Source organism: Epinephelus lanceolatus, chromosome 14 (genome assembly GCF_041903045.1).
Source record: "Epinephelus lanceolatus isolate andai-2023 chromosome 14, ASM4190304v1, whole genome shotgun sequence".
Classification (NCBI taxonomy): domain Eukaryota; kingdom Metazoa; phylum Chordata; class Actinopteri; order Perciformes; family Serranidae; genus Epinephelus; species Epinephelus lanceolatus.
In genome coordinates, this window is record NC_135747.1 from 37,373,816 (window position 1) to 37,445,265 (window position 71,450).

Sequence of the window (71,450 nt, forward strand, 5' to 3'; positions counted from 1 at the left end):
GGAACACTTCTGCGTCTAACAGGAAGTCAGTTAAACGTCAGGGATATCAATGTGTCCATTTAGGAAGCACAAGTGATTGTGAATCAGTTTCACTTTGGTGCAAATCAAAGTGACAACAGGTGCAATGGAGAGGCAAAAGCAAGACAACACCCAAAAAGGGAATGGTTTTACATGTGGTGTCCACAGACAGCTGCTCTCTCCTTATCCTTCCTGACTGATTCTTCTCTAGTTTGGTCTTCTGCTAGTGTCCTTGTCACTGCTGGTAGCATGAGGCGGTACCTGCAGCCCAGTCAGGTTGCACAGGTAGTCCAGCTATCTGAACCTAGAACTGTTCACTGTTCACTTTATATACTGATGATTGCAGCAGATTTCATTCCAACAATCACATCATTGAATTCTCAAACAACACTGCAGTATTAGCTCTATTGAAAAAGAACAGTGAGCTGCCTGACTACTTTTTGGAGATTCAAAGGTTTGTGAATTGTGGCCTCATGTGTCCAGAGTGTGTAGGCAGTTCCTGGATGATGAAGGCATTGATGCCACTGACTGGCCCTCTCGTTCCCCTGACCTAAATCCAATTGAGCACCTATGGGATGTTATGTATCGGTGCATCTGATGCTGCCAAGTACCACCACAGACTGTCCAGGAGCTCACTGATGCCCTGATCCAGGTCTGGGAGGAGATCCCCCAGGACACCATCGGCCGACTCATCAGGAACATGCCCTACGTTGTCGGGAGGTCATACAGGCACATGGGGGTCATACACAATACTGAGTCACATCTTGAGTTGGATCAGCTGTGATTTTAATTTTCTACTTTGATTTTCGGTGTGATTTGAATCAAGCCATCAGTGGGTTGATGATTTTGGTTTCCACTGACCGTTGTTACGTCATTTTAAATGACATAAACAAAATATTACTCAAGGCTCCATACGTTACTTGAACTATATGCATTATTTAGTTTTTTGAGATATGATCATTTTTATCAGCAGAGTAAAAAGGTGTTTCTTATTCCTCTGGCGCCACTTTGTGTGTGGTGCAAATACCTGCGAAAACGCGTAGTTTGAATAAAGACTTTTTAACTTACTAGGTAAGAAATGAATCGTGTGTGAAAAGCTATGAAAGGACACACTGACTTTTGGTTTTTTTTGGTTTACAGAATCACAAACCTCCAGAGTGCAGCGAAGCAGCCGCCGTTAGTCCCACCACGCAGCACAGTGTCACAGGGAGCCGTGCAGATGCGCATTAAAACCACCCAGAGCTCAGGAGAGCGCCTCAGTCAATCCAAGTCCATGGTGCTGCAGGAGTCCGACCTTCCTCAGAAGCCTGTAAGTAGGCCCCAAGGAACCTCCATCTACTGTGGCTGCAGTCCAGTGTTTAACTTGTGTTTTTCTGTTGTAGATCTCTCGGCATCGAAGGAATCAGTCTCAGCATAATGTTTTAAGCGCAGCAGGAGGATCTGCTGAACAGCTGGTGAGTCCACAAAAGCTTTTGATTCCAAAACCAGCTCAGAGGCATTTTCTCCACCTGTTTCCAATAGAAAATAAAACATAAAGAAAATGAAAAGTGATATAGGTACATTTGGAGGCAGGTTGTATGATTATGTTCACAGCAGTGAACACAGTTCATGTTCCTGTCTTACAGCAGCTGCACAGTAAACTTTCTCTTCCATGAACAAACTGTCTTCTACCTCACCCACACTTCATTCTGTATTTATATTACATACAGAAATATACATTAAATGGATGAGTTAGAGTGCAGATGAGTGAAAACAGTTTTCATCAAAAGTCAAGGAAATGGAACATTTTTCTGTTTCAATATATGAAATGAACATTTGAATAATTAATCATCTGATTTCATGATTTCTTTGCATTTATGTTCTAATGTGTGTGTGTGTGTGTGTGTGTGTGTGTGTGTGTGTGTGTGTGTGTGTGTCCAGGTGGAGCTGAAAGGAGAACATCTGAATGTGGCTAAAATCTCAGATAGCGGTAAGAAGCAAAGGAAGAACTGGAATTTGATGTGGAGTGTCCTGACCTCAGACCAGCTGCTGTTGTATAAAGAGAGACAGCAAGAAACTGCTGTGGTATGAAGAGACCTTCTATCTCTAATTAATCTACTTCATCTTGTCTTTATGTGCCCTTTATTCATATCTGTTTTTTGAGGCCTCTCTGGTATAAAATGGAGCAAAGCACTCGTTGAGCTGTTTGGTGTCACTGCTTATACAAACTGAGAATGGTGAAAAGAGAGCAAGGCAGAGAGGAGCCAGATCGGAGCCAAACATTGACAATCTCCAGAGACCTTGATGTCCATCATGTGCAACGTTATTAGGAAGTTAAAGGTCCTTGGAAGCGTAGCCAACCTTCCTAGAAGATGACGTAAGAAAAAAGTTAGCCAAAAGTTGCAGTGAAGGATTGTTCAAGTGATGGAGAAAGGAGCAACTGCAAAACAGAGTCACACTGACCTTCAGAAACAAGGTTAGCTAACCCTAACCTGCCGCCAACTAAATGACTGGAGGCTGAGTGGTAGGAGACCCAGGAGGAGAACGCAAAAACACACCTCAACAAGCACAAATCCGTCAGTGAAAGTGTCTTGTGGACAGATGAGACCAAATTGGAGCTCTTCGGTAAATCACATAAACTCTATATTAACAGAATAAAAACAAACCTGTCACAGTGGGCACTTCAGACCTGCCATACATGCATCTCTCCTAGTTAACCCAGTAAATGTCCATTCACCCTGCCTCTCCACCACACCTACCTGCCAGCCTATCACCTGTGCATCATTACCTCCTGTCAGTATAATGACTCCTGCTTTACAGACTCCTTGCCAGATTGTTCTTTGTCATTCCAATGCAAGACTTTCCAGCATGTGTTCCCGGACTGCTTTCTCGTCAACGGCCTTGTCTGCCTCTGACGCTCCCGTTTCGCCTGCTCCCCGGTAAACCACTCAGTCTTCTGTACCCGACCAAGAACTCTGCTTCAACGTTCCTGGTTTCTGTTCACCTGTTTCCCATAGCTGATTTACGGGACTGCCAGTCAGCTCTACATTGTGCGTTTACCTGTTGTACTGCCTGTGAACACCTGCACTGTAGATTATCTTGTCCCGTGGCTGCCCATTCTACCTTTCTGTGTGCGCCACAGCATCCGCTCATCATCACTGCTGGTTTCTCAACTCCTCACCGGTTCCGACTCACCTACAGTCGGCTCCTCCCAGGTGTGTTGGTTTTCCTCGTGTACACCTGGTATTGGATCCTCTCTCGCACTGTTTGCTGTTTGTGTGCGTCCAGCGGACACCAGAGACACTCCTGCTTTCTGTTTCGGCATGGCTCGTCAAAGTCTTTGGACTAAACCTGTGCCCTGGAAGGCCTCATGCCTAGGAGCTAATCTTACTCGTTTCTTCACTTGCCTGTTTGTTCTGTGTGTTGCAAGTGGTGTCATTACAGACTATTACAAACAGTTCTTCTGTTTGTGGTGCTGCTATTGGGTTCAGATTACACCCTTGACAAATCCCTTCAAAGGAAATAACAGAGTATCAAACATCAAACATGGAAGAGGCTCACCGATGTTTGGAGGTTGCTTGCTGCCTCTTGAATCTTTGCCTAGAATCATGAAATCAGGAGATTACCATGGTACTTTGGAGCGCAGTGTTCCACCCAGTGTCATACAGCTGTGTGTCAGTCGAAGTTCGTGGATCCTTCTGCAGGACAGAGGCATAAAACAAACATCAAATGCACCCAGGAATGATTTAAAACACCAAACTCTTCTAAATTGTCCAGCAGTGAATCCAGATAAATCCCACTGAACACCTGTGGAGAGATGGGTGGGCTAAACCAATTCTATAGGATGCACTTGACAGCAGTTATTATGTATTTGACCTTTGACCCCATGTCCATCCTCTCTGTGTTCAGAAACAAGGAAGTAAGACAGATGTGGTTCCGCTGGGTGGAGCTGTTATCGAGTGGACGACAGAGAAGTCAAGCAAGAAAAACGTCTTCCAGGTAATAAATACAAACCTGTCACATGATCACAGGATGAGTAGAAAATCCAATTCTGAGAAGTAAGTGACCAGAAAATAGTCAGTCAAGGAAACATTGGGAGGAATCAAATGATGGTGAAGATGAACATTAAAGACTTCAACACTAAATGCTACAATGCTACAAACACCTTTTTGCCCTTGAGGAAAAAAATGGTACCTGACTGAACTCATTGTTTTTATCTGTTCCAGATTACAACAAACACAGGAAGTGAGTACCTCCTTCAGGTTGACACTTACTCCACTGCCAGTAAATGGTACGATGCCATCAGAAAGAACATCAACTCTTCTGTAAGAACTCACTCCCTCTTAAACTGGCTATAACTTTAAATATCATCCAGTGTCTTGATCGTTTTTTGGATTAATCCTTTACAAACTTACAAACTTAAAATGTCTTGTTACATCTGACCAACACTCCAAAGATATTAATTTCACTTAAAGCAACCCTTTCCCTATCGTCCTCAGATAATTAGCAAAATAAAGGCCTTCCTGTTACTAGTTGTCACACTTTTTCTTTTCAGACTAAAGCAGATGGAGGTTTTCCTCTGCGGAGATCAAACAGCACAGAGTACCTGCCCAGACACAGCTCCCTACCTGGATATGGCTCCGCCTCCCCCAATACCAAGCAACGCAACCCAGTCCACAGACGCTCCATCAGTGAGTAACTGACCCAGAACCTTTATTACTATATACTGTATATATCTGTGGGGACAGCTGTACTCTGCCTGCTCAGGCACACTGCCCTCTACCTGCTCAGGTATGCTGTACTCTACCTGCTGTGGTACGCTGTCCTCTACCTGCTCAGGTACCCTTTACAATACCTGCTCAGGTACGCTGTACTCTACCTGCTCAGGTACCCTTTACAATACCTGCTCAGGTACGCTGTACTCTACCTGCTTAAGCAGCCCATACTCTACCTGCTCAGGTAAAATGTAGTCTACCTGCTCAGGTACACTGTGCTCTACCTGTTGAGATACACTTACCTCAACCTGCTCAGGTACGCTCTATTCTACCTGCTCAGGTAAGCTGTCCTTTACCTGCTCTCAGGTACACTGTACTCTACCTGCTCAGGTACACTGTCCTTTATCTGCTCAGGTACACTGTACTCTACATGCTCAGGTATGCTGTACTCTACCTGCTGTGGTAAAATGTAGTCTACCTGCTCAGGTACACTGTGCTCTACCTGTTGAGGTACACTTACCTCGACCTGCTCAGGTACACTCTATTCTATCTGCTCAGGTAAGCTGTCCTTTACCTGCTCTCAGGTACACTGTATTCTACCTGCTTAGGCAGACCGTACTCTACCTGCTCAGGTAAAATGTAGTCTACCTGCTCAGGTACGCTTTACAATACCTGCTCAGATACGCTGTACTCTACCTGTTCAGGTAAAATGTACTCTACCTGCTCAGGTACGCTGTGCTCTACCTGTTGAGGTACACTTAACTCGACCTGCTCGGGTACACTGTACTCCACCTGCTTAGGTAAGCTGTCCTTTACCTGCCCAGGTACACTGTACTCCATGTTTTTTGTTTTTCTGCAGATATGTTCGGCAGCTCCAAGCTGAAACACAGCACCTCTGACAGCGCTGATAAGAACGGGGTGAAGAACAGACTGAAGAAGTTCATCATCAGACGTCCGTCCATGAAGACTCTGCAGGAGAAAGGCCTCATTAAAGGTTTCAGATTTTTATTCACATATTAAAGCCCTGGCATACATTTTTGTTGCAATCCTGGAAACATGAGTCAATTAATGACAATGTCCGTCTCAGATCGAGTCTTTGGCTGCCATCTGTTGACTCTCTGCCAGCGTGAAGGAACCACGGTGCCGAAGTTCGTTCAGACCTGTTTGGATGCCGTTGACAAGCGAGGTAGGATCACATACAGCCGCTGATGCACGGTTAAACCTTTCTTACGGACAAAACAGAACAAAGTAGTTAATAGGTGTGGTTTGTTTCTGTCACCCTTTATGATTTTTAATCCTCAGTCCCTTCCCACGTTGTCATTCTTTACTGTCTGACCAGCGTTGACCATTCATTTTACTTTTCACTGCATGAAGACAAAGTATGACAAAATGACAAAAATAAAAAATGTTGACCCCAGCTATCTAGTGGAAGAAGTTATCCACATACTAGTCTCTATATACAGACTCTACATTCAGTTAATGTAGAGTCTGTAGGCAAACCCCGGCCGTCTGCTGTCAGATGCCGAATACAGCTGATGGGTTCCAAGAATATCCACATACTGTATGTGTACAATCAGTTCAGAGCACATACCTGCACACATCATCTCAAAGATGTAGATCAGGTTTATTAAGTTGGGTTGTATGAGATCTCAGTGTTTAGATGCGGGTCGGCAGGACTCTGATTCGGAGAAGCAGAATGAGGCCCAAGACAGACGCTTGGCAAAGTACTGATTTCATAAAGTTTTTCATCAACTGTGTGTTCGTGGTTTCAGGTCTGGATGTTGACGGGATCTACAGAGTCAGTGGAAATCTGGCCACAATCCAGAAACTTCGCTTCATCGTTGATCAGGGTCAGTTCAACAGAAACCTTTCTTTACTCCGTTTGACTGTATCTGTCTCTTCCAGACACTTTTTAAAGTTCTACTAACTCACAACAGAAACACGATGGCACATGGATTATTTTTTATCAACTTAATGATGAATGCTGATCATCCAACAAGCTGTAAAAGGTTCTTTATACGCATATTTCATGAGCATTGCTGGAGCCTGAGATCTAAGATCTTCACTCTCAGTGACGTCTTTCCTGTAACTGTTGTGCTCATCATAACAAAACAACTGGAGCTTGAACTGTCTGATCCCGTCTGTCCCCCCCAGAGGAGGACCTGGACCTGGACCACAGTCAGTGGGAGGACATCCACGTCGTCACTGGAGCTCTTAAGATGTTTTTCCGCGAGCTGCCTGAGCCACTGTTCCCCTTCAAGTCCTTCCAGCCATTTGTGGAGGCCATCAGTGAGTCAAACTTTACAAAAATTTCCAGAAACTTTATGTTAGAAATCCAAACCTCTTAGAAATTATTTTTAGCTCTATCGGTCTGTTACAGATCTTTCGGAAATCCAAGACAAAATACAGAAGTTACATTTTATTAATTGTAGTAATACTTAATTTTATTGCATTTGTCAAAACAAGAGTTGAAGAATGTGTCACAAATATCAAAAACTTCACAAAGACGAGAAGATAGTTTAAATGTCTGCACTGCATCAGTCCCCTGAGCAAAAGGGAACTCAGAATCATTGAGTGCAGACAGGTTATGGGCCTATGTTTTAATATTAGTAGTCCAGTCACCCAGACACATAACTCTAGTGTGGTCGTGGAGGGGGTAAAGAAAACGGCTCGTTCTATGTTGCTGTGTATCACCACCCCAGCCTCTAGCCTTTAACTTGCTGACTAAAACAAAGCATTTGATGACAAAAATACTCACTCCTCATCGGCCCTGCTGGTCTCGGTTGTCTCTCCGGTTTATCTTCAGGGTCCAAACCTCTGGCAAAGTGAGGTGCAAAACCTTCATACATAGTAAAGCACATAAGGGGTCTCTAAGGATTGTCGTCAGCAAAATCTGTCCACGCTGAAACTCAGTGCAAAAGAATAACTCAGTTTCTTAAAAAGCGTTCTTACTTATAAATACTGAAGAAATGTGTCATCTTAAACTTTTTTGCCTTTAGATCAGTTCATCTTCTCGTTAACTACTCACAGTAAACGAAATTTGACCGGGTTGCCCAAACTTTTGCATGCCACTGTATGCATGTTAAATGACAATACTATACCCGCATTACACTACAATACACACATGAAATTGCAATACTAAATGCACATTAAACTAAAATACCTTATGAGTTAAACTACAACACTATATACATATGAAACATGTTAGCTTGATCAGCTGCACATATTAAACGACTGCTGCTGTTTTTTTTCTCTGAACAGAGATTAAAGAATCCAAACACAAAGTTCAGGCTGTGAAGAAACTGATCCAGGAGCTGCCAAAACCCAACCACGACACCATGAAACTGCTCTTCAGCCACCTGCACAAGTATGCTCGCACACACCTGAAGATTCAGTCAGAAGAAATATAAAGTCATCCAGCTGAGAATGAATTAAAGCTTATAGACCTGTGGGAGTTTGGAAGATCATGTGTCACAACTACAGTCAGTAATCGAAGTTAAAAGAACGTATAGTGGTTACTGGGAAAACTTTTTAAAGTAAATCTTAATATGAGTTGTCAGCTGTTAACGGGAGGGTTGCTGGTTTGATTCCCTGCATTTCCTGAGTTTTAAGGTTAATGTTCGCATGTTTCCCTTTAGTTTTGGTTCCCTCTGTTGTTTTCCAGAGTTCTGGCTTTTTCCAGGAAGAACCTGATGTCCACTCAGGGCATCGGCATCGTGTTCGGCCCAACGCTGATGTGGCCCGAGCTGGACTCAGGAAACATGGCGGTCAACATGGTGTATCAGAACCAGATTGTGGAGTTCATCCTCATTGAGAGCCAAGAAATCTTTAACCTGGACAGGAAGTGAAGTGTCCTGAGGCGGACACGATCATCAGACGGACTCACATTTATACATCAAACCTACAAATGACTAAATTCCTTTAGAGATGTTATTGTTTTATGAAAAAAACAGAAGTTTTGACTGAGCTGTAAAACTTAAACACAGTTTCTGATCTGCACGAGGCTGGAAGAACATATTTTTTTAATTAATACAAACTAATAATAAATTATTAAGTTTGAATTTCAGTGACTGTTTTACTTCTCCGAGAGTGGAGTGGAGTCATGCCTGCTGTGTTTGGTGTAAAGGTTGATGAAAGTCTTTCTTCTTTTTGTTTGAGAGATTTAAAAATATACAGTGACGCAAAGAAAAATGTACAGCTGTATATTTACAACCTCCTGTCTGGATGCTGTATAAAACTTAAATAAAAGCAATGTAATGATTTGTAAATCCTTCTTGACCTATAATTAATTAAATACAGTACAAAGACAAGATAATGTTCAAACTGATAAACTTTGTTCCATCCATCCATTTTAATCTGCTTATCCGGGGCCGGGTCACAGGGCCAGCAGGCTGAGCAAAGAACCCCAGACCCCAAGGTGTTCCCAGGCCAGATGAGATATGTAATCCCTCCAGTGTGTTCTGGGTCTGCCCTGGGGCCTCCTACCAGTGGCACATGCCTAGAACACCTCTAACAGGAGGCGCCCAGGAGGATCCTGATCAGATGTTGAACCACCTCAACTGACCACTTTTAAAGCGAAGGAGCAGCAGCTCTACTCCGAGCTCCCTCTGGATGTCCGAGCTCCTCACACTATCTCTAAGGCTGAGCCCAGACACTCCACAGAGGAAACAAATTTCAGCCCCTTGTATCCACGAATTCATTCATTCGGTCACTACCCAGAGCTCATGACCATAGGTGAGGGTTGGGACGTAGATGGACTAGTAAATCGAAAGCTTTGCCTTCAGGCTCAGCTCCCTCTTCACCATGACGGTCCAGCACAGGGCCCCCATCACTGCACAAGCTACACGAGTTTTGGTAAATATACAGTCATTCTGCAACAGGTTATAATAAAGTTGGGACAGGAGCTTGTTTACCACGGTGTGACATCACCTTTTCTTTTAACAGCACTCAGTATGTGTTTGAGAACTGAGGACTCAAACTGTTGAAGTACTGAAAGTCAAATTCTTTCCTGTTCTTGCTTGATATCCGACTACAGTGACTCAACAGTCCGGGGTCTGTGTTGTCTTATTTTGAGCTTCATAATGTTGCACAAATGTTCAGTGGGGGGTCAGTCTAGTACCTGCACTCTTTTTCTACGAAGCCACGCTGTTGGAACACGTGCAGAATGTGTCTCATTGCCTCGCTGGAAAAAGCAGGTACGTCCCTGAAAAGGACATCATCTGGATGGCAGCGCATGGTGCTCCAAAACCTGTATGTGCCTTTCAGCATTCATGGTGCCTTCACAGATGTGAAGTTACCCATGATACCATGGGCACTAACACACCTCCATACCATCACAGATGCTGGTTTTGAACTTTGAGACAGTTAGACTCAATAGGCTATGTTACGTTTATCATAAGGTTCAAATGTGTTTTATGGCTCCACACAGATTTTTGTTTCATAATTTTTGGTCAAAAATGGCTCTTTTGATAATAAAGGTTGCTGGCCCCTGTCCTAACAGCAACCAAGTGTCTTTCTGTCCAAACTAAATTCATTAAATATGCACTTTTGTGGCGTCTTAAAGGACAACTTCGGTATTTTTCAACCTGGGCCCTATTTCCCCATGTGTATGTGTGCGTATGATTCATGGGTACAACTCGTTCTAAAATTGGTTCAGTATTGAGGGAGGTGGATGCAACCGGAGCCACGAAACGAGCTAAAACGGTAACGGGGGCAAATACGTCCCGTATAAGTTTGCGCATTAAAAGGTTTTTTTTTTCGCCACTGACCAGTTCAGATCGTCAGTGCTATCTCTGCAAATAACATACTAACTTAGCCTTTCCCTTACCTCTGGGCTGTGTGATGTCACGAGCTTTGCTCCACTGTGTCTGTAGCTCTCTCTACTCGCGGGCAGCTGTTTTCTTGAGGAAGAGGTGTTTCGGGATTGGATGTCTTCTCTTCTTCGGCTGGCAGTAGTCATCTTGGGAGAAGTGAGCACTGCAGACCCGATGGTCTGCAAGGCGCGGTGTCTGGACAGGAGTGTTAGCATCCATTTGTAGCACAACTAGCCACAACTTCAGCATCTCGCCGTCCGACAAAGGCAGCCTATGAAAGCTGTACGGGGTGTTGCGCGACATCGTGTTCTTGCGTTCGGGAAAAAGGCCTGTTTATTTGAGCACTCCAAAAACTCCAGTAACACTCCAGGGGGTAGCACGTAAAAGACTCCGTCCTCTGACTCTGACTCTTCTAGCGTAACACACACACTTCATACACACATACTCACTTACAGTACCAAGCGGGGCAGCCCTCCCCCTCTCTGCTCCAACACTGACTGACAGCTGACTCCACTCATAGCACTGGCGATCTGAACCGGTCAGTGGCGAAAAAAAGCACTTTTAATGCGCAAACTTATATGGGACGTATTTGCCCCCATTACTGTTTTAGCTCGTTTCGTGGCTCCGGTTGCATCCGCCTCCCTCAATACTGAACCAATTTTAGAACAAGTTGTACCCATGAATCATACGCACACATACACATGGGGAAATAGGGCCCAGGTTGAAAAATACCGAAGTTGTCCTTTAACAAACAACGTACTGCAATAAAACAGTTCTTATATTTTACAAATTAGTGCCCCATGAAAGATCTCTTTAACATACAGTTACACAGCTATCAGATGATGTTGCAGCTTTAAAATGTGTAATAATAATAATAATAATAATAATAACAGTATATTTGTGGTGGTTGGGTCAGAATAAAACTCCAACAAACATTATGTCAATGTTTTTAGTTCTCTTCAGTTTCTTTACACAGACTGGTGAAGTGAGCAGGTTCATGTCATCTCACGACTGTTCACAACCATCATGTCAGAATTCTGCATGAAACACAACAACGTCACCACAGTTCAATATTACACAAAGTCCACAGGCAGACAAACACTGTGGTTCAACAAAGACCTGATCGTAAAGACTCTGTGCTTCTCAGAAATGCTTTCAGATGAATCCAGTTACAACAGCTCACAATGACACAGCAGCAGATCAACACTGATTTACACTGTAGAAATATTACACAGATAGAAATACTCTGAGCCGACAAATACTGTCTCAACAAAGTGAAACAAAATCCAGAAAATCAATCTGTAGAAACTGCTCTGTAACAACTACTAGTTATTAAAAAAACCCAACATCAGTGTGATAAAACATTCAGTCCTGGAAAATACAAAAATCATGAAATGTTAAGAACAATAAAAAACACTTTACATAATTATAAAGCTTTAAAATCATGACCTCATAAAACATAAAAATAATTAAGTAGCTCTAAAGTTGAAATGATTTTGCTAACTTTAACTACTGATTTATTTGTATTTATTTTTGTATTTATTGTAATTCACCTACTGATCCATTTAGATACATAATAAATAATAAATATATAAAATAAATTAGCTAAATATAAATAAATATGACATAAAATAAAGATATGATTTTTGAGTTGTTATAGGACAATATTAGGGCTGCTGTGGTGGAAAAGTTAAAGCTATGAGAAGATAAAAGTATTATGATAATGATAATGTTATCATACATTAGTAAATCGTCAGAATATAACTTTTGGTAAAAATTTAACTTCTTTCTCTACGTTCTGTCATCTTACACAGATTTGTATTTGCTAATAGTAGAAATACTGTTTTACATTATCATTAGGGCTGTCAGTGCTAACATGTTAATCACGCTGCGACTGAGGTTCAAACATAACGCTGTTTTTTTTTGTTGCGTTAACTGCATGCTGCTATTTTGACCCTTTGACGCACCCCAACTTGCAGTCAAGCCGCAGCAGCAGCTTCTTGCTTCCTGCTGCAGTGAGCGGCACTGAGTGACACCACCGAGCTTTTGAACATCTCCTTTCACTTTAAAAAACTCTCAGACAGCTCAGTCAAGTCAAAAGTAACATTCACCCTGTGTCAACCGGTATTAATATATCAATGAAGTACTCTGAGTTTGAGCTCCCACCTACGAGCTGAGCACACAGGTGCAGCTAATCAGACTGATGTCAGCGGAGAGCTGCATCACCATGTGAGCTAATCACTACAGACCTGTGGATGAAACTAAATCAACTAAGTTCACTACAGGGCTGCTAAATGGATGGAGACCTGCATTTTAAGTCCTGTGTGTGATTTATCCTGGATTCCTGTGAGTAGAGGAAAACTCAGCTAGCCACTAGGCTAATTTGTACAATGTAAATGCCATAGGCTTGTGCTAATAATGTTAGCATGTTGTATTTGGAGAATTATTTGTCTATGAACCTTGTGAGTTGTAGTTGAGCTAAATTTTGTATCGTTACCTCATACCTAAAATATTACTGTTGTTCATGGCTTCATATGAGTAGAAGACAACTCTGCTAGCCACTAGGCTAATTTATACAATGTGAAATGCCATAGGCTTGTGCTAATAACGTTAGCATGTTCTAAACGGAAAACGGGTCTAGTATAAGACAGTTGTTTGTGAGTCTTGTGAGTTATACTGAAGCTGATTTGTCTTCTTGTGTTTGATATTGTCTCCATCAAGTTTACTGTTTAACGTGTGTTTTTGGTGTGCTTTGAATTCGTCAAACTTTACAGCACTTCACAGAAACTCCACTGCTGACCAGCATTAGTGTTTTGGAGGTGCGAATGCAGAGCGACACAGACATACCACCGCACAAGTGTATTATGTATTAAGGGGACGTCCTTAGGTCGACATGTTTTGACCTATTTGACATGTTTTGTCTTACCGTTCCAAGGAACAATACACTCATACATGACACGTATGAATTAGAGATAGCAACAAATGCTGTCACATTAACCAGGGATCATTGGACGTCAGTGATTATATCATAGTAGCTGCACTTTCTCAAACAACAAACAAACAAACAGTGTATCTCACAGAAGAAGCGCACTGAAGAGGTTCATGGTTTCAGACCACACTGTTGAAACAGTGCAGCACTGATTTGAAAGAAATTAATCTAAAACTCAAGATGATTAAGCAAATTTCTCTACATTCATTTGATTCCCATCAAGACGCTCTGGTAAAAAATGCTTCACCTTGTTAATATGGACTTTGAAACTGTTTTGAAATGCAAATAATGAAATATTAAACATGTGATTAACTACTGAAATTCAGTAGTTAAATGCAATGAAAGTTGTTTGACAGCCCTAATTATTATGAGTTCTTCAAGATATGTTTTATGTGATCGCTCCTCACTGTCCATGTATTTATTGTTTTTTGGTGTTTCCTGATGAACTGTGAACATTTTCTTATCTTTTATCAGTGTTAAAGACATTAAAGACATATCACTAAAAAACAACTTAAACATTCATTAAACACAAACGGAGTTCCAACATGACGTAAACTGTGTCTCATACATTAATTATTTTGTACAGCTGTTACTGATACACAAGTAATGTGGAGAAAATATTGAACTACTGAATTATTATTAACAGTCGCCTTAAAGACAAAATTAGGATATTACATCTAGACTATCAATTTCTAACTGAAATGAGTCACAGTCCATTTTAGCACATTCAGAGTCAAAGTGTTGATTGTTCCATAATTTTGGCATAAAAGCCTAAATGCTGACTCAGTATCTCCTAATTTCTCCACAGTACTTTGACTTTTATCACTCCAAATGTTTCCTTAAAGCAGCTGTGCGGAACTTTATACCATTCATAAAACTGTCCCTAGTTCGTATCACCCCTCCTTTAAGATCCGCATATTTATTTGAACCCAACAGCGACAAAAAAGCCTTTGTGGCTATTTAGCGTAGTCTCGGTCAGGTCGGACACAGCGGAAGTCAGCAAACCAGTATACGGCACCCGGAGGTGGAAATAAGTCTGCACGCCCGCAGCAGCCCGCAGCCATTAAACCACAGAAGAAGGAGCCATGTTTACGAGTAGGATTTAAGAAACAGGCTAAATGACATGTAGTAGGGAGTAGTCTCTTGTACAGTAGGTGGTGGTATGCACCTGGAAGTCTGCCAATAAACTGAAGAAGAAGAGCCGTGTTTACAGAGAGTGTTCTTCGAGTAAGCGGTACGCAACGGGCATTGCTGAACACATAACAGTTTTACCAGATGTATCTGTAAGGACTTGGTTGCACTTTCGATGTCATGGCGGATAAAGAAGGAGCACCATCTAAAAGAAAAAGAACAGAAGAAGGCTAAACGGGACAGTGATAGGGCTCGAGCCCAAACACGTGTAAACCTTGGTCGGGCATTCACCAAGTGGAGAGAGCTGAGAGATTTGAAAGGTTTTAAAACTGATCCCGAGTTGGCCCTTTTCCTAATCGACAGGTGTGTAATTTTTGTTTTTATTTAGAGAATATACCGCAACTTGTTAGACGTTGTTTCACTTCAATATACAACGACATGGAGGTTATAAGCAAGCTAAATGTAACGTTAGCTGATGTGAACCGCTTTTGTCTAGTAACGTTACAACAAACGCCACAAAATGATGTGTGACTGTGACCATGAACACAAATATACAGCAGGCAGTTGTCCTCAGTTTATAAGAAATTCAGAGCTACACCAGAACATTTATGATTTTCCTCTCGCTCTTCAAAACAAATGCATGCAGTAATTGCCGGTTGCAGTCGAGATTTTACGACACCAGGCTGTGGGTGTCATACCGCTTCGACCAAAGGGGGTGCTATAATCAACGAAAACGTAAAGTTCCGCACAGCTGCTTTAATTTTTCCGAACATGCTGATTTTCCATAACGACACATGGATCAATGTCTGTCGGCCATAAAGATATTTGCCTACATATTGTCAGTGATGGTGATAGGTTTCAGGAGGTTTCAGTAACATGACATATACTTTTAACATAATTAGCGCCAAGCTTTCAACGCAGTTTTCATAGTGTGATGTTCACAATGTAGCCTTTAGGAAACGTAGTGAGTTCACTGCGTCCTTACAGATTTTAATGCGTCAGGACCTATCAACATCACTGTATTATCATCCAACTCCTGTTAGCTTTAGACAGAAACCTGAAATCTACTTATTTAACTTATTATTAAACTGTCACTTATCTTAATAAACTTCTTATTAAACACATTAAACTTGTCAGTGAACAAAGACAAACAGACTCAAAGCACCAGAGCTGACTGATTTCTGTCGGAAAAACAAAAGGCAGAGTCAGACAGCTGAACAGACTCAGAGGAGGAAAGAAAGCACTTGTTGGCTGTTAAGGTGGAATGGCTGTTATGGTTGACAGTTGTGGAAACAAGAGGTCTGGTTCCAGTAAAGGCAGAAGTGGTGAGAGCAGGACAGTTCAGAAATTCAAAGATCCACAGAAAAGGAAAGTGATCCAGAGGTGTGTGAGCTACCTGTGAAGACAGGAAGTGACAAAGCTTCAATTATACAGACTCAAGGTGTCAACTAGGACAGAACAGCATCAGGAAAACACACGATATGAAATTATGTTGTTGAATATTGCAACGATCGACCCCAGACAATGACTAGCCTACACACACTGAAAAAAACCAATGAAATGCAGTGACGGTGATGGTTTTGGACCCACAGGTGGTCATTTAAGTGGGTCCCTGATAACATCTGTGTTTTTTGACAAATTATAGTGTTAACTCTTTGAACTGTGAAGCCATAGAAACAATCCACCAGTGCCTACTCTGGTGTTTTTTGGTATTTCATATCCTCTCTTGCTCCTCCATGATGACATCATGGAGCAGATGGATGTGAAGACACCTTGCGCTACCCCACCTTCAGCTTGAGGATGGCCCACAAGTGCACAGGTGAGTTTAGGGCTGGATACATACTTGGCCAGTCCATCACCTTCACCTTCAGCTTCCTCAGCATGGCAGTTGTCATCTTCTAGGTGTGTTCTGGGTCATTATCATGTTGAAAAACTTGATAATGAAAACTTGCACTTGCACTTCAGGTGCTCTTCATCAAGGTGCCACACATGCTGAAAGAGCACCAAGACAACTGTCCCTTGCTTACAGTCAAGTATAGTGGTGGCAGCATCATGGTTTGGGGCTGCATGAGTGCTGCCAGCTCCGGGGAGCTAGGGAAACATGAATTTCAAGCAGAGCATGATCGCCCCTCTTCAGAAACTAAGCTGCAAGTTTTCATTACCAAGTTTTTCAACATGATAATGACCCAAAACACACCTAGTAGATGACAACTGCCTTGCTGAGGAAGCTGAAGGTGAAGGTGATGGACTGGCCAAGTATGTATCCAGCCCTAAACTCACCTGTGCACCTGTGGGGCATCCTCAAGCTGAAGGTGGGGTAGCGCAAGGTGTCTTCACATCCATCTGCTCCATGATGTCATCATGGAGGAGTGGGAGAGGATTCCTGAAGCAACCTGTGAGCTCTGGTGAATTCCATGCCCAAAAGGGTTCAAGCAGTGCTAGATAATAATGGTTGGCACACAAAATATTGACACTTCAGGCACAATTTGGACATGTTCACTGTGGGGTGTACTCACTTATGTTGCCAGCTGTTTAGATGTTGATGGCTGTGTTTTGAGTAATTTTCAGAGGAAGGTAAATCTATACTACTATACAAGCTGTACACTGACTACTTTAAGTTATATCAAAGTGTCATTTTATAGTGTTGTCCCATGAAAAGATATAATGAAATATTTCCAAAAATGGGAGGGTGTACTCACTTATGTGAGATACTGTATAAGGTCATGTAAGTCAGTAAACCATAGTAATTAATTAAAGTACTGAAATTGTGTCAAAAAAATACAACAGACTTTCTATCAACCTGCTTCTTCAACTTTATTTTTGTCCCTGGAGGGCGATTGGTTATACAGAAAATAAAAACAGATAAAATGCACGAGTGAACACACAAGAATGTACATACATGACAGCAGCTTGTAGCGTAACATAATGATGGTATTGCAAGTGGATGTCATGAGGACATTAAAGACAGAAGTCTGTTGCAAAAAGATGAATACTCCAGCTCTTATAGTTTTTTATTTTACATCAATTTTAAACAGGATCATAGAAACAACTGCTGTGGTTGTTGATGTGCTTGCTGTGGTTGTTGATGTGCTTGCTGTGGGTGTGACTGACCTGTATCTTATATGTTGTAGCTCTGACGGGGTTGCTGTTGCTGTGTTGCTCGGAATGTTGATGGGGTTGCTGTGGTTGTTGATGTGGTTGCTGTGATTGGTGATGTGGTTGCTGTGGTTGCTGTGACTGTTGATGTGGTTGCTGTGATTGTTGATGGGGTTGCTGTGGTTGTTGAAGGGGTTGCTGTGATTGTTGATGTGGTTGTTGTGGGCGTGACTGACCTGTATCTTACATGCTGTAGCTCTGATGGGATTGCTGTTGCTGTGTTGCTCGGAATGTTGATGGGGTTGCTGTGTTGTTGTGGACGCTCTGATGTTGTGGTTGCTGACATGGTTGCTGTGTTGATGTTGTTGCTGTGTTGTTGTGGATGTGGCTCACTGTAGCCTGCTTGCTGTGGCTCTGATGGGGTTGCAGTTGACGTGGTTGCTGTGTTGTTGTGGATTTTGATACGGTAGTGGATGTTGATGTTGTTGCTGTGTTGTTGTGGATGTTGATGTGGATGTTCTGATGTTGTGGTTGCTGTGTTGTTGTGGTTGTGACTCACCTGTAGCCTACTTGCTGTGGCTCTGATGGGGTTGTAGCTGACATGGTTGCTGTGGTTGTTGTGTTGTTGTGGATGCTGATGTGGATGTTCTGATGTTGTGGTTGCTGACATGGTTGCTGTGTTGTTGTGGTTGTGACTCACCTGTAGCCTACTTGCTGTGGCTCTGATGGGGTTGTAGTTGCTGTGGTTGTTGCTGTCGGGGGTACTGATGACGTGGACTGGACATCGCCCCGCCTCCTCGGATGGTCGGCCTGATGGATGTGGAGGAGGACGGGTGCTGATGGTGCTGATGACCAGCTCTGATTGGCTTGGCTGCATGGAGACAGGTGAATCAGCTGTTAATGTTGGCTTCTTCAAACTCCTCCATCAGGACACAAACTCACACTGAAACCCTCAAAGGTCCTCAGACCTCTCCCTGTACCACCCCGTTTGTTGTCCCTCACCTATCTGAGCAGAGTGTCCTCTCCTGGAGACGTTCTTAGAGCGGACGGCCTCTTTGATGCGGTCCACTTCCTGTTGGTAGCGTTTGCGGTCCCTCACAGCCGCCTCCTTGGCGTCTCTCAGGGCGGCTTCCAGAGCTTTCACTCGCTCTGCTGTGGCACGCAGACGCTTCTCCAGCTTGGGCAGTTCACAGCGAAGGTCAGCATTGTCCCGCACCAGCTGCAGAACACAAAGGGTTAAATGTCTTGAGACTTCAGATGTGACTCGTTCAGTGTTCATCAAACAGCAGGTCCGAGTAAGTCCTGTTTCACACAGTGATTGAATTTAAAGGAGAATCGTACAGAGATAACAGCGGAAGACACGTTTATGTATTCATCACGATTCATCTATGAACTGATTTTTCACTCAGCCCTGCGAGTTGTGTAAAAACTGGATAGAATGATGTAAACATGCCACTCTGATGATTGTAAACTCTCCGTGTGAGGTGAGCCTAAAGATGAGCAGGTTAGCAGCAGTATCTCAGGTGGGTGCTTCACTGACCTGTTTGTGAACCTTGCTGAGCTGCTCCAGGTTGTTCTCTAAGAAGATGATCCTCTGTCTCTGAGCCAGACTGCCGCCGGCCTCGTCACAGTCGTTCTCTGAACTCTGTTTAAAGAAGAAACGCTGATGTTTGGGTTCATCACTAAACACACAGTCTGACATGCATCTGACATCTCACAGAAAAACAGCATGATCTCACAAACTGAGACAGACATCTGTGATGAACGATGAGCATCCAAACAGGTAAACACATTGTTTTCAATGGAACCTGACTGACTGATGGTTTTCTTACGTTCTTGACTCGAGTACCGAGGTCCTGGATGAAGACTTTACGCAGGTGGTTCAGCGTCTGCAGCTCTTTGGCCTGTTGGATGAAACACCAGAACTCACTCACTGATCTCATATGTGTCACTGCAGCAGATATAAAGATACGATGAATGTAAAACAGTGACGTACCACCGTCTCCTCCAGACCCTTCAGATCCTCTTTGGCTTGTTCTCTCTTTTCATTCAGGAACCTGAATCACACAAACCGATGAGTGTTTGTTCCTCCGACATTTCTGTTTTATCAATGCACCAACTTCTACACCTCAGCCTACAGATATTTCAACTTCTTATATTTTCTGATATTTTGAGTCTATGGTGAGCACAAAGGGACAAACTTACATCAGCTTCTGGAGTCTCTGGTCTTTGTTCTGATCCTCAGCCTTCAGTTTGTCAAAGTCCGACTGCAGCTTCCTGTTCTCCAGCTGCAGAGCCTGGTTCACACTGAAATAAAACAACATTTAATCACACTACATCACTGCCGACACGTTAATACAGCTGCAGCCTCAACATGATTAACGTGACTTGACAAAAAAGGCTAAAACATCAGAGTAAAACTAGAACTACTCAGAAAACTAGACTAAATGATCAATGTGACTAAAATAAGTATTTTTCGTGATGACAATTATAACTTTAAAAGTGCACTCAGCTGAGCACTTAAATAACTAACTATTAAAAATAATCAAAACCACACAACGCCCTCCTCAGACACTGATGAGTTCTAATAATGAATAACGTACTCTTTGAGTTGGTCGACGTCTCTCTGCTTCTGCTCAATCTCATCTCGGAGGCGACTCAGCTGTTTGTGGTGAACCTCTCTGTGGTTCTCCATCTGTTCCTCCAGAGTTCTCTGCAGAACACACAGCAGCAACACTTCAGCTCTCACTGCGTGACTTTCACAGTCGTCGACTGAGTGGCAACAGGATGTCAAACACTACGAGATCTCTCACCAGGAGGAAACCATGATGAGGAGCTTCAAACTGAATTCAGATGAGGAGGAAGATTTTTACCTTCATCTCGACAGCGTCCTTCAGTCTGCTCATGTGTTCCTTCTCTTTGTCCATCACCGTCAGCTCCTGCATCTGACCTGAACACACACAAACACACACACACACATATTTTTATTGCATTTAAATATTTTCCTTGAATATCAGTTTTTATTAATTTTATAGTTTTAAAGACTCAAAGTTGTTTTTATAACAGATTTGTTTTCTTCTCTACTCAGACACACTGCTGACAGCCAATCATAGAGCAGTGTTTGCTGTAACCATGGTAACGCTGTCTGACCTTGAGCATGGAGTTTGGCGATCTCCTCCATCAGAGAGTCCTGACTCTCCTCCAGCTTCCTCTTCTTCTGCTCCACCCTCTGAAGGTCGTCTGACAGAGACACAATCTTCGCCTGGAGCTGCAACACACACACACACACACACACACACACACACAATCACTTCTATGTAAAATCAGACATTCAGCTCCCCCATAGAGCCCAATCATAACTACAGGACTTTATATGATTTATTCATCAATTAGTTTTTGTTTTACAGTTTTTTAATGTCCTTTGATACTGAACTGCCTTATTGGTCTGTTTTATGTTCATTACGTCTGATTTCATGTGAAGCACGAAAGCATGAAAGGTGCTACATAAACAAAGTTTATTATTATTATTATTTTATCCATTGAATAAGGCGAACTTCTGGACTGTGAGTTGAACTTTACCTGAGAGACGAGCAGCTGGCAGGTGTTGAGCTCCTTCTCGTTGGCCTCCATCTTGCACATGTTCTCCGTCAGGTTGAGCTCCAGCTGTTTGCTGCGGTTCACCAGAGATTTGACCTCAGACTTCATCTTGCTGATGTAGAGACGAGTGGTGGTGAACTCCTCCTCCATCACGCCGCTCGTCTCCGTCATCTGAAGAGACAGAAAGATTCTGGCAGGTTATTTAAGGCTGTATGTGTGTATGATGCATTTTATAGACTAATCGATTCACTGAGGAAACTATCAGCAGATTGATCAGTGAGTTTTTCTTTAACTTTTTCCAAAGACAAACGAAATGTCAGGTCAACACAACGGAGGCAGACATGTGAAATTAGTGCAGTGTGTAAATGTCTTACAGCTCTGAGGTCGGTGGTTCCGAGTACGCTGCCGATGTCACTGAGGTCTCTGAGCAGCAGACTGAGGATCTCTGCTGACCTCTTCTTATAGTGAGAACTGACCTCCTGCAGGGTGGACAGCTCCCTCTGAACCGTCTCCAGACTCACCTGAAAACATGGGACAGGAAGAAGAGCTGATCTCCATGAACGTACACAGCTCAGACTTAGAACAAGCATCCCGACATCCTATTATCCTACCATCCGAAATTCCTCACATCCTACTATTCTACCATCCTAACATCCTACTATTCTAACATCCTAACATTCTACTATTCTAACTTCCTATCATCCTAACATCCTGCCATCCTATTGTCCTTACATCCTACTATTCTAACCTTCTACCATCCTAACATCCTACTATTCTAACTTCCTATCATCCTAACATCCTACAGGGGCGGCTGTGGCTCAGAGGTAGAGCGGGTCGCCCACCAATCGAAAGATCAGCAGTTTGATCCCAGGCTCCTCCAGGCTGCATGTCGAAGTATCCTTGAGCAAGATACTGAACCCAAAATTGCTCCCGATGGCTGTTCCATCGGTGTGTGAGTGTGTTAAAACTGAGTAGCCACCAGTGTATGAATGTGTGTGTGAATGGGTGAACGTGACTCGTAGTGTAAAAAGCGCTTTGAGTGGTCACTAGATGACTAGAAAGGCGGTATACAAATGCAGGTCCATTTACCATTTTAATGTCCTAACATCCTATTGTCCTTACATCCTACAATTCTAACATCCTACCATCCTAATGTCCTAACATCCTACTGTCCTATTATCCAACTTTCCTAACACCTTACTATTCTAACACCCTACCATCCTAACATCCTACTATTCTGACCTACCATCCTAACATCCTACTATTCTAACTTCCTACCATCCTAACATCCTACCATCCTAATGTCTTAACATCCTACTGTCCTATTATCCAACTTTCCTAACACCTTACTATTCTAACTTCCTACCATCCTAAAATCCTACCATCCTACTGTCCTAACATCCTGTTGTCCTACCATCCAACTTTCCTAACATCCTACCATCCTTACATCCTACTGTTCTAACTTCCGACCATCCTACCATCCTAAAATCCTACCATCCTACTGTCCTAACACCCTACTATTCTAACATCCTCCCATCCTAACATACTACTCTCCTTACATTTTAGCATCCAACTATCTCATTATCTCACTGTCCTACCATCCAACTTTTTTAATATCCTGCCAACCTAACATTCTATTATCCTACCAGGTTAACATCCTACTGTCCTACCATCCTACCATTTTAATAACCTACCATCCTGACACTACTATCCTTACATTCTAGCATCCAACTATCTCATCATCTTATTGTCCCAGCATCCAACTGTCCTAAAATCCTACTGTCATAACATCCTAAAATCCTATTGTACTAACATCCTATTATCCTACCATGCTAACATCCTTCTGTCCAAATGTCCTACGATACAACTGTCTTAAGATCCAACTTTCCTTACATCTTATTGTCATACCATCCTAACCTTCTATTGTCCTACCATCCTACTGTCCTAACATCCTACCGTCCTAACCCCTTAATGTCCTACCATCCTAGCGTCTTACAGTTCTACCATCCTACTGTCCTACCATACTAACATTCTATTGTCCTACGATACTGTCCTGACATCCTACATTCCTAACATTCTACTGTCCCTACTTCACATCGTCCTACCATTCTAACATCCTACAGTCCTATCATCCTAACATCCTCACACTCTACCGTCTCTTCTTATTGTCCTAACATCCCAACATCCTATTGTCCCACCATCCTGAGCCTTGTTGTTTATATGGACTCACAGTTTTGTGTGCCAGCTCTTCGTTCAGCTGTTGGTTGCAGCGGTTCTTGGTCTCCACCTCTTGGCTCTTGTGGTCGTAGTTGACAGCGAGCTCCTCCAGCGCCTGCAGCACCTCCTTCACCTCTTCTTTGGCCAAGTCACTGTCCCTCTGCAGCCGTGACAGCTCCCCCTGCACACGCTCATAGTCCTGACGGCTCGACAGCAACAGCTGGATGAAGGGTTACAAAGAGGTGGAGGGACCATGATTGCAGTGATTGATATTAGATACATACCACTATGACGGTTTGTACAGCAAGGTGAGACTCACCTCGTCCTGATCCATCAGCTGCTGTTTGAATTTTTCAGCCGTCTGACTGTGATGGTTGATCTCCTCATCCTGAAAGATGAATTTAATGTTTATTCAAGGATCCCCAGGTGAAGCACATCAAAGTGCCTGTAGTCTTCCTGGGGTTTGAAATAATGTACTGACATAAAAGTGCAGACAGATTACGATATAAAAACATCAGATACCTCGTCAGAAGATTGTCAGTGTTTCACAGGCTCAACCAATATAAAAGGGTCACAGCTGGCACAGGTGAGACTCACCTTGTCATCCAGCTGATGGTACAGGTCTGTGATCAGCGTCTCATACTGCGTCTTCTCTTCGTCTGACAGGGGGGCGGGGGGTGGGGCCAGGCTGTCAATCACTGCTGTCGTCTCACTGCTGGTTTTCTTGTTTCTGCTCAGCTGCTCCTCCACAGGTACAGACTCACCTGGGAGAGTTAAGAAAGGTCGTATGTGTAAACAGGGTGTGCGGCCATGTTCAGGCCCCCTCATTCATTTCAATGGAATCATTCAGCACAGAGGACTAAAACAGTTGAACCCAACACATGTAAGCTCACACAGTTTGCAGATGTCTGTGTTAAGTGAATGTTAAATTTCTCCTGTTTACCTTTCCTCCAGCGTTTCAGCTCGTTCTCCAGTTTCTGTATCGTGATGTTCAGACTCCTGTTCTTCTCTTTTTCCTTCTCGTACTTCTTCTTCCACTCCTCAGCAGTCAGCTCCTGGTTCACCGACACTGTGTTCTTTATGGTTTTAGCTCTAAAAACACAGAAACAGCACAGGAAGTGGTGGTTAACAAACACTCAGAGAGCCGGGTGCTGTCTGCAACAGAAGAGATGATGTATGGACCAATACATTTTGAGGTGTTGAGAGAGATGAAGGGTGATAAGAGACTGTGTAATAAAGCACTGACAGAAAAATTACAAGCCAACGGCAAGAAGTAAAAATCTGTACTTCAGTCCAACCAGAGAGATCCTTAAGTTCAACATGCAACAATTGAACAAAATAAACTTCTTTAACTGCGGTTTTAAAAAAAGAGGAAAGGGAAAAAGGAAAGGAGCACCACGCAAAAGTTTGGGCACCTCAAGACATTTGAGCTCTACGACAACTTTTATTAGGGTCTCACACCTTAATTGGCTTGTTAGGACTCTGGCTTTTTCACAATCATCGTTAGGAAAGGCCAGGTGATGCAAATTTCAACTGACTCCTGAAATCTTGTCCCAACAATCAGCAGCCATGGTCACCTCTAAAGAGCTGCCTAGCACTCAGTTGGTAATTTTTCATAAGAAATGGCAGTTAACAGGAACTGTGGAGGTCAAGTTGAGGTCTTGAAGACCAAGAAAACTTTCTGAAAGAGCCGCTCGTAGAATTGTTAGACAGGCGAATCAAAACCCCCATTTGACTGCAAAAGACCTGCAGGAAGATTTATCAGACTCTAGAGTGGTGGTGCACTGTTCTACTGTGCAGACACACTTGCACAAATATGACCTTCACTGAAGAGTCATGAGAAGAAAACCTTTCCTGTGTCCTCACCACAAAATTCAGCGTCAGAAGTTTGCAAAGGAACATCGGAACAAGCCTGATGCTTTCTGGAAACAAGTCCTGTGGACTGATGAAGTTGAAACAGAACTTAGTGGACACAATGAGCAAAGGGACACCTGTCCAACTGTTGAACACGGGGGTGGATGGATCATGCTTTGGACTTGTGTTGCAGCCAGTGGCACGGGGAACATTTCACAGGTAGAGGGAAGAATGGATTCAGTTGAATTCTAGCAAATTCTTAATGCAAACATCACAGCAAATGTAAAAAAGCTGAAGACGAAGAGAGGATGGCTTCTACAACCGGACAATCATTAAAATCTGTGGATAGACCTCAAAGAGCAGTGCATGAAGATGACCCAAGAACCTCACAGAGCTAGAAGCCTTTTGCAGGAAGAATGGATGAAAATCCTCCAAACAAGAACTGAAAGACTCTGAGCTGGATACCAAATGTGTTTAGAAGCGGTGATACCTGCTTCTTTAATGTATTTATCTTTCACTTTTTGCCTTTAGGACATCAGTACATCTTCCACTTACCTAACTACTCACTGTACACATAATTTTGACCAGGGGTGCCCAAACTTTTGCATGCCACTGTACACAAGTTTATAATAAACTGATCTATCTGGTCCTGGACTGACGTCAGCTTCACAACCAGACTGTAATATGTGTTCCTTCACAGCACCTCTGTCCAAACATGAGGGTGGACTTGGTTTCAGCCTCGTTGTAAACAGAAGGAGAGCAGCAGATGATGATGGTGGTCCGACAGTTTCCTCCCAGAGAGTCCTGAAGGATCCGAGTCATCTTACTGTCTCTGTACGGGACGTGCGTTTTCTATAAAGACATACACAAACTCAGAATGACATCACTGACGGCTGAAGTTCCACAACTGGACTTTAGGAAATGTGCTTTTTGTGAAGTTTATAAACTATTCGGAACATTTCAGGTTTACATTTCACAATGCTACGTTAGCTAACGTGATTTTAGAAGACTCACCGTTCCTTCACTCAGAGCAGAGATGACGTTCCCCAGAGCAGAAAGAGACTTGTTGATGTTCTTGGCTTCGTCCAACACGGAGCCTTCTGCTCCAGTTTTACTCACCTGAACATCATCATCATCATCATCATCACACCATGAATGATGAATCTATGTTATTGCTATGTTAATGCTATGTTGATGAGTTACAATGTGACTCATGATTAAATGAGTTAAATACAGTGAGTGTGGTGAAGCAGTATGACCTTCTCGCTGCCTGCCAGGTCGACCAGGTAAAGTTTCCCAGACAGTTTGAGCTCCGTCTCCACGTTCTCCTGCTTGATGTTGATCAGAAAGATACTGTGACTGCGAGAGCTGTGCTCGTTCATGTCTGCAGGACAAACAAACAGGAAATACATCTTAATACTTTCAGAGGAAATAAAAAGAGGAACCAGATTATCAGTGTAGCGCCCCCCAGAGATGGCGGTGTTACTGCCAAATATGACTCAGCAATATATCACAAAATATTTTATTGCAATAACCAGCATATTGCAACATATTTGAATTAAATTAAGTTGACAGTAGTAGTGTTATACTAGCAGTAGTATAAGTGGTACAGTTAGACACTCACTGGTGACGGCAACGTGTCTGTTTGCTTTTCCCTCATCGATGACGTCCATCACTTCATCAGGACTGGAAACAAAACGCTCCGTGCAGCCCTGTAGGGAAACACACATCAGTGAAGTGCTGCTATGGTAATACTGATCCTATAGTACTGATCCTGCAGTACTGATGCCACTTTATTCTACTTTAAATATTAAACATTACATACCTTGACAAAAGGAACCCTGTTTTTGTCCTCGTGAACGGCCAGGTTTGTCTTCGACACTGGAACATGAATCAAACGATCATCATCACTGTTTGTGTTTAAAACTGTGAATATTAAATATGTTCAGTTTCATCCTCACCGTCCAGTAGGTCTCGGATTTTATCCAGATAGATTTCAAAATAAGAGACCTGCAGAGAAAACCAGACACAAGATACAGTGATAAATGCTCTCACCACAAAACATAATATTTCTGCTTCAGTGGGAAGGAGTGCATTATATTCATGTGTTCACAGACTGAGGATGACTCAGGCTTCAGCATTACCTCCACAACCTCCTAATACACATTTAAATTACATTATTAAATCTAATTATTCTGTTTCAGTGTCAGAGATGATTTACATACAACATACTGATAAAATTGAAACACATTTTTACTGCATACTTTATTTTTATCAGCTAAATTTTATATTGATATAAGTGGATATGACTCAGAATTGTTGTTATTCATATAAATATAAATATAACATGTACCTGCTTACTGTATGTTAGAGGCTGTGAATAAAGAGCAGCTGGTGAGCAGCGAGCATATGGAGAGCATGTTGGTCAGTGAACGCCTTGCTGGTCTCTGCAGGACGTCTGATCACAGATCAGATTTAAAAACACACTGTGGTTCTTACCAACGACAACACAACACAGAAGAATCTGACAGACCTACGATACATTTAATAAAAGGAAACTACAGGGTGCCTGCAGCCCAAAAAGGACTTGTATTCAATATACAGTGTGAGTTCATGTCTTAGAGCTGATATAAAAACACAAACACACTGAGGACCTAAAATCAATTTATGTTTTTATTCATAATGTCACAGTTTTAATGTGATGTGTTTGTTTCACTGTCATGTTATTATTTATTTATTATAGTCTTACTACTGTAGCACAAACCATTATGTGATTTTCTGGGGACAAAATGAAGGATTAATGGAATTATAAATATTTATCAAAAATAAAACTACCATTACCGCCTGGCGGTTGTGCGTCTCTGTGTTAAATCGCACATATGACGTCTCTCCACGTATCATACACGAACCCCATCGTAAAAAGATTTCTATGCTCAGATCTGCTAGTTTGTAAGATAGATTGATAAATGAGGGTTACTGTCTCTGCTCACATCTGTTGGCAGCATGAAGGCATAAAAAAATAAATAAAAACAACACAGTGTTTAATAAATGATCTTTGTTTGATGTAGACGGCTCCCGACTGATGCGACTGTTTATGTCATCAGTGTAAAGATGACATCATCACCTTGATGTGAAACTCCAGGTTTTCATCCATGGAGTAGATGTGGTCAAAGATGTCTCTGGCAATACGAGGGATGATCCCCATCACATGAGGGTCGTGCAGATTCCCCTGAAAATTTAAAGCAGTGCAACATAAAAACATAAAACACAGACATGGTTTCAGGCACAGATACGCGAGAGCCCTAAAGAATAAACTAAGAGTAACATAAAAATAATCAACAGAGTTAAAGCAGCTGATTAACACTGAAAAGTATTAAGTGTTGTGGTGAATCAGACCGACCTCCATGGTGTGAGTCTTTCCTGATGACGTCTGACCGTAAGCAAAGATGGTTCCATTGTATCCTCCCAACACATCTGAAACACAACACACACACATTATACACACAACAGAGGAGGAGCAAGAGCCTTCAGCTGTCAGGCTCCTCTTCTGTGGAAACATCCTCCTGTTTCAGTCCTGGACGCAGACACTGTCTCCACATGTAAGAGTTGACTTAAGACTTTCCTCTTTGATAAAGCTTATAGTCAGGGCTGGCTCAGGCTGGACATGAACCAGCCCCTAGTTTGACTGATAAAGGCTAGTTTATTATTCATCAGTTTATGTATACTTATCTGTACTTTTTTCTGCGTGTGTGTGTTTGTGTATATATGATGGTGTGAACTGACCTTTGACGATCTGTCTTGCGCAGGTGTCGTACACCTGAACCTGTTCAGTGTTCGGAGGGAGGACTCTGTCAAACACATACGGCTTCCCCTAAAACACAGGAAACACAGCATCAACACAAAAGTCTCTGTTATATGCCTTTAACAAACAGTTTCCTCCTCCTTTCTTTAACGCTTTGAAACCTGCAGTAACATCACATTTCTTGTGCTGCTTTCAGGCGCCTTTCGGTAGTATTAAAACCTTTCAACCTTCAGCGATTTCTTTCAAAAACATGATTTAGAATTTTTTTTTTTCAAAAACTAGAGAAAAAAGTAAAAGCTAGAGAAAAATTATATTTTTAATTTTTATTATTATTACATTTTAGAATTATGTTACAGAATTATTATAAATCTAAGCATTCTTTTCAGGTCATTTTTCATGTTTGTTTTTAACTTTTGCTTTCTTTCTTTTATTTTTCATTTATTTTCTACAAATTTTCTTGGTCTTAATTTTCTCTTTTTACTAATTTCTTGCTAATTTTGGGGGTCATTATTTTTTTTGTTGCTCAATTAAAAGAAATCTAGCCAATTAGCTCAGGTTTCAAAGGGTTAAGTAGCTTCAAACACTTCAAACATTATGCTAGTTTGTTAGAGCATGACGACCAAAAATACTGATAAAACCAAATAAATGACTTTGAATTAAACTACAGGTACACTCTATTAGAAATATAAAATAAAAACAGCAAAACATCTTGTGAAAGTTTGAGAGGGGAAACTTCAAATACAACTCAAGGGGAAGTCTGAATATTTCATTATTTATGAGTCTTGAGGATTTTAATAAGCCAGAGCAAACCAGTGGAGGAAGTCTTAAACTTGTGATGTCAGGTATAAAGTTTGGAGCTGCTCCACAGGCAATAAACAGGAGACTAATTTCGTTTGATCTTTGTTCTACTGCAGAGTTCTCAGTTGTGAAACAGAAAATGTTTCCATATACTTAGAACGTGCCCCTGTCTGCTTTCATCTACAACATCTATCACCATTCACTGTCTGTGGAGCATGAACATATTTACAGACACACTGAACATATTCACAGACATGTTAAACATGTGTAGCTGCTGAACAAACTTGAAAGCACAGGAAGTGTCAGAGTGAGTCTGAACTCCAGATTAAACTGATGTTTTCACTAACGGATGAGACAAGTCTGCAGCTTCCTGTTTCCAATCTGCTGACATTTAACTGATCTGAGGACAGTTTCATCCAGAGACTCTCTGAATATTAAAATGTCAGTGTTTTTATTTATTTCATTATGGCTCTGTGAATGTCCCCAGAGTCTACAGTAGCATCTTTGAGAGTCTTTTTCTTTAAGTTATTCACTTCATTCTCACTAAATGTCACATCTGAGAAGCTGGAATGAGACAAAGTTTGAAAACAAGATTCATGAATGTTTAAAATCCTCAGAGAACAAAAACACAAACAACACAGCTGATTATTATTGATTCTGTTTACATTATCAGCTGATTAATGGATCCGTGCAGCTGTTCCCAAACTTTCTTCTGATCAGTCAATCATGTAATTTTACTGTTAAGGAGGTTTAGATAAGCGGGGGTTTGCTTCTCCTCACTCACACGCACGTCATATTCAATCGTTATGCAGATGATACTCAGATCTATGTCTACATAAATCTTGATGTATCTGTGCAGTAAAAAGCATATCACATGTCAAAGACTTGTCATTGGCCCCGAAAACCTGCAGCCACACATGAAGCTATTTGTTTATTTCATCAATAACAACATTAAGACTGTGGCGGAAAAACAAACAAACAAAAACAAGCTGTATTGATCTACCTCCTTTAATTCGGCCTCTCTTTTTAAAATCACATCAGCAGCTGGTTCAGTCCATGTATGTATTTTAATTCTCACTTTAAAAATCTCTGACCGGGCTGACTGTTAGCATCACACAGCTGACATTAACATTTATTAACGGGTTTAACTACAGAATAGACCCACTTCAGTGTCAGTGTGAGTTTGTTGGGACGTTTAACGGCAGAGTGTTGGATGTAAGCGCTGCTGCTGTGTTAGCTCGTGCTAACCTGGCAGACTCTCCAGGAGGACAGCAGCTCCACTGACAGCAGCAACAGACGCTTCGTTGATCTGGCAAGAAGTCAGGTTGGTCTGAGATCAGACAGCCGGCACAAAAAGGGGTATATTCAGGTATAGTTTGACTGGAGATGTAAAGCAAATCAACTCCGACTGTCAGGAAAGAGCTCAACATCAGGTGGGAGAGTCCTGTGAGACAGAGTCTGGGCTTTTCTGAGGTGTGTTCACAGTAGGGCTGGGCGATATAACTATGTACACTATATGGATTTAGACTAGACTATTAATATCGATATAGGGTCAAGTTACATGATCTTCCGAAAAGCTGGTGCACTCTCACTCACAAGTTCTCCATCAACACTCAGAGAGACACAGAGCTGCTCCTCTGTTTAATCTGTCTGTTCATTAGTCTACAGTGTGACATCGGTCTGTATGTTGAACCTGCTATGCTAAATCAGTCTGTGAGATGAATTAAATTAGCACAGCAGCACATGTGCAATCCAGTCGCCGTGTGACAGTGAGACAGCGCCTGGATGCAGGAGACAGATCTGTTTAAACGTTGATGTTTCATATACAAGACGTACAGTACAGGCCAAAAGTTTGGACACACCTTCTCATTCAATGCGTTTTCTTTATTTTCATGACTGTTTACATTGTAGATTCTCACTGAAGGCATCAAAACTATGAATGAACACATGTGGAGTTATGTACTTAACAAAAAAAGGTGAAATAACTGAAAACATGTTTTATATTCTAGTTTCTTCAAAATAGCCACCCTTTGCTCTGATTACTGCTTTGCACACTCTTGGCATTCTCTCCATGAGCTTCAAGAGGTAGTCACCTGAAATGGTTTCCACTTCACAGGTGTGCCTTATCAGGGTTAATTAGTGGAATTTCTTGCTTTATCAATGGGGTTGGGACCATCAGTTGTGTTGTGCAGAAGTCAGGTTAATACACAGCCGACAGCCCTATTGGACAACTGTTAAAATTCATATTATGGCAAGAACCAATCAGCTAACTAAAGAAAAACGAGTGGCCATCATTACTTTAAGAAATGAAGGTCAGTCAGTCTGGAAAATTGCAAAAACTTTAAATGTGTCCCCAAGTGGAGTCTCAAAAACCATCAAGCGCTACAACGAAACTGGCACACATGAGGACCGACCCAGGAAAGGAAGACCAAGAGTCACCTCTGCTTCTGAGGATAAGTTCATCCGAGTCACCAGCCTCAGAAATCGCAAGTTAACAGCAGCTCAGATCAGAGACCAGATGAATGCCACACAGAGTTCTAGCAGCAGACCCATCTCTAGAACAACTGTTAAGAGGAGACTGCGCCAATCAGGCCTTCATGGTCAAATAGCTGCTAGGAAACCACTGCTAAGGAGAGGCAACAAGCAGAAGAGATTTGTTTGGGCCAAGAAACACAAGGAATGGACATTAGACCAGTGGAAATCTGTGCTTTGGTCTGATGAGTCCAAATTTGAGATCTTTGGTTCCAACCGCCGTGTCTTTGTGAGACGCAGAAAAGGTGAACGGATGGATTCCACATGCCTGGTTCCCACTGTGAAGCATGGAGGAGGAGGTGTGATGGTGTGGGGGTGTTTTGCTGGTGACACTGTTGGGGATTTATTCAAAATTGAAGGCACACTGAACCAGCATGGCTACCACAGCATCCTGCAGCGACATGCCATCCCATCCGGTTTGCGTTTAGTTGGACGATCATTTATTTTTCAACAGGACAATGACCCCAAACACACCTCCAGGCTGTGTAAGGGCTATTTGACCAAGAAAGAGAGTGATGGAGTGCTGCGGCAGATGACCTGGCCTCCACAGTCACCGGACCTGAACCCAATCCAGATGGTTTGGGGTGAGCTGGACCGCAGAGTGAAGGCAAAGGGGCCAACAAGTGCTAAACACCTCTGGGAACTCCTTCAAGACTGTTGGAAAACCATTTCAGGTGACTACCTCTTGAAGCTCATGGAGAGAATGCCAAGAGTGTGCAAAGCAGTAATCAGAGCAAAGGGTGGCTATTTTGAAGAAACTAGAATATAAAACATGTTTTCAGTTATTTCACCTTTTTTTGTTAAGTACATAACTCCACATGTGTTCATTCATAGTTTTGATGCCTTCAGTGAGAATCTACAATGTAAATAGTCATGAAAATAAAGAAAACGCATTGAATGAGAAGGTGTGTCCAAACTTTTGGCCTGTACTGTAGATAACGAGGACAAAGTGTCTCTGTTCCTCCCTCGACCTCTCTGTCCATGCTCTGTGTATAAATAAGATTTATAGCCTAAATAAATAAAAATATTTAAATCATTCTGCAGCACTGGATTCATTTGAAAGGCCAACAGATGGAAAACAACTTTTTAACTTAGCCCACAAAGATATTGAATTTTTCCAAACCTACTTGATACCTTTATACTCATTTTATAATTTACTGTGCTGTGCTGCAAACCTTTAAACCTCTGTAGCTCCACTGCTGTGTGCTATTTATTTTATACCATTTTTTTTTTACGTGTCGTGCAGCTGTAAATTTTCAAACAGGGAAAAAACCCTGTCTTTGCATTTTATTTTGACCACAGTCTGTTTGTATAAAAGTGCATGTGGCTGAGAACATGTTGCCCATTTCATAGAAAATACTGAGCCATGAATTTTTGTCCTTCTCGTCCAGCCCTTGTTCACAAGCTGTTTTATTCATTGCAGATCTTTACAATAGTTCATTGAAACAACAATCAGGCATGTCTTATTTCACAATCTAAATCTTCAATAAAACGTGTTATTTTCAGTGTGAAAGCTCAGATGTTGTTGTCGTTTCCTGTAGTGAAGGGGATTTAAAAACAGAAACACGCAGAGAGGAAGGGAGAACATTGGCCGACGGTAGGCTCATAGCTACAGTTTAGATCCTGTGAGTCAGACGAGCTGCATGCTGACTCACTGGGATACTTACTGGAACTGAGCCATCATTAATCTTAATATTATTTACATCTGAGCTTTTCTTAGCATGGCGAGGAACAAAATGTCTGCCGTGAAAAAGGTCTAATAAAATAATCACGATAATAATATCTACTAAGATAATTAATCAGCTGCAGGTTTATTTTCTGTGGACTGATGGTTTTATTAAGTTAAACTGTAATAAACTGTCTGGGCGGAAACGAGGAAGAAACCTCCTCATCACCCTCAGTCTGTGCTTCAATAAAATGCCTGTTGTCATGGTAACTGCATCCCACTGGGAGACGACAGAAGGAATCAGAGGAAGGAAAGATGATTATACACACACACACACACACACAGCGGACTGTTATTCTGGTTTCAGTCATTTCAAAACGTTTTCATTAAAGCTGTTTTTTTAAACCCGAAGAAACAAACTGATTTTCAACATGTTACTAAAAACAGCTTCAATAATCTGATTAATTTAACATAATCATTAATCAATCCTGTGTGTTAACTGGTCTTTTTAATTTAACTAAATCAAAAATTTGTTCAATAAAAGGTCAGTAAAATCTTTAAGTGTGCATCTCCTCTTTAACATAAAGGTTAGTTTGGACCTATCAGAGGGCCTCGTCTGTACCCAGGGTTGATGCTCTGCTGTCGGTCACGTGACCCCCGACGGCCTTCAGCCTCCACTGTCATAGCGACAGATCATTTCCCATGAGACTTTGCAGCTGCTCCATCCCCCGTTCTGTCAATAAAACCTTCAGACTGACGACAGTAAGTCAAAGAAACCTGGCGCAGCTACGTTCTGCTGTTTCTGCTTTAATCACCATCGAACTGAACTCTGACGCTGCATCAAACACTGCGGGATATTTAAGGCGGTATTACTGTAACAACAACATACAGCTCAGGTTGTGTCCAGACTTTTAAACTTAAAGATGAGTTTGTTAAAGAAACAAGAAGTAGACTAAACATCATCTGTTCAAGAGATGAAGCAGAGACAGACTGAACTCTCCTCGTTATATTTATGTTATAAATGGGCCTCATTATATTTTAATACGTCTCCATGCAGTCTATCGTCCTGTCCTAACTGGGGACGGCTTCAGGACGAATCATTGTCAACTGTATGGGATGGCAGTCATTGGCAGAGAGAAGAGAAAAACACTACTTACTATTTATTTATTTATTTATTATAACCTTGCGTCTTAAACCTACAGAATAAATTCATACTGTAAAAGGTCCCGAGACTTTTGGTTCTAGAAAATCATCATGTTAATACTGAGACCAGTAAACTCTGCACCACACAAGTAAAACACTCTGCAGTAGGGGTGTTCCATATCATCTTGTTCCAGATAAGACCAGTATCATTTTTAATATAATATGCAAATCATATCCTGATACTCGTGATATTTCGACTTGTTGACATATTGATGTTATACTGTTACCCATGGCAACAACAAGCATGGCTGAAAGTGAAATTATTCCTGACTCTGCGGTGGTTCCAAAAAGAGGAGCAGCTTCAGCAGTGTGGAATAAACTGTGGCGTCTTGAATGTTTTATGAACAGCCCCGGACTTCTCAGACTCGTTTAGTGACTTACCGCTCAGAGGGAACTCATTCAGCGGCTCCTCTGGCAGCAGCACAGCCTCTCTCTCGACAAAAATCTCCATATATGTGACTGTGTGATAGTTGTGGTATCATAACAGCCTGTCACAGGTTACAGTGTGATGATTAGAGGAGAAATGGCAGAGCATAAAGGTCCAGGTGGAAAAAAAATGTTGCATTGATTTATATATATAGATCCCAGGGGACATTTTTTGTATTTGGGAGCTGTTTAAATGTGTAATTTGTGGTAGATTTTATTTAGCTGAACTATTAACCCTATGGGCCCGAACGACGCATAGTGCGTCCAAATTCACACTTGTTCTTCTCTGTGGATTTTCTACACGACCGTGCGTCATAGCGAGAAGCCACGCATATCACGTGAAACAGCGGAACTGTAGCTTTCCAATAAGGCCAAGCACTTGTCGGTAGTCCAATGTTTTCACAGCGAAAAAAAATGATAAATTTACACTAAAATGATGTATAACAGAGCTTTCATACAGCGTTGCACACACATTACTCTTGGATGGATTATTCGCAAACGTAGGCTCGCACAGAAATGCCATGCATATCACATGAAAGCGCAGGAGCAGAGCTTTCCAGTGATACCACACACATCATTGTGCTGTCATCCCATCACGCTATAAATACAGATCAATTGTCTACAAAATAAAAACCTGACGAATTTCTTTACAATCCATTATACAGATCTTGTTATCAGTCACTTCATATAGTGAGGAATATCGTATCTTACCACGTCTTAGGCTTGTGTGTGTTTCTCCCTGTCTATCCACATTTGTAGTCCGGTTTTCAAGATGCAAATATCTCCATATTGTCCAGTTGACACTCAAACTTTGTATGACAAGACCAGCCACTTCACCTTTGCGCACCCAGACAACTGTAGCCTAATGCATGCTGACAGGGCCGTAGTCACCATATACATTGAGGGGGACACGTGCCCCCCCCTCCCTCCAATGCCCAAAATGTCCCCCCAATATATAACTGAAACTGAAAAACAAATATTATCTTGGAGGACATCATTGCACTTGGTTGACTATTTTTCTATGATCTTAGATGTAAATATTGCATGTTTCTTTCAGATAAAACACATTTTTTACTTGTGAATGAGTCAATGGAATTTCTTGTAATAATGAAAAAATACTGTCAATCATGTCCGCCTGGCACAAACCACATGTTTTGGACAGCTGTGAAGTGACAGAATGTCCCAGCATCATGGTTCTGATATTGCCAGATTCCAGAGAGTCTCCCCTCTTCATATATGGCAGAATATGTCAACTTCCAACTTGCTATGGTGAGATACATGTAAAAATGTAAGAATTTAGTAACACGGATTTGTTTTTTTCATTGATATAAAAATTAATATAAAATACAGGCACATAGAAGAACATGGAATGATGGCAAATCTGGTTAGCCCAGATTGTCCTGAAAAAAACAAGATATAGCATGTGTATGTAGCCTTTATAATGACTGTGATATGAGCTTAAAAGTAAAGGCAGTAAAAATACCCCAAAAATGCCTATAGGGCCCATGGGGTTAATATCGTATAATCTCACTCTGAGTTACTGCTGTTGTTCACAAACTGAAGAAATAACAGATCATTTTTCTTTAGTTGTAACTGAGTACTTGAAGCAAACTGTAAAATTAGATCACTTATTTTGTTCCAATTCTATTTTCTTACTTTAATGATATATTTTTTTTAACTATAAGAATATCAGCGAAAAAATACCCTGAAATATTGTGACATTATTTTAGGACCATATCGCCCACCCATAGTACTTTTTCCATTGTTATATATCTTGCTGATATAAACTGGAGCTTCCGTGTAGCTCTGGTGTTTTATATGTACTGTAATAAGGCTGTCTGTGTAAAAGAGAGCTTGCTGATATTTATTCATCTCAATCCACCTCATTATATTTAGTTATAAACCTGCAACATGCTGACTGCAGGAGCGTCCACCAGAGCTGTTGACTGTCAACTGAACGGTCACTTCACACCATGAGACCTCTACAAAGCTGTTTCTGTGAATTTGACAGTACATCCAACCGACCTCACAACCACAGACCACATGTAACCACACCAGCTCAGGACCTCCACATCCAGCGACTTCACCTGTAAGACTGTCTGAGACGAGCCACATGAACATCTGATGAAACAGTTGGTTTTAACTCGAGCTTTGCAACATAAAGATATTATATCATTACCGTGATATGAGACAGTATATCGTGTTATATTTTGGATATGGTTGTATTATTATATGCCATAAATGGTGTTTATTCCCTTCTTTAAAGGCGGAATTACAGTAAAGTGATGTAAATGTATCAACTTACAATACATTTTATTTGTTTTAACGCTTGCCTTAATCCACTTTGTCATTACATCCACATTATTATTGAAAGATTTAATATTTTCCGAGAGAAAAATAGTCATCTCTACAACTTTGTTGCATCAGAGAGGGTGTTCTGTCTCAAATATTATGTTTGATTTTGTCTCCCAGTCCTAGCATTAACTAAGTGCTTTGGAAGATATTTAAAAATAGAGATACAGCCATTTGAGTATTGAGATATAGACTAAAAATACTGTGATATATTTTTCAGGACATATCGCCCAGCCCTAGTTTTAACAACTGAAGAATTTCTGCACAGACAGTCAGACACCGTCTCAGTGAAGCTGAATGTTTATCATCTGCACCTGACAGCAGTTTGTATTTGTTGTAACTTGTGCAGTTGTGAGGCTGGTTGGATGTACTGCCAAATTCAAAGAGAAGACATCAGAGATGTCTGACGGTCAGTTGACAGTCTGTGCTGTAATGATGCTGCTGAATCAGCCACACCTGTCAGGTGGATGGACAAACAGACACATATATGAAAGTATCCTTTTCATCTTCATCTGTCCTGCTGCTGTTAGGATCAATAATCTGATATCTAATTAATAAACAATTATGGACACTTAATGACATGATGAAACTTTACATTTACATGCGAGCAAATGTTCTGTATCAGAAATAAAGATGTTTGTTTCCTGTCTGTGCTGATTTCAGATGATATTTGATTCATTTTCATTGTGAATCATCAGAACTGATTATGACTATTGTGTTTCCATTGTTCGTGCAGACAGACACACAGACAGACATAAGGAGGGTGTGCCGGTAAAACACACCGCGTGTTTACTGGTCCCACTGGTCTAAAACCATCACACACACACCGGGACAGTCGGTAACAGACTCACCGCCACCACCACCGTGTCCTCTCCGTTAAATTTCGGGATGTATTTGTCTCCACGGCTCCGCTCCGCGTCGTTGAGCGGCCTGAAGCGACACATCACCTTCACCCCGCACACCCCGCACTCCGCCGCGTCCTCCATCACCGACACCGTCTCACCGACACTGTCCGGTACCCGCGACACAAACACCCGACCGGGACGAACGTTACAGCGGACCGAGCACCGACAGAGCCGCAGACCTCCGGTGGTTTACTCCCGTGAAATGAGGATACACTCCCACCTCACACAGGTCCACCCTGAAGCACCGAGCCGCACGGCACTCTGGGACATAGAGTCCTCCTGTGTCTATACATACTAATTGATTAGGCCTTCATCCATCCGCTCCATGCTACAGAAAGATATTAATGTTCCTATCGACAGAAGACAACAAAATGTTGCACTCTTTTTTTCTGCAGCAGTATTTATCATAATAGTCATAATATTAATAAGAGGAAGAATATAGAAAAACACATCTCATGTTTTTAATGTTATCTGCATCTATATGTTCAAATAATTACATATTTTATAACAGTTATAATGATTAATTCCATATATATGCATATACACTGACCGGCCACTTTATTAGGTACACCCTGCTAGTAACATGTCATAGACTCAACAAGGTGCTGGAAACATTCCTCAGAGATTTTGGTCCATATTGACATGATGACATCACACAGAATCTCCCGTTCCAGCACATCCCAAAGGTGCTCTATTGGACTGAGATCTGGTGACTGTGGAGGCCATTGGAGTACAGTGAACTCATTGTCATGTTTGAGATGATGTGAGCTTTGTGACATGGTGCGTTATCCTGCTGGAAGTAGCCATCAGAAGATGGGTACACTGTGGTCATAAAGGGATGGACACGCTCAGCAACAATACTCAGGTAGGCTGTGGTGTTTAAACCATGCTCAGTTGGTACTAAGAAAATCTCCCCCACACCATTACACCACCAGCAGCAGCCTGAAGCGTTGATACAAGGCAGGATGGATCCATGCTTCCATCTGAATGTGGTTTTTCCAATCTTCTATTGTCCAGTTTTGGTGAGAAAACCCGTGTGAATTGTAGCCTCAGTTTCCTGTTGTTAGCTGACAGGAGTGGCACCTGGTGTGGTCTTCTGCTGCTGTAGCCCATCTGCTTCAAGGTTGGACAAGGTGTTGTTGCTTCAGAGATGCTCTTCTGCACACCTTGGTTGGAACCAGTGCTTATTTGACTTCCTGTTGCCTTTCTATCATCTTGAACCAGTCTGGCCATTCTCCTCTGACCTCTGGCATCAACAAGGCATTTTGGCTCACTGGATATTTTCTCTTTTTGGGACCATCCTCTGTAAACCCTAGAGATGGTTGTGCTGAAAATCCCAGTAAATACTCAGACCAGCCCGTCTTAAATCACCTTTCTTCATCATTCTGATGCTCCGTTTGAACATCAGCAGCTCGTCTTCACCATGTCTACATGACTAAATGTGTTGAGTTGCTGCCATATGATTGGCTTTTTAGATATTGGCATTAATGAGCAGTAAAACAGGTGTACCTAATAAAGTGGCAGGTGAGTGTATATATCAATCTAAGTGAAAGATACATTATTTATACATATATATAAATAATTTAAAATGATACATTTTTATATATTTAAATAATGTAAATTGTTTAAATTATTTAACATCATCAGTGGTGGTAACCCTCACCTTCAACTGGACTAAACAAAAAAATAAATGAAAAAGTGTTATCTACTTCTAACGCAGCACATTTCTGCGTGAAAATGTACTTTCACTGCACTGAAAATTTACACAAATGTATTAATTATTAATATAAAATAACTGAAGCTGAGATGCAGCAGATAAGTATGGAAATATCTAAGTACAACTCCTCATCCTCGTATTTAAACACACTGATTGTACAAACAGGATTTTTAGTAAAAAAAAAGGTTAAAAATCTGAAGCATTTATTGTTTTTATTTACAAACTGAAATAAACCACAATGTTTAAGAGCCATCAGTGTGATGCATTTTTATTTCTCAGCATTTAATATCTGAAACACAAACAGAGCGAACAGAGTGTGTGAACCAGCCGACACACACACTTCATGATTCATACTGACGGACAAAATAGAAACAGTGAAACCTGTCAGAGCTTCAGTTCACACACATCTGATCAGCGTCTGTCCGACTTCACCTCCGACAAGTTTAAAAATATAAAAAACTTTTGTGTTCCAGCTGCAGATCCGCGTCTGTTTTTACAGGATGCATATCTTTATTTCAATGTGGGTTTAAATGATCAGAAGGCCATGGAGAGATTCTTTAACAAACATTTAAAAAATATGAACTAAATCATGACGTCACAGAAACATCCTTACATCTGTCAAATTAAGTCCATCTTTGGAAAATGATCTTTAACGAAATACAAAATGTAAACATTACAAATAAATAACCAATCAGAGCGAAGATACAGGATTTGTTGTGAACCAGTCAGAGTTGATTCTGCAGTCACATGATGATAATCTGATTCAGAAACTAAACTGATGAAACAAAAACTATTTTACATCAAAATACATTTACAAACTGTACAACAGTAATAATAATAATTATAATAACAATAATAATAATAATATCATCGTCCACACTAAAATGTTCTGATTCTTCTTCTTCTTCTGGAGGTCACGGCGTGTCACATTCACCGGTCAGACACTGTGGAGGAGGAGGTGACGGGAGGAGGAACAGGGGATGATGGGATATGATGTTATGTGACCTCCATTGGCAGCGTCGTCTCCGACAATCCATTCAGAAGTCTCTCTGACTCGTGAGAATCTCTGTCAGGAAAATAACCAGAGTTATACATCAGCGATGACATCACTCATGACATCACTTCCTCCAGTTTGCCAGCAGAGATCGTTTAGGTGTTTCCGATCAAAGATAAAATAAATCAGGATGTTTTACTTAAACTCTGTTGTCAAAGTTTCACTGATCCTGATCCTCCTGATCCTGATTCTAATTCTGATCCTTATCTTTTTCCTGATCCTAAATCTGATACTGATCCTAATCCTGATCCAAATCATGGTCCTAATTCTGATACTGATCCTAACCTTAATCCTGATCCTGGTCCTGAACATAATCCTTATCCACAGTAACATGCTGCTGTCCATGTTGGTTGATAGAACAACAGGTGTACAAGTGTATGTGGGTGATGTTTACATGGACAGGTGTATGTGGGTGATGTTTACGTGGACAGGTGTATGTGGGTGATGTTTACGTGGACAGGTGTATGTGGGTGGTGTTTACGTGGACAGGTGTATGTGGGTGATGTTTACATGGACAGGTGTATGTGGGTGGTGTTTACATGGACAGATGTATGTGGGTGATGTTTACGTGGACAGGTGTATGTGGGTGATGTTTACGTGGACAGGTGTATGTGGGTGATGTTTACGTGGACAGATGTATGTGGGTGATGTTTACGTGGACAGGTGTATGTGGGTGATGTTTACGTGGACAGGTGTATGTGGGTGGTGTTTACGTGGACAGGTGTATGTGGGTGATGTTTACATGGACAGGTGTATGTGGGTGGTGTTTACGTGGACAGGTGTATGTGGGTGGTGTTTACATGGACAGGTGCATATGTGGGTGATGTTTACATGGACAGGTGCATATGTGGGTGATGTTTACATGGACAGGTGTATGTGGGTGATGTTTACATGGACAGGTGTATGTGGGTGGTGTTTACGTGGACAGGTGTATGTGGGTGATGTTTATATGGACAGGTGTATGTGGGTGGTGTTTACATGGACAGGTGTATGTGGGTGGTGTTTACATGGACAGGTGTATGTGGGTGGTGTTTACGTGGACAGGTGTATGTGGGTGGTGTTTACGTGGACAAGTGCGTATGTGGGTGATGTTTACGTGGACAGGTGCATATGTGGGTGATGTTTACATGGACAGGTGTATGTGGGTGGTGTTTACGTGGACAGGTGTATGTGGGTGGTGTTTACGTGGACAGGTGTATGTGGGTGGTGTTTACATGGACAGATGTATGTGGGTGGTGTTTACGTGGACAGGTGTATGTGGGTGGTGTTTACATGGACAGATGTATGTGGGTGATGTTTACGTGGACAGGTGTATGTGGGTGATGTTTACATGGACAGGTGTATGTGGGTGGTGTTTACGTGGACAGGTGTATGTGGGTGATGTTTACATGGACAGGTGCATATGTGGGTGATGTTTACATGGACAGGTGTATGTGGGTGATGTTTACATGGACAGGTGTATGTGGGTGGTGTTTACATGGACAGGTGTATGTGGGTGATGTTTATATGGACAGGTGTATGTGGGTGGTGTTTACATGGACAGGTGTATGTGGGTGGTGTTTACGTGGACAGGTGTATGTGGGTGGTGTTTACGTGGACAGGTGTATGTGGGTGGTGTTTACGTGGACAAGTGCGTATGTGGGTGATGTTTACGTGGACAGGTGCATATGTGGGTGATGTTTACATGGACAGGTGTATGTGGGTGGTGTTTACGTGGACAGGTGTATGTGGGTGGTGTTTACGTGGACAGGTGTATGTGGGTGGTGTTTACATGGACAAGTGCGTATGTGGGTGATGTTTACATGGACAGGTGTATGTGGGTGGTGTTTACCTGGACAGGTGTGTGTAGGTGGTGTTTACATGGACAGGTGTATGTAGGTGGTGTTTACCCAGACAGGTATATGTAGGTGGCGTTTACCTGCACAGGTGTATGTAGGCGGTGTTTACATGGACAGGTGTATGTGGGTGGCGTTTACCCGCACAGGTGTATGTAGGCGGTGTTTACATGGACAGGTGTATGTGGGTGGCGTTTACCCGCACAGGTGTATGTAGGCGGTGTTTAAATGGACAGGTGTAGGGATGGGTCATGATTTTTGAATTTCGAATAGTCGTTTTATTATTGTTATTGTAGTGTTATTCGAAAAATCGAATAGGTAATTGTCGAATAATAGCCACGATTTTCGAATAATGTTTTTGCTTGTGCTGCCCATCCCTAGACAGGTGTATGTGGGTAGTGTTTACATGGACAGGTGTATGTAGGTGGTCTATATCTGAACAGATGTACGTTGGTAGCATTTACCTGGACATGTGTGTAAGCAATGTTTTATTCCACAGGTTTGTGTAGGTGGCATTTACCTGGCAGTGGAGACTTTGGGCACTCGGTCGAGGTTGGCGGCGACAGTGGCGAGCTTTAAGGCAGACGTTGGGGGTGCGGAGGTTCGAGCAGTGTGGGGATGAGCGGGGGAGACAGCTCCCACCTGACTCCTCTGGTTGGGGAGAGACTGATGGGAGGAGGAGGAGGAAGAGGAAGAGGAGGAGGAGGAGGAGGAGGAGGAGTGGAGCGACCCCCGAGCTGAAAGCCCTGATCTGCTGAGAGACGAGGAGGAAGAGTACGGAGGCCTGAAGGGACCTGAGGAGGAGGAAGAGGAGGAGTTTAACATCATCAAAGATGCAACACAGGCACACTGTGAAGAAGCATCAGTTAACCCTGTGAGGCTCTGACAGGTGAGGAGACTCACCTGAAGGATGGACTCCGTTGACGCTGGCCTTGTACGGTCTGTTCTCACTGTTGACGTGACTGTGAGCTGGAGGAGGAGCGCTGATCACTGCTGAGGCTGCAAACTGAGCACTGGCAGAGTCCAGAGTCTTTGAACTGGAGTCAGTGGACCTGGTTGACTAAAGACAGCCCAGGACAGACCAGGACAGGACAGACCAGGACAGGACAGACCAGGACAGGATAGGAGATCAGTCAGTTTATTTTCATGTATGATTTATATTTCGTGGTGACATATATAATGAATATATATATGTTACCTGTGTGTTGTGTCTGTACGGAGCAGTGACGTTCTGTCGCTGCAGCTGTTCCAGTTGTTGCTTCTGCATCTGGACCAGCTGCTGTTGGTGACTGTGGTACTGCTCCTCTGTGATGCCTCCTGCTGACACACACACACACACACACACACACACACATTCAGCGGGAGGTGTCCTGGTGGTGAGCGTGTATACCACAGTACTGAGAGAGACTGTGACTGGGACCAGGACCAGTTTCCTGACTCACCTGAGTTGCTGTGGGGTGACAGACAACAGGTGAGTCTTCTGTCCTCCATGAAGGACTCTGTGGTCCTCCTGCCGCCCTCCCTCTGGTCCTGAAGTGGTCTGGCTCTGAAGCACAGCCTCCTCAGGGCCTGGATGTTGTTGAGGACTTCAGTCAGGGAGGGGGCGCTGGTTCTTACTGGGTCACTGTGGAGGCAGGGACTGGTCCTGGATAAAGAGTCCAGCTGCCTCAGTGCTGGATCCAGACCTGAGGAGGCTCGGTCCAGGATGATCCTGACCACAGAGAGCCCGACACCAGACTTCAGCTTCAAACAATATGTATCATTCTCATTATATAATGGATCATATAAACTCAGTGTTACCTGCCCCCTCGTCCTATCCTGCGCCGGCTCAGTCCTGTCCAATGAGGAGGCAGACTCAGTTCAGTCAGAGAGTGACGGTGCTCTGGATGATCCTCTCCACCTGTCTGCTCCATACGAGGCTGCACAAACAAACACACCTGTTTATTGTTGTTTATTAACCCCTGATGTGTAAACAAAAGTAGTAACAGCAGTACTAAGTGTAAAATGAAAGAGTGGAGACTCACAGAGAGGTATTGACATCCAGCTTTTCTCCTGAAGACAAAAACTCCGTCAGGATTATTTTCCTCATCAGGTGAAGACGGAGGAGACTGAGGACACACAGAGACACTCACACTCAATCAATGCTGAACATTTTCCATAGAGAAACAGCTGAACCAAAATGACTCAGAAAAAAGTCAATATTTTACTCATAACTTGTCTCAAAATTAATATGCTGGGTCGGTTCCATTTAGAAATCCTGTACTGTCTTTTGTTTGAGGAACTTAGAGCCAGGCACACCTTGTAACAAGAACAGCCCCTTCCTCACATCTAAAGCTTATAAATGGATTAACACCAAATGAAAACAGATAAAAAGCCATTCATGTGGGAACACTGGGTAAAATCAAGAATTAAATGCTCACATGAGGCACAATCACAACAACAGTCACAACATTAACACAAAGCCTCTGGACTCAAAGTAAACTATCAGTGCTTAGGTTGATAAACAGTGACACCTGCTGGAGGAAAGAAGAAACAGCAGCTTGTTCCTTCTCTAAATAAGATCTTAAAGGGAAATTTCAGTTTATTTCAACCTGTCTCCTATCGTCCTAAATTTGTTTCAAGTGACTAGTGACATAAAAATAATAGTTAGCATGTTAGCCGTTAGCCTAGATACAGCCGGGGCACATAGTAGCGTCAGACCTGTTGAAACGTAAGTGAACGGGCAACCTTCAAGTGCAAAGTTAGTCCACTAAACAAGCTTTTTTTCCACAAAGACCGCCTCATATCATTAGGATAAATGTCAGAGAACATATAGAAAACGACATGTAAACGTGTTGTCTTACCTTACCGGTGTGCTGCCATGTTTGTTTACCATCTAGCTCTGCTTTCCAAAGCGTGGCTGAAATATTGCGAGGACAAGCAGCGATCTCATACTGTGCCTGAAATCTCGCGAGAACAAGCAGCAACAGCTGGAAGGCAGAACCGGACAGTAGCCTGAAAAGTTCATTCATTTATTTTATGAAAGATTTATAGAATAATGGCTGACTTTTTGCCAGACTTCAACTTTGTGGAGGAGGAATTTGATTTTGCAGAGTTTGATGGCCGCCCTTATTTATTTGAGCCAGAATACACTGATGAAGAGCTTCGTGAAACTGAAGAACAGAGGAGGAGAGAGAGAGAGAGGCGCAACAGGTAGAGGACGAGAGAGGAGGAATGGCTGCTGCAAGGCTGCGTAGCTCTGGAGATTGGTGGTGTACCTGTGAATGCTGTGCCCCAGTGCCCACAGAAGAGGAATGCCTCTGTTGCAAGGAATGGGACCGGTTGCAGCCTTATTTTCAAGGTCTGGATGTGACCGAGGACAAGACACCTCCACCTGCAGTAGTATCCAGCTGGGCTTTATCTAGAGCTCGCGAGATATATTTCGGCCGCGCTTTGGAAAGCAGAGCTAGATGGTAAACAAACATGGCAGCACACCGGTAAGGTAAGACAACACGTTTACATGTCGTTTTCTATATGTTCTCTGACATTTATCCTAACGATATGAGGCGGTCTTTGTGGAAAAAAAGCTTGTTTAGTGGACTAACTTTGCACTTGAAGGTTGCCCGTTCACTTACGTTTTAACAGGTCTGACGCTACTATGCGCCCGGCTGTATCTAGGCTAACGGCTAACATGCTAACTATTATTTCTATGTCACTAGTCACTTGAAACAAATTTAGGACGATAGGAGACAGGTTGAAATAAACCAAAATTTCCCTTTAAGAGTACAACTGATTAACACTGCAGCCCTGTGTATACATGGTTAAAATACAAGGGCCTAACATACTGAGCAGGCAGCAGAGACTATCTGAGGTTCGCTACAGCAACAAAAATAAACTGTAAAAGAAAATAAGGTGAAGATGAGGAGCTGACCAGTGGTGGTGGAGGACTGTCTTCTTCTCCGGAGCTGTGGAAGTCATACTGTTTGATGTCGGCCTTGTTGACGGTGAAGGGACCGAGAGGGCGACCGGGACGTCTCTGTGGAGGACACAACTTGTCCCGTCTCACGTTCTTCTTCTTTGGCCTGAGCAGGTCAAAGGTAAGCTCGTCTTTGACAAAGAGCTGCTTCTTCTGCATCTGAAACACAGACGGGGCAACGAGGAGAGTGAAACATTCATCTTACTGGACCTCAGTCATTGATCTGTATAAAAATGCTTTTACTTTGTGCGCGAAATAAGCGTGCCACAAAATGACCATTAGATTCCTGACAGGTGTGCACCCGCTAATTTAAGATTCATCAGCTACGTTATCTGAGACCTCTGGGTGTCATCGTTTCTGTGCACACCTGAGGTAGCGTGTGTGCAGCGTTTGTCAAGAGGCCAATTTATACATAAAACAGAAATATTTCCACCATGTTTTCCTTCACTTGAGCTTTGACAGACAGGTGTATATGAAGTGTCAGTACCTTGATCTTGTTGCTGTTGTTCAGAGTAACCGGGGTGCTGTACACGTGTTTCTCCAGCAGAGGCTGTGAAACCTCTTTGAGAGTGTCTCCGCTGAAATCCTCCATCTGAAACCTGAACACACAAAAACATCAACATGACTTCAAACACATGAAACATGAACTGACCTCACCTCTCATCAGTTTAAAGAGTAATTTCACTGATTTCCACATGAACAATGTGAGCTTATTTCTCCACCTCTAGGGTTTGTCGTGTTCAGTATGTGAACCCACCTCCTCTCCACCACCTCCAGAGTGAGGTGCAGCAGCTCCCTCTTGGACTTCTCTCTCCTCTTGATCATCTCTAGGATGGTGACAGTCCGACTGAACTCTCTCCTCAGCCTCAGCATCTTCTCATACGACGCCTCGTCATTCTTACGGTTCTGAAATACATCAGAGGAACATCACAGTTAAAAATAAACTCGACATCATTTTTATTAAACGCACCTGAGCTGATTTGAGTTTTACTTCAACTTTTTATATCTTAAAAGGACAAAATGAGACATGGGAGCTCGTCTCTTATGACTCTGTTAAAATGTCATTATGTGTTTTTTATTTCCGTTTTCTGACATTTTATTAATTTATATATTTTAAGCCTTCTGTTTATGAATCCAGAAAACAATCAGCAGGTTAAAATAAAAGCCACATGGCGGACAGAGAGGTGAACTAACCTTCCTGGTCTGCATCTTCTCGGTCCTCCGTCTGAAGGCCACGTAGGCGTCGTTGTTGGTGGAGCCGTCTCTCTTCTCCTGTTTGATTTGAGGAATCAGTGACGGACCCCGACAGTTCTTCCTCTTCCTCACCCAGTAATCATACACCGACTTCAGCAAGTAGTCATCCTCATTCAGAAGCAGTTTCGCCTCTGACAGAGACACCAGCTGAGGACAGAACCACAACCACAGAGATCAGATGAGGACACAATATAGAGTCTGAACGGGGTTCAGCGGAACATTCAGGGTGACACCGACCAGGTTAGCCCTCTGAGCTACTGCATTCTAATTACGCCAACGACAGATGAGAAATGTGCAACAATTTTTTTTTGCCAACACCATTTGGAAACAGGAGCCAGAGACTGTCGTATTCTGTATCACCTTCTGACCTAGTGAAGCCTCTCTTCCTCCTAGCAGCTTCCCCCGTCTTACTCAGCCTCACCCTCAGTCTGTGTCTGCAGCTGCCCCTGTCTTATTCAGACTAACCTTGGGTCGGAGTCTGTAGCTTCCCCCGTCTTACTCAGACTCACCCTGGGTTTGTGTGTGCAGCAGCCTCCGTCTCGCTCGAACTCACTTTGAGTCTGCAGCTTCCTCCATCTCACTCAGACTCACCCTCAGTCTCTGTGTGCAGCTGCCACTGTCCCACTCAGACTCACCCTGGGACTGTGTGTGCAACTGTCTCCGTCTTTCTCGGACTCATCCTTGGTCTGTGTCTGCAGCTTCCTCCATCCCACTGGGACTCACCGAGTCTGAGTCTGTAGCTACCTCTGTCTTACTCTGACTCACCCTGGGTATGAATCTGCACGACATGGCCAAACGCAGGAATGACGCTGAATATTTTAAACTGTGTGGACCTTGAAATAATGACTAAGGAGAAATCTGGATCCCTATCCTGCAGTGGCAGTTCTAGGCCAGTTTCAATGGGGGGGGGGAAGCTAGGGCCAGTCCTGTTGATACAGGGGCACATACAAGTAGGGTCAAATATCTAAATCTGAACAATAAGATATATATGTACATACGTATATAAGTGTTTCCCACAGGATTTTTGGAGACTACATCCAACCCTGTAGGGGGGTCTGGGGGCATGCTCCCCCGGGAGAAAATTCTGTATCTATTTGATTTAAAGGCATCAATCTGGTGAATTCTGAGAGCCAAGTTATGATGACAGAATATGCCTAGATCTCAACATCTTTGTGCCTTTTTTTATGTGAGAAATGTTCTACTTTTACTGATAAAAACACTAGTGGTATGTTATGGTGAAGGGTTACACTTAAAATACGGCTAAGGATTAGTGGTTAAACATTTCAGTAATCAAAAGAAACATGACTAACGTACTAATGGAGGGCTATTTTATTATTTTAAATCATGGGCAGACACAATATTCTTTTAAAACTCTCTCACTCACAAACACAGTTACAGATATGCAAAACAATACAAAATACGCAATACGAAAAGAAAACAAAAGGTAAGACTTAAATTAATTTCACACAAACAGACACAAATTACTGCTTTCCTCCCTCCCTCACGATTTGCAAGTACGGCACCCTGAATCAGAGCATTTAATTTTACGCAGCTTCGAAAAGAAGATTTCAAAAGCCCTCTGGTAGTTGAATGCCTCTGGGACAGGCCCATTTATGGCAACCCACTGGATCCATGGTGTGCGCAATTCGGCCGAGGCGCGGGTGCCGGAGCGAATAGCGGCCATTCAAGTCCATGTAAGCTGTAAGGTCCACCAGCCACGGCCTAGAAGCGGCTCAGCGCTCCGCTCCGCTAAAAACACGCGCCGGGTCTATTTCTGATGGACGCTGCGCGACGGCACGTCAGTTTGCACAGACCAGATGAGTCAAACAGGAAGCCAGGTGCAGAAAAGACAAGAGTATCTGGTCAATTTTCACAATAAAACACCCATGAAAACTCCGGATTGTATTTCACATGTCTACATCAACATGGTGTGACATGTAACTTCCATGAGCCAAATGAGAACGAGAAAGTTTTCAGAGCTTACTTCAATGGTGCTGTGTGTTGCCGTGCAGGTTAAGAGCTGTCTTAAATACAGCCACACAATTCTCTACTGATGTTTTCGGTGGGTGCGCCGCTTTAAGTTGTCCGACCGGCAACTGGTTGAGACGATTTAGTTCCGCGTTCCACGTTGCCCCTCCGACTCTTTGGCAGGGGGGCCAAAGGGGGGGGCCGGACTCCAAGTTACGGGGGCACTGGCCCCTGCAGGCCCTCCCCTAAAACCGCCATTGCTATCCTGGAACAGTTGGGAATCAATGTCCTGGTGTGTGTTCAGTGTTACCTGGTGTGTGCTGGCCTTCTCCAGTCGGTCCACCATGGTCTCAAACTGCAGAGGTTTGATCTCCATCTTTCTGTTGAGTCTGTTGAGCAGCGTCTCGTCCTCCGAGTCCATGTCATAGTCTGGCTGCTCCTGGTCCAGACCCAGAGCTGCAGAACCACAAAAAGAACACACATTTCCTGAACACCTGAACACACCGCTGATTCTTTGAACATATCATGACTGGAACCAGTCTACCTGTCCCAGTCTACATCTGTAGGTAGAGATCAACATTATTTGGTCTTGATCCGATTCTGACAAGTAAACTTTGATATCTGGTAGTGCAGTAGTGACTCGATGGTGCAGGAGGACTCACGCTGAATGTGGATGAGCTGTTTGGGAACTTTGACCTCTCCTTTGTACAGACGGTCGTAGTAGGTGGTGTTACTCTCTGCTTCAGGGACAGGGATCACCATGTTCTCCTTCTTCTCCCTGAACACCTGCTGGGCCGACATCGCCCTCTGAAGGTGGTGCTCCTGAAACACACAAACACACACGATGAACGTTCACACCAACAATCTGGAACATTTCTGGATCTATCCGCCTCTCTATGAGTCTGATCTCAGAGTGTGACACATATGGACTACCTCTAATGGAGGATTTGAGACTCATGAGATGTGAGTGACATAGTATAACATATTAACATAAAATTCTTCTTCTGGTGTTTTTGTCAGTTATCAAACAGCTTCAGGGAGCTTCTGCACCCCCCTCTGTTGGAAGATGAGCTGTATGGACTGCAGCCCCTCTTTAGGAAAGTGAGAGTCTTCTATGTGGTGATATTCTCCAGGAATGAGTCCTACAACCCAGAAATGAGTTGGCAGGTTCGCACTTCCTGTTTCTTCGTATTGAAGTCAGTGTGTTTTTGGTTAGATGTCTGAAACAAGGTCTGTGGTTAACACAAGCTGAAGAGACTTTCGTGTTTTGCTATATGACATAAAATATGTCAGTGAATACCCCACTGTGAATTTAGAAGCTTTTATGGGTCTTAAATAAACACAGATGCTAACCAGTGGCTAAATGAGACTACAGAACTTCACAGCCTCGTTAAGTCATGTGAAAGAGTTTCAGAATCTGATCTCAGTAGGTTTCTGTGGTGGACGTGTTCACTGTGAGGTCATCTGAATTATTAACAGAACTCGGTCACTGTTTAACACTGCGATCATCTCAGAAACGACCTGCACGGCTCAGTATGTTCTCATGTCATCTGGATAAACATGTGGAGGAAGTGGTTTCCTTCATACATTAAGATAAGATCTGTACACCGCTAACAGGAGCAGTCTGATAACTTCAGATCCAGACAGGAGTCAGAGCTCACTGGAAGCTCTGGTGAGGATGACAGTGAATAAAAAGTTGCAGCGTTCACAGTCAGCTGAGCTCAACTTAGTTTTACAACTGTGGAAGATTTTGGACCAACATTTATCTCTACATATATATATATATATAGTGATGTTTTGGTGACCGGACAGTTGGATCTTTGTCATACGGACCTGCTCAGTTTACAGAACGCAGTGTTGATCAGGTGGAGGCTAATTTGATTCTTGATATGTGAACTTTGATGCTTTGTTTGGCCCAGGAGCATCTTGGAGGCTTTGCTGTTTTTATTCTGAAGGTTTAAGTTTGTGCACTGATGCTGTTCTTCCACTTTTCATGCAAACACATTATACAAGTAAGATTTGGAAATTCTGAGAAAGCATTTTATTTGAACCTTTAGAACTTCAAGCATTTAATTATAAGAACATAACCAGGGTCCGACCGATTTATCGGCCGGCCGATTTAATCGGCCGATTATAGCCATTAGAAAATAAAAAGTTGGCCAATTGATGCCGATGTTAACACTTATATTTTCATCACTAATAAAATGCAGGGAATATGGTGTTTTACTTAGAAATGATGTCCTTGTGTTACTTTTTGCACTATAACCTACCTCTGTTAAATTGGCAATAATAAGAACAACTCTGGTACTGTGAACATACATGTGAATGTCTTAAAGGAGCTATATGTAAGAAATATAAAGCAAATAGTCGTAAAATCCTCCTAATATGTCACAGAGACTAAGGAATAATGTTCATATAACATACTGATCTCACCGACAACAATAGTACAGCCACAATATTCCTATTTTAAAAAAAATTTACGGCCTGCAAATCATGTTTATGTTTTGAATTTGTGTTTTGGCCTGTTGCGCCACCCACCGCCGTCTACCAGTCACACAGTCAGTAGAGTCTCAGCATCAGTTACAGTTACGACTGAGCTACAGCAGCACGGCAAGCAGCATTAGCAGTGTCCCAGTACATAGCATTAGCAGCCGGCTCCTCCTCAGCTGTATCCAGGCAGCAGTGTTAGCAGCAGAGAAGCCGGACTTGCTCGAATGGTCCACTGGAAAACCAAAGATCAAGGACGCGGCGACGCAGCCCTGCCACGGCAGCCGCCCGTGGGCAAACAAATCAGTCTCCAGCGTGCCGCTGTCCAGCAACCTCGAATCTGTAGGGGAGGGGGGGGCGGACACGACTCGTGGCAGTATTTTGAATTTGAGTGCAGTAACTGTTTTGGCCACATTCTTACATACAGCGCCTTTAATTCATATAGACTTTGCATGATAATTTTATTTCCCAGAGGTTTACTGCCTTTTTGCACATAATATTTTTGATTTATTTTGTGTTCAAATTGTCCATATGCTGCTTGTTCCACACAATTTCTGATAATAAAAGTATTTGAAAATAGTAAAATGTTCTTCCTTCAATTTATATCTTTGTAACGAGTGTTTGAACTATATTTAAGCCCTCAAAAGCAGGTATTTCGGGGGGTTTTAAATTGAAAAACGTAAAAATTTATATATATATATATATATATATATATATATATATATATATATATATATATATATATATATATCGGTTATCGGATTTCTTTATTCTATAATATCGAAATCGGCATTGGCCCCAAAAAATCCATATCAGTTGGGCCCTAAACATAACACTGTAGTTGGTTTGTCACATAGTCAATAACTGTTTGGTATTGTTGGCTTCAAACTGCTGGTGGGGAATATAGCTGATTGCAATCTTACAGTCCCTCCTCAACTGAAGAAGACTTCTCTTTGTGCCTGATGATGGTCCAGTTACCCAAACTTCACAATAAATGTATTATTTTTGAAAGTTAGCAGTGTGCAGGTGTACGTCTGTAAGTTGTGTCTAAGCCTATTCAAAAGAGGCTGGGACACGCCCTATGACCTTGTGGGATGATGGGTTGTGACACATGCACAGTGGAACTGAAGCTATAATGTTGGAGGGTTACAGCTGATGGTGGTAGAAATAAAGGGACGGTGCTCAGGTGCTCTTTCAGCGTCTCTATTTAGCCTCCTTGGCTGCACTCGGCCTGACAGACCTTTTGGGTACATTTAATTGGATGGCGGCCGATATACAATAAGTATTTGCATATAGAAAGGTTTTTATGCTCTTTTATTAGAGACTTTTTCAGTAATTACAGAATTGTAATTTTCACCCATATCTTTACTTTCCAAAAATATTTTGACCTAAGGCCGACCATGGACACTGGGATAAATCACCACGGTAACTGATGCTGAACAGCTGACCTGCTCCGGAGCAGGTTAACTTCCTGACCTCTGACAAATCAGATCTCTGAAGAAAGAAGTATCCATGGATGAAAGTCAGGAGTCTCAGGTAAAAAAGAGGAGCCTATACATTGTTATAGGTCAGTAGAATAAATGTTTCAGGGCTTCATTTCCACTGGTTTTAAAACTATTTAATCATCCAACTAAACAGCAAAAAATATTCTGTACTAATGTCACATGTAGCCTGGTGATACCTACATGTAATTTAAGTCTCGGCCAACGGTGACATATGGATTGTATTTTCAGTATCTCCACATTTATGTTACAAGATTACAGAGTATTTTTTACATCCCACAGTGCGACATTTTACTTTCTTGTAGTCGCAGACACTTTCAGTACTATTTCATCTCATATGATATGAACATCTTCATTTATGGTTCTGTTGATGTCACTCGTCATTAACATCCTGCTTCTTTCACATGAACATACTCGTAGATGGATAGGAAAACCCAGAATTGACTGAACGAGGTGATAACCAGCTTTGTAGTACCGGTTATCCAGATGGACAGTGTTGGGGTTAGTTAAGCCAGATATCTAAAATATATCCTGGGTAAGCTGCACTAACTTCATAGTACAGACCTCTGATTTCACTGAGCATGTGATGGAGCCTAAAGATATGACATATCTCCTGCTCATCTCTCCAACATCTGTCTGAAAACAGATGTGCACAGTATTCTTTTGTTCTCCACCAACATTTCTGTCAGGTGTAAACCGTCGCCTCCAAATCTACTCAGTGATTTATGACGCTGTGTGATGTCCTGCTTGTTTTTCTTTCTATCTAATCTAATGTTGTCAGATCAGCTGATTAAATAACGGCTCTATGTAGAACAGAGGACACAGAACACACTGAAGCTGTCCTGGAGGCTCCACATTAAATCACTTCCTGTGTGTTTCTCCTAACTGTGGACCTGTCTATCAACACACACACACACACACAGAGATATGTATTTAGTATATAACTGTACATGTGGTCAGAGAGCTAATGATAATAATTATTATTATTATAACTAGACTGAAGCTAATGTAGCACTGATTAGCTTTCAGCTAGGTCGGTTGACAGGAACACGGAACACTTTGCGTCGTCCGTTGCCATGACAACTTCGTAAAAACTTGAACGTCACAGCCACAAAGAGCGCTAACGCCTCAGTGGCGCTACGCTAACAGCGCACATTGTACGTAATGACTACGTAAACTGCGTACACTCACTCACAGCGGCCACAGCCTACGGACAGGACTGTACGTAAACACGTCATGAATCCCGCCGTAGCACCGAGCTAACGTGTAAATTAAAACATGTCCGTACCAGCTCTTCTTCTTTCTCCATCCCGGTCGGCATCTGCGGGACGGCCCGGTTGATAGACACGCAGTCGGTCAGGTCCGGCACGTCTCTGTTGCGGTACACCGGGAGCGGTTTGGCGGCGTCAAGCGCTCGTGCCCGGAACGAGAGTTTACTCATTGTTTGCGACAGTCCGAGGGAACGTGACTCCCGCCACAACCCCGCACCGATACCGGCGTCAATCGGCTCCGCACGCGACTGTTGGCGCCGCGGCAGAGCTCATCGGTGCTCCGGTGCTCCGGTAACCGGCGTGCGGGTTTAACGGGACGTTGGGGCCGTTTCTGCGGGCTGCTCTGATCCCTGCACCGTGGAAAACATGGCGGACATGTCCACACCAGCGGCGGAGCGATCCCGTCAGCCACCGCGGCACAGCTCACTGAAACACACGCGAGACGTCACAGTGCGCGCGCAGCCCCTGAACGCAACATAGCCTACTATCAAAAATCTAATAAAGTTATTAAAAAAGAACCACGATATGGAACTGTGAGAGAACTGTGAGAGAACTTATGTCTGAAGGAACTCTGATAGAACAATGTCAGAAATCTGAGAAAAGTTTAGTGTGACAGAACCCTAACAGAACTCTAAAAGAACTCTGAGAGAACATTACTATGACAGAACTCTACTAGAACTTTAAAAGAACTCTGAGAGAACTTTAGTCTGACAGAACTCTAATAGAACCCTAAAAGAACTCTGAGAGAACTTTAGTCTGACAGAACCCTAAAAGAACTCTGGGAGAACTTTAGTCTGACAGAACTCTAATAAAACTGTAAAAGAACTCTGGGAGAACTTTAGTCTGACAGAACATCAATAGAACTCTAAAAGAACTCTGAGAGAAGTTAAGTTCGACAGAACTCTAATAGAACTCTAAAAGAACTCTGGGAGAACTTTAGTCTGACAGAACTCTAATAGAACTCTAAAAGAACTCTGGGAGAAATTTAGTCTGACAGAACTCTAATAGAACTCTAAAAGAACTCTGGGAGACCTTTAGTCTGACAGAACTCTAATAGAACTCTAAAAGAACTCTGGGAGAAATTTAGTCTGACAGAACTGTGACATAACTCTGAGCAAACTCTAAAAGAACCCAGAGAACTTTACTGTGACAGAACTCTAATAATACTTTTACAGAAATATTTGACCAAACCCAGAAAGAACTCTGACAGAACACTGATAGAACCTTCATAAAAGTGTGACAGAGTTTTAACAAACTCTAATACAACTCTTTCACAATAGAATATAGAATAGAACTTTCAGTTCAGTCAGAACTTTATTTTGACCAATATCTTACAGAACATTAACAGAACTCTGATAGAACATTTATAGAACTGTGACAGAAAGTTGAAAGAACTCTTGAGAGAACTTTTACAGAGTTCCAATAGAACAGGTTCTGAATCAGTTCCCATATAGTATCAGTTCTGACATCAGTCTGTTCTGCAGGTGGAACTCAGTCATCAGAACAAACACTGTACATTTCTTCACTAGATACATCTGTGTGTTATAATAAGTTCTATCACTATGCTCCAACAGTGCTGTGGTGAACGTGTGTTTGGGGTCAAGAACAAAAACCACTTGGTCCTGGTTTGGAACAGATCCTGTTTAGGCTTCAGATAGCAGCTTTTCACAGCTGGAACCACAGCGATGGCTCAGTGAAACACAGCCAGTGTTGTTGTGTGTTGGTGTTGAGCAGTGGTCTGCAGCTCTGCAGTCGTCTCTCCACCTTCCACCATCTCCTCCCTACTGAGGACAGAGTCAGCTCAGATGTGTGAATGTAACAGAATGTAACGTGTCTATGGTTGGCAGAAACTTACCAAGCTGTTCTTTGGACTGGGCAGGCAGCTGCTGAGAATGTAACTTGCCTCATTAATAAAGCTTTAAGTCAGAGCTGGCTCATTTTCATGCGTGTGTACTGGACACACCTTCTGTCACATTTATATGATTGACTTTTTAAATTTTGATCCTTTTTAATCTTTGAACTTGATCAGGAATTTCACGTCACTTTACCTGGTTGTTGTTGGGTTGTTGCTGTTCTTTTCACAAAATCATTAACTGATGACTGACTGATGTGTGAGCAGCTGACCTCATCAAAGCTTCCTGCAGGCTCAACCCCCGCATCGACCACAGACCGTATAAATGAGCTTCTACCTGGGATGGAAGTTGTTCTCATCTCGATTAAGAGAACTCTAAAACAACACTGGCGGAACGTCACTATGCCAGAACTCTAATAGAACTCTAAAAGAACTCTGAGAGAACTTTAGTCTGACAGAACTCTAATAGAACCCAAAAAGAACTCTGAGAGAACTTTAGTTGACAGAATTCTAATAGAACCCAAAAAGAACTCTGAGAGAACTTTAGTCTGACAGAACTCTAATAGAACCCAAAAAGAACTCTGAGAGAACTTTAGTTGACAGAATTCTAATAGAACCCTAAAAGAACTCTGAGAGAACTTTAGTCTGACAGAACTCTAATAGAACCCAAAAAGAACTCTGAGAGAACTTTAGTTGACAGAATTCTAATAGAACCCTAAAAGAACTCTGGAAGAACTTTAGTCTGACAGAACTCTAATAGAACCCAAAAAGAACTCTGAGAGAACTTTAGTTGACAGAATTCTAATAGAGCCCTAAAAGAACTCTGGAAGAACTTTAGTCTGACAGAACTCTAATAGAACCCAAAAAGAACTCTGATTGAACTTAGTTGACAGAATTCTAATAGAGCCCTAAAAGAACTCTGAGAGAACTTTAGTTGACAGAATTCTAATAGAGCCCTAAAAGAACTCTGGAAGAACTTTAGTCTGACAGAACTCTAATAGAACCCAAAAAGAACTCTGAGAGAACTTTAGTTGACAGAATTCTAATAGAGCCCTAAAAGAACTCTGGAAGAACTTTAGTTGACAGAATTCTAATAGAGCCCTAAAAGAACTGAGAGAACTTTAGTCTGACAGAACTCTAATAGAACCCAAAAAGAACTCTGAGAGAACTTTAGTTGACAGAATTCTAATAGAACCCTAAAAGAACTCTGGAAGAACTTTAGTCTGACAGAACTATGAAGTATATGAAGAGCAGAAGAGACGACAAGATGGAGAGAAGAAGAGATGACAGGATGAAGAGCAGAAGAGACGACAGGATGGAGAGAAGAAGAGACGACAGGATGAAGAGCAGAAGAGACGACAGGATGGAGAGAAGAAGAGACGACAGAATGAAGAGCAGAAGAGACGACAGGATGGAGAGAAGAGACGACAGGATGAAGAGCAGAAGAAGAGATGACAGGATGAAGAGCAGAAGAAGAGATGACAGGATGCAGAGCAGAAGAAGAGACGACAGGATGAAGAGCAGAAGAAGAGACAGGATGGAGAGAAGAAGAGACGACAGGATGAAGAGAAGAAGAAGAGACGACAGGATGAAGAGCAGAAGAAGAGATGACAGGATGAAGAGCAGAAGAAGAGATGATGGGATGCAGAGCAGAAGAAGAGACGACAGGATGAAGAGCAGAAGAAGAGACAGGATGAAGAGAAGAGACGACAGGATGGAGAGAAGAGACGACAGGATGAAAAGCAGAAGAGATGACAGGATGAAGAGAAGAAGAGACGACAGGATGAAGAGCAGAAGAAGAGACAGGATGAAGAGAAGAGACGACAGGATGAAAAGCAGAAGAGACGACAGGATGGAGAGAAGAAGAGACGACAGGATGAAGAGAAGAGACGACAGGATGAAGAGCAGAAGAAGAGACAGGATGAAGAGAAGAGACGACAGGATGAAAAGCAGAAGAGACGACAGGATGGAGAGAAGAAGAGACGACAGGATGAAGAGAAGAGACGACAGGATGAAGAGCAGAAGAAGAGACAGGATGGAGAGAAGAAGAGACGACAGGATGAAGAGCAAAAGAAGAGACAGGATGGAGAGAAGAGACGACAGGATGGAGAGCAGAAGAGACGACAGGATGGAGAGCAGAAGAGACGACAGGATGAAGAGTAGAAGAGACGACAGAATGAAGAGCAGAAGAGACGACAGGATGAAGAGACAACAGCATGAAGAGAAGAAGAAGAGATGACAGGATGAAGAGAAGAGACGACAGGATGAAGAGCAGAAGAGACGACAGGATGAAGAGCAGAAGAGACGACAGGATGGAGAGAAGAGACGACAGGATGAAAAGCAGAAGAGACGACAGGATGAAGAGCAGAAGAGACGACAGGATGGAGAGCAGAAGAGACGACAGGATGAAGAGAAGAAGAAGAGATGACAGGATGGAGAGCAGAAGAGACGATGAAGAGATGAAGAGACAGGATGAAGAGAAGAAGAAGAGACGACAGGATGAAGAGCAGAAGAAGAGACAGGATGAAGAGATGAAGAAGAGATGACAGGATGAAGAGCCGAAGAAGAGACAGGATGAAGAGATGAAGAAGAGATGACAGGATGAAGAGCCGAAGAGACAGGATGAAGAGAAGAGACCACAGGATGAAGAGCAGAAGAAGAGATGACAGGATGAAGAAAGGAAGAGACAGGATGAAGAGAAGAAGAGATGACAGGATGAAGAGTAGCAGAAGAAGAGACGACAGGATGGAGAGCAGAAGAAGAGATGACAGGATGAAGAAAGGAAGAGACAGGTTGAAGAGTAGCAGAAGAAGAGACGACAGGATGCAGGATGCAGATGCAGGATGCATTCACTGTACTTTATTTACAATATTCAACAAACGTCCAGCCCTCAAACTGTTAAATAGAAAGAACAGAAACTGCTGACAGACAGTGAACGCATCGCAGTGTTCAGGGATCAGTTTATACTGAAATAAATACAAACATCAATATTTTCATTTTGAATATAAAACAAACAAACTTATTCCTCAACATCCATAAACACTGCTGCTTTGTTTATTTATTTATTGTTTATTTATAAGTGGAGACTGAAAACAACCTGAACTGCACAGTCCAGCAGGTTAAGAAAACCAAACTTATTATTTTTATGAATTCAAATTAAGAGAGAGACTTTTATTTTTTGTTTAAAAGGAAACTGTTTTCATAGTTTTGTCGGTCATTTAATTTTTTATCAGTAACAAAATATTTTACTGTTTTTTGTTAAGTTTTATGTTTAAAGCTGCAGTCGTATTCTGTCTGTCATCAAACTGCAAAATAAAAAACTGACAGATTAAACTAAATGAGTCGTTAACCTTTGACCTGCTGGACCGTGAGTTCAGATCTGAGTTCAGCTCCGTCACACCGAGCAGCAGCAGCAGCACCACATCCCAACTCTGTCATGGATAATAAGAATAATCATTAGAACGATAATAATCATAATGAATAATAAACAAAAGAAAATCTTCAACATCATGTTTGAAAGATTTATTCAGACTCAGCGACTCAGACACATTTTCACCAAAGAACAGGAAGCTGGAGGCGTCACGTCGTAACGGACTCTTAGAAAACAAACCACCAAACTTTAATAATTAGTAGGGCTGCTCCCTGATGGTCGACCAAACGTTGAACAAAAAGGTCATTAGTAGGCGAGATTTCATTGGTTGCTTAGTCGCCAAATATGAAACTCTATTAGAAGGTGCAGCTTGTCAAAATAAATCAAAACCTATATGACTGGACCATGTGGGACTTTAATTTGAAAGGACAGACACAGGAAGTGTCTACGCTCAGCAGTCAGACAGGAGTTAGGTTAATTTCCAGGGCTGGTACCTGCGGTTAACAATGTTACTGATACTATTCTTTCTCACACCTTCAACTCAAACCACCAAAAGATATCATTTAATCATTACATTAGTATCGTAAACATGCGGCGACTAGTCGACTAATGGCCCTAAATGACGACTGTTGGTCGACTAGGAATATTCTCAGTCAGGAGCAGCCCTTGTTATTACTCAGATTATGTTTCTCCTAATTCTGACACCTCTCTGGTCATAACGCAACGACGCCTCCAGCTGTCGCCTTCGTAGATTTAAGACAATAAAACATGTGACGCTCTCTCAGTTTACTTTTTGTTTCCAAACGTTCAAAGAACCAAAATAATGAAGTGAAATAAAACACTGAAATAAAACCAAACAGGAAACTGAAGGAGAAGCTGAGGGTCAGATTTGTGTCGTCGCCCTGAACGACGACGGAGGAGAAGAAGGATGATGTCACAATTATGTCATGATGATGTCGTGAGGTGAGCACCAGCAGGGAAGTCTGAGGTATCTAACACACACGCACACACACACACGCACGCACACACATCTTCCTCCACAGGAAGTTAGTGTTGTGAGTTTTCAACATAAAACCCAGATAGTTTATCATTTGTACAGTACCATCATCATCATCATCGTCATATAAAATCTATCTGTCATATTAACATTATAAAGATTTTTTTTTTTTTTATCTTTTTTAAAAAACAAACTCATGCTAAAATCAACATTCATATGTACAAACTGTTCCGTCGTTTGGCTTCCTGTCAGATAACGACTTCTTCTTCTGTCTGAATATGAACACTTGGTCTTTAAAAACACTGAGAGAAGAAGAAGAAGAAGAAGAAAGAGGAGGAGGAGGAGGAGGAGGAGCAGACCGTCGGACTGGAGACCAGTGTGACGACGCTCTGCTGGAGCTTTTATAAAATCAGACTGCGAGGTGAAAAGGTCAAAGTCTTCTGATTTCCTATGGGTCCCTGAACATCTCTATTTGTGGTTCATAGTGGATTCGTCTGATGCTCTGATTTACAATTTACACAAGACGACCACTGAACCATCACGTCACCAAGACTTCATCGTTAAAAATCAGAGACGGAACGATTTCGAGCTGCGACTAAAAGTCAGCAGATTGTTTTGTTCCAAATTCAAACTTTTCCAGTTTTACACAGAGACAAAATCAACTTGTTCATCTTCCGAAATAAAGAGACATGAACGTGACGCCGATTCAAAGCAGAGAAAGGCCTGCTGGGTAACGAGCGGCGGGACAGACAACATCTTTCCTGAGACGTTTAGAAAACAAACGGAGCCGACAAACATCATCGGAAGAGTCAAAATACAAAATCAATAAATTCAACTCTTTGATAAAACTTTATATATTTATAATTTTTACATCTTTATATCCTCCAGTTACATTTCTTACATTTCTTTCTGTCCTCCAGTTTAATTATTTATAATTTATATATTTCAAAATTTACCAGTTCAATTTTTATAATTTACATTTCTGTCAGATTCAGTTTAGAAATAATTATTTGTGTTTTGGCTTTTCAGGTTCAAATTATTTGTTTTTTGTCGAGACGACTTTAGAAATTCATCCTGATACTCGTTACAATCAATTCAGAATAAAACATATATGTTAATGAATTTTTTTAAGATGTTAAAAACTTTATTTTGTCAGAACAAACCACAAACAGGAAGTAACCAAACAGATTTTTAGAAAATAAAAGTAAAGTAATAAAGTCATGCTTTTAATATTCACTGCAAACCTGACCAGGATTTATTTATAACTCATCTTTATTTATTATTCATCTTTAGTGTTTCACTTTCTAATCTTCAGGTTTTTCTTCTCGACACATTTAATCTTTAAATCTGAAGGACCTGAATCTCAAACTGAACAAACTCGAAACAAGTCATTAAAAAACATGATTTGATTTTGAATACGGAGAAACTTTTAAATCAGACATGATTTCACTTTTAAAATCAATAAAATAAAGTGAAACACGACTGATTATTGATCAGTATCCTCATGATGAGTAATTTAATAAATAAAACAGTGAAATATGTGACAGTTTTCAGACTCTTACTGACAGATTGAAAATAATCAATCCTTAGTGTTTTCTTGAATCTTAACTGTGATATTTATTTATTTAAGAAGACGTATTAATCACATTTATTGATTAATGTTTCGACAGTGGAACAGACTGATTCTTTAATGCAGTTTGTTGCAGCAAAGTGACGGCACTTTACAAAAGTTCAGTTTCTCAAACGTCTCAGAAGTTTCATAAACAGACCAGTTTTTCTGACATTTTAAATGTTGAATCTGAAAAATAAACTCTCGTTAAAGGAGAATTAATTTACAGAATAAAACACTGGTTTGCCTTCAACATTATTAATTAGCATAGGTGCTAAAACACTGAACCGCTTCCTGTACGACCTGAACACAGCGTGCCCAATCACCACAGAGAAGTCTGTGCCAGAAGTGCTGGAACCTGACCAGGCTGTTAAGGTGGAGCAGGTTTTTTTATTGTAGCGACGATCTCAGCTGCGAGTTTTTGATCCCAACTCTGTTGTAACTGTTCTTAGTGTTTAGATTTCTTTTGTTAATGATGTGAGTTTGTTAATAGTGTTTTTTATCCGTACGTATTTATATTAAGTCGTTTAGTTTTGAGTTTTATTTGCCTTTGTAATAAAACTTCTTTCACGTCCTTAACATTGTTTTTTTTTTAATGGTTTTAGCAGCAGTATCAGAGAAAACTAAACGATACCCAACCTCTGTTCTTAACTGTGATCATAATTTAATTAATAAATAAACGAAGGCTGACTATTTGTTATATTTCTTGTTATTTCTTTGACTTTAGCTCATTAAACCTTACAATCTTCCAACTCCGTCAGTGTCGACTCCACTTTCTCCTCAATGAGCAAACGTCTGACGAAAGATCCGTCTGGATCAATAACCTGATTATTAAACTCTCAGCTGACGATGTAAATATATCTGTATATATATATATATATGATAATAATAATAATCTGTATATTTATATACAGCAGTGATAGAGACATTCAGAAGCTGTTTGTTGTTGGCATCATTCAGACAAACGGAGAACAGCATGTGTCTAAAAACTACAGTCGCCCTTTTTATTCTCAAACGTCACATTATCTCGTAGAAAAACTCTGTCCAGGAAGTCTTTTATTTTGTAATACAAAACAGGAACTGATGTCAGAGGGTGGACATCAGTGTGGCTCACCCTGCGGAGAGAGAGAGAGAGAGAGAGAGAGAGAGAGACAGACTCTCCGCCATGTTGTCCTCATCAGTCTGAGGCTCACCTGCAACCAGAGGTCACCTGACCGCCCAGCAGGTCACCTGAGTGTCCGGTCAGAGACCGAAGCCGCTCACAGAGGGAGTCCCTGCTCCGTTCTGATTGGTCCTCCGCCTCGTCATAGGCTCGACTCTTTAGGCGGGTAGTCCACGTTGGTAACCATGGTGACGACCGTGACGATCTCCTCTGGCCCCGTGACGCTCGTCTGCCGCTGCATCTGAACGACGCGCTCCTCCACACAGCCGGCCGACAGCCGAGCTTCAGCCTCGTGATCCCAGCATTCCTCGATGGTCTCACAGAGCACCGCCAGACCCTGAGGAGACGGAGACATCCACAACACCGTCGGAACAACACACAGACGGAAACATTCACAAACACGGTGTATTATAGGCAAGATGTGAGTGGTGTATTATGGGTAACGCAGTCTGGCTCACAGCATGTTTCTGCCAGCACTCTCTGAGCGTTGGTCTCAGCTTCTTGTGGACGACCACCTCCTGCATGTCCTCTAGAGACGGATGCTGACCCACCTCCTCCTCAAACGGCAACATGTACTCGTCCAACGGACCTGGACCAGAGACAGGGGGGACCATCAGAGACGGGGACAGTCACAGAGACATCACCACGGAAACAGACGGTGATGATGAAGCGCAGCCTCGGACATTATCTTGGATCTTACCGTCTGCAGCTTTGCAGCGCGAGGCGAGCTCCCACAGCACCAGACCCACAGCGTACATGTCTATCCTCAGGAAGGCGTCTCTCTGGAAGTTAATGGCTCCCTCCAGGACCTCCGGGGCCATGTACCTCCTGGTCCCCACCTAGAACACAAACAGAGACCTTTTAACACCTGGTGTTTCTAGACACTGAAACACAGAGCTGATGCAGGTACTCTCTCCTGTGTGGTGACATCACTCTCATTTCAATAAACTTTATTCAGCTATAACAAATTGTTCTGTGAGTACAGAGAGTTTAAAATGGTCAGAGATGCAGGTACAGGTGGAGGTGTGTTGAATAACTGACAGAGTGAGAGCTCTGTTTTGGCCATAGACTCTTTGTTCTCTGTCATTTACTGATTCCTGTAACTGTCTGAATCACCTGTGTGTTGATGATGAGGTGAGACAGGAAGTGTGTGATATAAAGAGCCAGGAACACTGAGACTGTAACAGGTGTCCTCTCTCAGGTGGACTCACCTGTCCATGTGTGTCTCCAGGAGATTTCCCCGCCTCAAACCTGAGAGCGAGGCCGAAGTCAGCGATGCAGGCGGTCAGGTTCGACTTCAGCAGCACGTTCTTACTCTTAAAGTCCCTGAAAAAAACACACGCAGGGTGAGACCTCTTTCTGACAGGGCTGCATCTGTACCTGTGTGTGTGTGTGTGTGTGTGTGTGTATGTACCTGTGTGCGACGGCGGGTTTGTGTCCGTCCTTGTGTCCAGGGATGTCTTCGTGCAGATAGGCGAGACCTCGCGACATGGACTGAGCGATGAGGCACAGTTCAGACCAGGAGAGGACGTTGGCCTTCAGGTAGTCTGTCAGAGAACCCTGAGAGAACACAGAGCGCAGGACATGACCTCACGTCACATGACCTTATGGTGTTTGACTTGAACACCTGCTCCACCTGTGAGTGTCACATGGGACACTACATGAACCTGAACAAAACTGATCGGAGGCCAGCACAGATGAAACAATCTAAACTCATATATAAGTCTGTATATTACAGTATAGATTTTCTTTTCTTTTTACACACATAAACATATGTAGTGTTTAAATATTTTCATTATATATCTTTATTTTTTATTATTATTATTATTATTATTATTATTATTATATTGTATATAAAAAGTCACCATCCTATATTTTGAGAATTATTTATTTTTAGAAAAATAATTTATAAATGTTTTATTATTATTTTGATTATTTACATTATTATTTATACTATAAATTAATTTTATAAATGATAAAACGGTTGTTTAATATTAATAAATAATGACATACACCCAACACTGCATGCAAATAAACTAAAAAATAAAAATAATAATGCTAAATATCAATAGTAAACAAAAGAGTTGATTAATGAAGACAGATTTGAACCTGTCTTGTTTCACAGTTTAATATTTATTTGATTTAATAATAAGATGTGATTAATGTTTGTGCTGCAGTTCTGTGTGTGTCCAGCAGGAGGCAGCACCTTCTCATGGTAGGCGGTGATGAGCCACAGCTCCAGCTCCATGTTATTCCCTCTCTTCTCGGCTCCCATGAACTGCAGCAGGTTTTCGTGTCTCATCCCGTTCAGGTTGAAGATCTCGTACTCGTTCTGCCACGACTGCTTGTGCTGCACGTAAACAAACAAATAGAGGTCAAAGGTCACAACTTGTGTGACGCATCACTTCATTCATCAGCTCCAGTGCTTTATTCCCACTTCTTACAGACATTAATAAAGAGCAGTGTGTGTGTCTGTGTGTCTCTATGTGTGTGTTCAGTCTTACAGCTCACAGCTTTAATCCCCCCTGAGGCTGACCGGGTCCTCAGCCAATCAGCATCCAGGAAACTCCCCCTGACCTCAACTGACCACACACACACACACTCTGACAGCAGTGTTTGTGTATGGGAGGATTCAGTGGTTCAAACTGCCTCTGAGTATGTGCACAGTGTGTAGTGTAGATATGTATATGTGTTTGACTGAAGCTGTGGCAGCACAGTGAACAGGAACAGGAAGTAACATCAACCACAGGAAGTACAGAGCAGCTTCTTTCCTTAACTATCCACTGAATCCATCAGAAACAAGATTTGATTTTGTTTTAGCTCAGTGTCAGCTGCTGATTTTAACCTCAGAGAATATCTGTAATTCACTGGACAGTCATGGATTCAACCAACAACGTGTATGTGATGGATGATGGTGTGTTCGAGGCAGCTTGGAGAGTACATACCTGGATGGGGAAGATTTTGACAGCCACATATTCACTGAGCAGCTGAGCCTTCCACACGCAGCCGAAGCGCCCCCTGGCTTTGATCTCCAGTAACTGCAGTGGCTTCTGACCCAGGATGGGGGAGGGGGGCATCGGGCCGGGGTCCTGGAACAGAGTCATGGACACAAACTTAGTGAGTGTGGTCGATGTGACCTCAGAGACTAGAGTGAGACCTCAGAGACTAAGATGAGACATGAGTATACGGTGTAGCCTCAGAGACTACGATGAGACCTCAGAGACTACGATGAGACCTCAGAGACTACGATGTAACCTCAGAGACTACGATGAGACCTCAGAGACTACGATGAGACATGAGTATACGGTGTAGCCTCAGAGACTACGATGAGACCTCAGAGACTACGATGAGACCTCAGAGACTACGATGTAACCTCAGAGACTACGATGAGACCTCAGAGACTACGATATAACCTCAGAGACTATGATGAGACCCCAGAGACTATGATGAGACCTCAGAGACTACGATATAACCTCAGAGACTACAATATAACCTCAGAGACTACGATGAGACCTCAGAGACTACAATGAGACCCCAGAGACTACGATGAGACCCCAGAGACAACGATGAGACCTCAGAGACTATGATAAGACCTCGGAGACTACAATGAGACCTCATGAACTACGATAAGACCTCGGAGACTGCAATGTAACCTCAGAGACTACAATGTAACCCCAGAGACTACGATGAGACCTCAGAGACTACAATGAGACCTCAGAGACTACGATGAGACCTCAGAGACTACAATGAGACCTCAGAGACTACAATGTGACCTTAGAGACTACGATGAGACCTCAGAGACTATGATGAGACCTCAGAGACTACGATGTGACCTCAGAGACTACGATGAGACCTCAGAGACTACGATGTAACCTCACAGTTTACGATGTAACCTCAGAGACTACGATGAGACCTCAGAGACTACAATGAGACCTCAGAGACTACGATGTAACCTCACAGTTTACGATGTAACCTCAGAGACTACGATGAGACCTCAGAGACTACGATGTGAGCTCAGAGACTACGATGAGACCTCAGAGACTACGATGTAACCTCACAGTTTACGATGTAACCTCAGAGACTACGATGAGACCTCAGAGACTACGATGAGACCTCATGAACTACGTTGAGACCTCAGAGACTACGATGAGACCTCAAAGACTACGATGTAACCTCAGAGACTACGATGTGACCTTAGAGACTACGATGAGACCTCAGAGACTACGATGTGACCTTAGAGACTACGATGAGACCTCAGAGACTACGATGAGACCTCAGAGACTATGATGTAACCTCAGAGTTTACGATGTAACCTCAGAGACTACGATGTGACCTCAGAGATTACAATGTAACCTCAGAGTTTACGATGAGACCTCAGAGACTACGATTTAACCTCAGAGACTATGATGTGACCTCAGAGACTACGATTTAACCTCAGAGACTATGATGTGACCTCAGAGACTACGATTTAACCTCAGAGACTACAAAGCGACCTCAGAGTATATGATGTAGCCCCAGAGACACAAAACACCTAGTTAAACATGGATTAAATAAATAAAATAAAAATAAATATAAATAAAAACACATAGCCGCCGCAGGTACTTCGTAAACCCTGAACACAGATGTATAAATGCAACTTTACTGAAGCTCAACTTGCTTTCTGACAGGCTCATATCAATCATGCACATCTACTGATCAACAAATAGAGACATGATCTGTTGTAAACAACATCAACAACCAACACAGAGAGTAAACAAAAATAAAGTGGCAGCAAAACAAAAGAAAGGTCAGGCTGCAGGACGATAAAGATGCAAAATTAAACCCAAAAACAGGAGAAACATTAAATGAAACCAGTGATGAGGTGGCGGTGAAACAATGCAACGTTTAAACTTCTTACCTCGATCATTATATGAAAGGCGTGCTGAGAGGCAGAAACAGTTCACAGAGTCAGAGAAGAAGAAGAAATACAGAGATTCACCTGATCTGAGAGTTTATCTTAGCTGTTTTCTGATATCAACTCCAGACTACAGGGTTGGGGCTTTTGTCCAGAGTTTCTCTTTCACACGTGGCACACAACACTGGACTGTCTGTGTCACAAACGTTCTCACCTACTGTAAATAATTCAGTTTGGTTTTGGCTAATCGCTGTCACGTTGATGGTTCATAATTTGGTCATTAAGAACAGAGTCTCCTGCCGTTCCTTGAATTTGTGTGACGATTTTGGCATCGGCCCTTACCGACAGAAGTACTAGAGTCTCTTTATCTCTGCAGCTACTTGAGTAAATGACCTTTCATCAACTGGGGATGTTTGTTTTCTTCTGGTTTGTACGAGCAGCATGATAGAAACATCATCAACACGCCTATGCTGTGAATTCTCTGGACAGTGACTGGCTCTGTTCATACATGGGCTCAAACGGACATTACACAGACTTTCATTGCGAGCTAAATGGATAACGTCAGTTTAATGTCCGAACCAACTGATTCAGACGTGTGTGCTCACATACAGCTCCTCCAGGTGATGTCTACATCACTTCAGGTTTGTTGTTTATGTTTAACTTGACTTGGATGCTTCAACATTTCAATATCTTCATGTACATGATTAGACTGCAGCTTTCCGAATGATGATTACAGGTTAGAAACTCAGGTACAGGTCTGCAGGTCTGGTTCTGATAGGTATTGTGTTTATCTGACCTGTGTGGGCACCAGGACAGGTGGGTAGGCCAGTTTGTGGTGACGGTACATCCAGAAGGAGATGAGGACGATGGCGGTTACAGCCATGATGGGAACCAGTGAGTACATCAGAGTGGTCAGCACTGGAGTCTTCTGAGTCACTGGTTTGTTCGTCGCTACGGGAACACGGATAGACAAAAAATGAAAGTCAATGTATTAAATTACGAAACTGCAATGACAACATGGTTTTACACACGCAGACACAGATGAACAGGTGAGCAGGTGGACAGGTATCTTACTTGTTACTGGTGGCAGGTAGCTGTCAGGGCTGTAGAAGAACTTGTCGTTGCACAAACTTCCTTCACAGCAGCAGAAGAAGACTTCAGGAGCATCTTTCCTCTCCACACATTCACTCCTGCAGCCGCAGAAGAAGAAGAACATTTATAGAGACCCTCTGTCCTCCAGAGAAGGAAGAAGAGCATGATGTAATCACTGATGTTGGTATGTGTTTAATGAGTCCCTGAGACTCACAGATAGTCATTTAAGCAGGTCTCCAATAAAAGTAGATTTTTTAAATTCTAATCACACTTTTGGCGATTTCATGATCAGGATGATTTGGGTCTTGGGGTATTTTTTCGCTGCAGTACTGTGAGTG

The 71,450-nt window shown here is 42.3% G+C and overlaps 4 protein-coding genes across 6 annotated transcripts in view; 1 reads left to right on the forward strand and 3 right to left on the reverse strand.

Moving 5' to 3' along the window:
- Positions 1–8,980, forward strand: part of arhgap15 (Rho GTPase activating protein 15) — a 13,665-nt gene extending 4,685 nt beyond the window's left edge. Inside the window, exons 2-13 of the mRNA XM_033617118.2 lie at positions 1,159–1,327; positions 1,401–1,472; positions 1,939–2,082; positions 3,907–3,996; positions 4,224–4,322; positions 4,553–4,688; positions 5,572–5,706; positions 5,800–5,898; positions 6,485–6,562; positions 6,867–7,001; positions 7,974–8,079; positions 8,377–8,980. Of these exons, the coding sequence (XP_033473009.2) occupies positions 1,159–1,327; positions 1,401–1,472; positions 1,939–2,082; positions 3,907–3,996; positions 4,224–4,322; positions 4,553–4,688; positions 5,572–5,706; positions 5,800–5,898; positions 6,485–6,562; positions 6,867–7,001; positions 7,974–8,079; positions 8,377–8,560 (1,447 nt within the window). The 3' untranslated portion in view covers positions 8,561–8,980. The remainder of the gene's footprint in view (positions 1–1,158; positions 1,328–1,400; positions 1,473–1,938; positions 2,083–3,906; positions 3,997–4,223; positions 4,323–4,552; positions 4,689–5,571; positions 5,707–5,799; positions 5,899–6,484; positions 6,563–6,866; positions 7,002–7,973; positions 8,080–8,376) is intronic.
- A 6,443-nt stretch (positions 8,981–15,423) lies between these two features.
- Positions 15,424–39,339, reverse strand: LOC117248222 (kinesin heavy chain-like). Its single transcript, XM_033613056.2, has 26 exons — positions 39,040–39,339; positions 29,193–29,280; positions 28,810–28,883; positions 28,534–28,638; positions 27,371–27,419; positions 27,235–27,290; positions 27,034–27,121; positions 26,669–26,793; positions 26,424–26,528; positions 26,113–26,261; positions 24,499–24,647; positions 24,153–24,319; positions 23,875–23,943; positions 23,569–23,775; positions 21,713–21,859; positions 21,321–21,509; positions 20,892–21,009; positions 20,615–20,691; positions 20,345–20,454; positions 19,947–20,048; positions 19,738–19,798; positions 19,574–19,645; positions 19,282–19,386; positions 18,744–18,960; positions 18,442–18,612; positions 15,424–16,041 (listed from the first exon to the last, which is right to left on the reverse strand). Exons 1-25 carry the CDS (start codon positions 39,172–39,174, stop codon positions 18,449–18,451), a joined length of 2,928 nt encoding a protein of 975 aa, XP_033468947.2. The 5' UTR covers positions 39,175–39,339; the 3' UTR covers positions 15,424–16,041; positions 18,442–18,448.
- Positions 39,340–41,051: 1,712 nt separating this feature from the next.
- On the reverse strand, positions 41,052–56,533 carry epc2 (enhancer of polycomb 2). 2 transcript variants are annotated; one of them, XM_033618267.2, is made up of 14 exons: positions 56,154–56,533; positions 51,539–51,698; positions 51,187–51,332; positions 48,849–49,055; positions 48,412–48,560; positions 48,142–48,253; positions 47,610–47,813; positions 45,724–45,807; positions 45,500–45,618; positions 45,142–45,410; positions 44,898–45,016; positions 44,603–44,759; positions 44,220–44,493; positions 41,052–41,876 (listed from the first exon to the last, which is right to left on the reverse strand). In XM_033618267.2, exons 1-14 carry the CDS (start codon positions 56,304–56,306, stop codon positions 41,807–41,809), a joined length of 2,223 nt encoding a protein of 740 aa, XP_033474158.2. In that variant the 5' UTR covers positions 56,307–56,533; the 3' UTR covers positions 41,052–41,806. The 2 variants fall into 2 exon arrangements, with proteins under 2 accessions (XP_033474158.2, XP_033474157.2); XM_033618266.2 differs by having other exon boundaries at positions 44,898–45,019.
- An 8,485-nt stretch (positions 56,534–65,018) lies between these two features.
- The window catches only part of acvr2aa (activin A receptor type 2Aa), a 12,001-nt gene continuing 5,569 nt past the window's right edge, over positions 65,019–71,450 (reverse strand). Inside the window, exons 3-12 of one of the 2 annotated variants that reach the window (XM_033617483.2) lie at positions 71,095–71,210; positions 70,817–70,971; positions 70,024–70,047; positions 68,072–68,215; positions 67,333–67,476; positions 66,541–66,686; positions 66,338–66,452; positions 65,827–65,965; positions 65,585–65,715; positions 65,019–65,463 (exon numbers count right to left, since the gene is read on the reverse strand). In XM_033617483.2, the coding sequence (XP_033473374.1) occupies positions 65,269–65,463; positions 65,585–65,715; positions 65,827–65,965; positions 66,338–66,452; positions 66,541–66,686; positions 67,333–67,476; positions 68,072–68,215; positions 70,024–70,047; positions 70,817–70,971; positions 71,095–71,210 (1,309 nt within the window). In that variant the 3' untranslated portion in view covers positions 65,019–65,268. The remainder of the gene's footprint in view (positions 65,464–65,584; positions 65,716–65,826; positions 65,966–66,337; positions 66,453–66,540; positions 66,687–67,332; positions 67,477–68,071; positions 68,216–70,023; positions 70,048–70,816; positions 70,972–71,094; positions 71,211–71,450) is intronic. The other variant, XM_033617485.2, reaches the window with a different exon arrangement.

What these genes read in the sequence shown, in the direction of transcription:
- epc2 (XM_033618266.2), bottom strand. Translation starts at nt 56,306, where the DNA reads ATGAGTAAACTCTCGTTCCGGGCACGAGCGCTTGACGCCGCCAAACCG. An exon ending in AGAAGATGCAGACCAGGAAG is followed by an intron (nt 48,561 to 48,848) that starts GTTAGTTCACCT and finishes GATGTATTTCAG; the next exon opens with AACCGTAAGAATGACGAGGC. An exon ending in CCCAAAGTCTCCACTGCCAG is followed by an intron (nt 41,877 to 44,219) that starts GTAAATGCCACC and finishes TTTTCCTGACAG; the next exon opens with AGATTCTCACGAGTCAGAGA.
- LOC117248222 (XM_033613056.2), bottom strand. Translation starts at nt 39,174, where the DNA reads ATGGAGGACGCGGCGGAGTGCGGGGTGTGCGGGGTGAAGGTGATGTGT. An exon ending in AGGACACGGTGGTGGTGGCG is followed by an intron (nt 29,281 to 39,039) that starts GTGAGTCTGTTA and finishes CCTGTGTTTTAG; the next exon opens with GGGAAGCCGTATGTGTTTGA. An exon ending in GACGTCGACCAACTCAAAGA is followed by an intron (nt 20,049 to 20,344) that starts GTACGTTATTCA and finishes GTTTTATTTCAG; the next exon opens with TGTGAACCAGGCTCTGCAGC.